Source organism: Lissotriton helveticus, chromosome 5_1, assembly GCF_964261635.1.
Source record: "Lissotriton helveticus chromosome 5_1, aLisHel1.1, whole genome shotgun sequence".
NCBI classification, from domain to species: Eukaryota; Metazoa; Chordata; class Amphibia; order Caudata; family Salamandridae; genus Lissotriton; species Lissotriton helveticus.
In genome coordinates this window covers 1657910317-1657982405 of record NC_136065.1, presented here as the reverse complement: position 1 = coordinate 1657982405, position 72089 = coordinate 1657910317, and the positions used below count along the sequence as shown (strand labels likewise).

Genomic DNA, 72089 nt, shown 5'->3' with positions numbered 1-72089 from the left:
CCTCCCATGCTCCGCTCCCCTTCCCCACCACCCAATCCAGACACCCCACCCCTGTCTTCCTCCACCTCCCCCCCGAACAAGCCCCCCTCCCTGCATCCCTGCTACGTAGGCTCACAACTACCCACATCCCCAATTAGGAGAGCGCCTTTCGCCCGGAACCCCAACTTAGAGTGGAGAAAGTTCCCCTCTCCTAAGAAAGCTTAATGCTGTGAGGAACGTGCGCCAGCCCCAGCTCCATCCCCCACTCACTTCCACCCGTAAACATTTGCATGCACCCTTCCAACTTCCTAGCAAAGGTCACGTTCGTGCATTTGGCAGAGTCCGCTACAAACATAGTTTAACAGCATGCCCCAAGGAGTTATACAACCCTACAGTAGGTCATCCCAGGGGAGCAATACAGACATCATTACTGACCCCCTCCAGGCAGGTACTTCCACACTGTCCGAGCATTACCACCCATGTGCTCCCCCCCCAAGGAGAGGGCATAACCGTTATGTGTAGACTCTGCAATACGTTACAGTTCGTAGAAAGTCACTCCAGCCGGACTGCCACCGCTACTGCTCCTCAGTTTCATGGAGAACGTCCCCACGAGGGCTGGCTGACCTGGACCTCCAGGAGCGCTGACTTCGTCCTTCCGCCTCCGTCCTCCCTCCTCCGACTGTCCAGTAGTTGAACCCGGTGAGGCAACCTGCGTGTCCCTCCAGCTGTCATTGTCCCGGCGGTCCGGATTTTTGGATGCATCCCCGTCCAGCCAGTTTTGCACTTCCGCAGGGTTGGTGAAAAAGAGAGATCTGCTCCTGGTGATGACCTTAAGTTTAGCTGGGAAAAACATCATATACTTTATTCCTTTGTCACGCAGTGCTGCTTTAACACCGGCAAAGGTGTGGCGCTCCCTCTGCACCTGAAGCGTGAAGTCTGGAAAGAACCGGATGGTGGCGTTTTCATATAGGAGGTCTCCCGTGAGTCTCGCCGCTTGTAAGATGTCGTCCCTGTCTCGATAGTTCAGGACTTTCGCTATGATCGTTCGAGGCGGCGCCCCTGGTTTTGGCTTCGGGATGGGTGCCCGGTGCGCGCGTTCGATGGTAAAAATCCGCGAAAGATGCTTGGGTTTTAAGTGATTAAGTATTAAGTCTTCTAGGAACAGTTCCACACTGGGTCCCTCTGTTTCTTCCGGAACACCTACGACGCGTATATTGCTCCTCCGAGCACGCCCTTCCTGGTCCTTGAGCTTGAGGGCCATCTGACGGTGTTGGTGGACCAGCTCAATGACGCGATTCTCCAATGTTTTGGTAGATATCCGAAGCTCCCTGATCCCATTTTCGTTAGCCCTGGCCTTATCAGAGGTCTTGCCTAGGTCCGCTCGTAGGAGGTTAACCTCAATGAAGACTCTATCTATCTTAGTCTCCAGAGTCGTGCCCAGTGTTTGTATGGCCGCCATGATGGAAGCCAGTGATGGCTCCTGGGGGGTAGTGACCTCGCCCGTTGCACCACCCCCCTGGGGAGTTCCTTTGTGAACAGCATACTTGTCCAATTTGTTGGATTGCGTGGGGACAATTGATTTGGGCCTCATCACGGTGGGACGCAACCCCGTCGCTCGACGGGCACCAGGTGGCACTAGGCACCCGTGGGGAGGCGAGGGGGCCGCCAGTCTCAGTCGTCCGCCACTGGCTCTGAGGATCGTTGATGGCAGGTCCAAGCCCCCTGGTCCACCGGGCGTCGCAGTTCGCAGCCCCCAGAAGAGCACCCCACCAGTGGGAGCAATCAGCTACTGTCGCAGTCACTCTTCACCCGGCCCGGCACATACTCATCCACGCTCCTATGTCAATCTTGGCATGAAGAAAAAAGGGGGGGGGGAGTTCTCCGTCTCCTCGTGTCTCACCGGTCAGGGCGACTGATGCCAGTTTAGTCCAGGGCCCACACCGGCTCGGGGACCCCCGGTCATGACCCCCACCATGCGCCAGATGTCAGCGCTGCATCAGCTACTGTTGCCGCCCCCCTCGGTGAGTCCGGCCGGTAAATGAGGTCTCCCCGGGCAGGCCCCCTATCGTGCAGCGCTTGCAGGGTCATGCAACAATCGACCCCCCCGCCGCCATGGGCCGTCGGGTGCAGTGCCCACAAAGTCCTCCAGCACCAGTACCTGCAGTACAAACAGTCCAGGGGCCGCTCCCCGCTTCACTCGGGCCTCCGCAGCAACTTCACAGCGCTTCCGAAGCAGCTTAAACCGCGCAGCAACCCGGTGACTCTCTGCAGTCTGCACCAGGAGCCACCACTGAAGTCCAGCTCCTCCTCGCCGCCACTCACACTAACTCATAGGCCCCCAGCCCCACAATGTACGATGTTCCCGGTGAGCTGCCCGATGGGCTCCGGCCCTCACCAGGCCACGCAGCACCGCACTGCAGTCCGGACACAGGCCACCAACGGCTGCGGTCTGTAGACGAGTGAGGGCGGGGGGGGAGGAGGGGAAAAATGGTCACGGTGAACGGCACCCCAGCAAGGGCAGCTCCTCCTGCCGCCAATGTGTCAGTCACTTCACGCCTCTGTCCCCGTGGAGAAGGCCAGTCAGCCGGGACCTCGCGTTGATCGCCGGTCCGTCCCCACCTCCACAGCCACGCCGCCACCGAGCCGGGCGGCACTCGCTGGGCGGATCTCAGGCCGGGAGCCGAGTCTCGTCATGGGGCTTAGCACACTAGCAAGCTCTGTGCAGCGCCAGGCCGGGCCCGTTAAGGAAGATGAACAGTTTTCGGATTTTATCACGGATATTTCGAGTGGAAGCTAGGCTTCACTGGAGCTCCGGAGTTAGGCGGCCATCTTCTAAAGTTCTAAAGTTGAAAGTAGAAAGAACTGAGTCTTCCAGTTTATGCCAAACGGTTAAAATGAGCGTTATAATCACTGCATAATAGAGGCTAAATTTGTTTCACCACAAAAGGGGAATGATTCTTTTGAAAGACAGTACATTTTACCCTACCCAAATGTTTAGGTTTAAGCAATTCATGTAATTATGTATGTGTATGAATATTTACTTAATAATCCATTAAGGGCATTTTAAAATAACATCAGAGGGAGCCTCACAGGAATCACTAATAAGTAAACATTAACAACCGGTCGCATCATCATTTGGTTGATATCCAATCTGCATCAACATGACAAATACAAAGGCATCCATGCATATGCAGTATATTTAACTTCTGTATTCCTATGATTAAAACCATGAAGGTAAGAAGACCTAGGAAGGATTTTAAAAATTGGTTTGAAACATAAAATAAACTATAACTGTGAAAGAGGGCAACACAGTATGTCCCTACATAAATTAAAATAAAAAGTTTGAAGACTATTTACGTAACTAGAATTATTAGGTGAAGCATACAAAAACCCGGGGGCGTGGCTGAGCTGCGTACCAAGATGGCTGTATAGTTTTGGAGCCGCGCTGAACTCCCCGGAATGAACGACCATCCCAGAGTCTATATGCCACAAAACAATACGGTGTAGACGCGTCCGAATTCTACTTGGCACCGGACTGCAGCCATATCTTTCTGACGTCATTTTGTGATCCAGAGACGCAGAGCCATCGAAGTGTGTGTGGCGGCCTGCATGTTCTCCTGAAGCCGCGGCCTTAATTACGGCTTACGTCCCTGCCGGATACAAAGGGCGGTGCTTCCCATCACCTCGGCGCCCCTGCGACTCAACTGGGAGGCGCAACGGTGAGACGTATGATTTTAGCGTGTTGCTCCTTCCTAATTCAGATGTCACAGGGCATTTCTGGGTATTGCAGGTTCCCTGCTTGTGGAGAGGACTAGCCCACATGTCTTTCCTGTGCTCCAGGACATGCCACATCCATTCACAGAGACATTACAACATTCTTAGTGGGATAGATAGAGGAGAATCTACCTGCCAATGCAACTAGATTCACAATGCTGCTGAACTTGCCGCAGCACCTCCCCCATCACCATTGATCAGTGTGGGGACGATAGGAAGCCCATTGGTGCCAACAACGTGTGTGCGCTTACTCACACCTTTATGCAAGCTGGAATGAGGACGGGCACCTGCTCTGTGCAGCTATAATCATGGAGTGATCCTCGAGTGGGGGGCCGAGACAGCCAGGTGGTCTTTGCTGGTTTAAGCCGGACGACTGCATTGGGGGCCACCGAGAACGAAAGAAGCAGGAAGTATATCAGAGGGGTCACTGTGCTTGTTGAGGACTACTACTTTCACAGAGTGATTGTATAACAACAAGGATTTGGCTGGGTCAGGCCCACTGTACTACCGTTCTTTGCAGCCCCATCCCAAGGCCATGGGCAAGGGAGATCCGAAGCAGTGGTAACTCACTTTTGAAAAGTCAGGCGGAGGCTCTGAATCAACATCTAGTACTATGGCGGAGGGAGGAGATCAGACCGCAGCCCCACGCACAGGGCAATGATGCACTAATGGCAGAACTTAAGGTGGGTTTCGAGCTCTGGACATTCGCTTTGATGCACTGGACAAGCGGCTCGATAACATGGGGGCATACTAGATCAGTGCGACAACAAACTTGACACAGCTGGGGGTACAATGAGGACCTTGAAGCCAGAGGGAGACGTAACAACGTACGTATTATTGGAGTCCCTGAGTCCACAAACACGGGATGATTAGATGGTTTTGTAGAAGTCCTTCTGGTTGACCTATTTGGTTGGAAGTCCTTTACTGCTACTTTTGTCTTTGAATGGGTGCACAGATCTCTTGGACTACAGCCTAACCCTGGCTATCCACCTTACCCCATCATGGCATGGCTGCTGAACTTCAGGGACAGGGATACTACCTTGCGGCTGGCATGGGAGTGTGGTTCACTGGAGTGGCAGGGCTCTTTCATCTCACTGTACCCGGACTTCACTGCAATGGTCCAGGAGGCCCGTTAGAAATTTTTACCGATCAAAGTCACGCTCCACAAAGCCGGACTAAAGTATAGAATGCTGTAACCTGTGCAACTGAATGTGGACATGGATGGCAGATCACGTATTTTCGAAAATCCAGCGGATGCCCGAGAATTCCTAAAAGTCTGAGCAAACGCTGGACTGCCAAGGAAATTGCTCAAACCTGAACGCTCTCCCTCGATGCTGAACTCTGGCTCCAGTATGAAACTATTTTCAGCGAGCTAAAGCCCTTAATATTGTGGCACATTGATAAGTATTGAGTGTATTTGTTTTATTTTTCCACTGTTCCTTCCTTTTCTAGAGAAATTTTGTTTTTTTGGGACTCTGGGCTCTGGTCACATTGCTCGTTCTATACCATGTTTAAATGTTCCGGGATAAGGCAAGGTGTCGCTGCTCCCCCTGTGCGGGGTTTGGGATTTCCCCTACATCAAAAGTGAGGGGATGGGTGGGTGGGTGGGGAATGGGGGTCTCTTTAGATATAGGGTGTTATTTGTTCATAACACAGTTTTGTTGCCATGGTGTTTCACGTGCTTATATTGACGTTATCAGGTTGTTTGTTGCTCTGATCACTTGTGATGATGGCGGGTAGGCTATCCACTGTTTCTGACATTTACCTCCTTACATGGAATGTGCGGGGTCTGAACAAAACTAGGAAGAGGAAACATGTGCTAAGCTACTTACAGCGTAGCAAGACTGATATTGTTTTTTTGCAGGAGACGCATCTAGCCCCTACTGCCATAGGACATTTGCCTCTAGCTGGGGGACGCACCGTTACTTTGTAAACTACAGCACCTATTCCAGGGGTACGGCCATATTCATTCACAAGCGGTTGCCCTTTCAGCTAAATCTTATATATACAGATAGAGCAGGTTGTTTCACTCTGGTAAGGGGGAAGCTTATGGGTTATAACATTGCTTTATTGTGTATTTACGCGCCAAATGTGGATGACCCACATTTTTTTCACGCTTTGTATGAACTGCTGCTTCCCTTAGGAGCTGACTACATTTGCATAGGAGGGAGATCTTAATCTACTTCTGCAACCTAAACTTGATAGTACGCAGAGTCCCCCGCCACGAAACCCCGAGCCAGGAGGGTGCTGGGTGATCTTTACGACTCTGTCGGTCTAGTGGACATATGGCGCACACATCATTCCACGGATGCGGTATACATATACTATTCGGCCCCCACAACACTTGGACACGGCTGGACTGCTGGCAGTTTCACATACAATGGACCCTGGTTCCATTTGCCTCAAACGTACTCTGACCAGTCATCATGCGGGTCCAACTGCCTAGACCAGAGGGTGTTGAGAGACAGTGTAAGTTCCCGGGACAGGCTTTAAATGATGCGTTTTTCTCGGCTGAAATTCGAGAGTCAGTAGAGACATACTTCGACCTAAATGTGGGCTCCGTCAGGACATGGGCGACCATGTGGGAAGCATTTAAGGTGTACATCAGGGGTGAATGTATTGCTTAGCACGCAGGGAAACTCAAATCACTGCGAAGCACGATTTCTCGCATAGAGGACTTTCTAAGGGTTTTGGATGAAGAACTACTCAATTGCCCAGACCTGGCTAAGCAGGCGAGTCGCTTGCTGCTGCTGAATGAATTCAGGGAAGCCGCTGACAGCGAAATACATTTTTGGGAGAAATATGCAACTGCCAGGCAATATGGCCAGGGGGACAGACCGGGACGCACAGTGGTGCAACTGTTGAGGCCTTGTGTGGGGAAAGCCTACATCACCTCTATCCACTCTGACGATGGACAGATTCACACGGACACTGCTGAGTATAGGGATGAATTCCATTGATATTACACAAATTTATATACTACATGCATAATGTATGATGAGGCAGACTACTGAACATACTTAAGTAAGGTTGCGATGGTATAGCTAGAGGACTAAATGCAGAATTTTTAAGCAGAACCTTTTTCTAAGGAAGAAATTGTCAGCGCCATAGATGCCTTAAATGGTACTACAGCGCCAGAACTTGATGACTTTACAGGCATATTTTATAAACATTATAAAGACAAACTCGTCCCGTACCTTTTTGAGGTTCATAATGAAGCCCTAGAAAATAAACGACTGCTTCCCACGCTTCGTGAGGTAGTGATGGTTTTACTGCCCAATCCTAGCAAGGACCCAATGAGCTGCAGCTCCTATAGACCGCTATCAGTTTTGAACTTGGACTATAAATTCCTCGCTAAAATGATTGCTTTGAGGCTGGCGTTGCTCTTGGATCATATCCCCAGTGCAGTCTGGCTTCGTCTCTCATAGATCCACGGCGCTAAACTTGTGTAACTTGTTTACAGTGCTTCACATAATTGCTCCAGGAGTTCCGGCAGCGGCGGCCCCGCTCAATTCCGAAAAGGCATTTGACTCCTTGAAGTGGCCTTTTATATGGGCCTTGATGAGGAAATGAGGCATCCCTAAAGGTTTTATTGACCTTACAGCATATCTTTCCACTCTTCCCACAGCTAGACTCTGCTTGAATGGCACCCTGTCCACCCCATTCACTCTCACACGTGGTAACGGGCAGGTTTGCCCCCGTCTCCCTTACACTTCATCCTGGCCCCAGACCCTCTGGTTCTCCACTTTCAGGATAACCATCTCCATAGAGGTATCCATTTCAAAACAGGCCCTCTCCTTGTCTCGCTATCTGCGAACAACATTGTATTGGATGTCTGCTGACCACAAGACAATTTGGATCCACTTATTAGAGAGATTCTTCACTTTAGTGGATATTCGGGACTGGGAGTAAATTGGAGAAAGTCTGTGCTCCTTCCCTTGATGACGGGCACTATTAAATGGGAGTGTGAATTACCACTGAAGTGGTGGCATGATTAAGTCAGATATTAGGTTATCTTGATTCATAGGAAGACGGACCAGATGGTGAGCCTAAACTACGGTCCGGTGATACACAAGCTTGAGTCACAGGTAGAAAGATGGATAGGGCTGCCGCTCTCTATGGCTGGCAGAATTGCACTAATGAAGATGGTGGTTCTTCCAAAGTTTCTATATATGTTTCACAATATCCCCATTCTGCTCCCTGACAGTTTTCCAAGACCCTAAGATCATATCTAATCAGGCTCGCTTGGGGTTGCAAAAGACCCAGGATTCGATGGGAAACCATGTGCAAGGGGAGGACAGGGGGGCCCGGATTTCAGAATGTATTACCCAGTGGCACAGTGTAGTTTTGCATATTCATGGTACCATCTAGATGCACGTATTCCGTACAGTAAGCCTGAATCGGACCTGGTGCTCCCAACTCCGCTTCATGCCATTCTACCCCAGGGGTTTCCTCGTGACCCTAGAGACATTCAGACAGTGTCCACCTCTTGCTAGGCGCGGCGCAAACTATCGCGTGTGACTGGGAATGCGGCCCGTACTCATCTGAAATTCCCATGGCATATAATCCATGGCTCCCTATCATAGAAGACAAATTAGTAGTGCGGGTTCCTAAGTCCCATTCTATGGTAAAGTTTGGTGGACTCCTCCCGGATGGCCATATATTTAATGGTGCTGGGGGATAGCGGAAAGCCGAGCTGACCTTTATGGATCCGTTTTTTTTTTGCAGGGTGCGCTGGTCGCTGCGTGCTAAAATAATGGAATACCATTTTTTTAACCCCTATCCCTGTTAATATCAAACTCCGATGGGACTCGACTGATTTCCAGATTATACAAGACCACCATGACTTTGATCCCGAACCACGACACTAAGGTTCGAACGGCTTGGGAGCGTGATCTGGGACATCCTAACCTGGACGACCAGTGGGCTTTTTGCTGTACGCAGATCAGGGAAATCTCCCTTAACATAAAGCATAAGTTAATACATTTTAAATATCTATTGAGAGTGTATCTGACGCCGTGCAAATTGCACACTATTGACCCGTCCCTGCCTCACAATTGCTAAAAGTGTGGCATCCTCCTTCCTGGCGCATTGATGATCCTACTGACACTTCAGGGCACACTGGTCGGGGTGGGGGGTGGGGGGCTTGGGGGGGTGGGGGCGGGGAGTTTCTGGTTGTTGTTGTTCTTCTCATGTCATTTGATTGCTCAGCAGTTCTACCGCACTTACGATGTCGCAATACTCTTCTGGCATACTTATATTGCTTGTTCCTTCATGATAGGGAAGACATGCTTGTCTGTCCCGCCCGCTATTTATGTCACTTGCCTGAACCTATTGCAGAGATGTCTCGATATATGCTTGTTGACGAATTCAATAAAAATACATTTGAAACTAAAAGTGTGGCAGCCCTTATGCAGACTTTCCCCACTTAACATGGACTAGCCTCAAGATAGTGGAGTTCTGGGTGGCCGTCTTCGACAAATTGTCTTGGATGACTCTGTTGACAGTGGTCCCTTCTCCTGGGATATGTATATAATATGCCCAAAAAGTTGTGCGAATTTATTGCCATAGTGCTACTTCTGGCTAAGCGCAAGATAACTCTTAGATGGGGGAGGAGACAGCTTCCTACAACAGATGCATGGCTTGCAACATCAACTGCGAACTGGATAACACGTTGCTCCCACCCAAGTCCCGACCGAAAGATATCTGTGACCCGCTTAAGTTAGACTTACAAAACTTGGAACCTGATGCCCCTAGTCATAGTCCTGACCGCATAGTCCCAATTGGTTTGGGTTGAAGGTGCATCTGAACCCTGGGATGACGTGGAACAAGAAGACTAAGTATGTATTGGTCAGAAACTGTATACATTTTTGTGTTGATTCTTCATGTTTTAGCTTATAGCACTGCATGATAGTACCCAACATGTACACTGTCAACGTGATTATGTGGGAACAACTGTGGATATTCATTGCTTTTGGTATGTCAAAATGATAAATAAAGTTTTTTTTTTTAAAGCATTCAAAATCCCAACATATTTTAAAATACCAGGACCAAGGCCATGCCATTTTAAATCTTGCATTATAAATTTCCTTATTGACATTGTCAAAGGTTTTTTCAGCATCTAATGTGATAGGTGCAGTAGGGAGGAAAGTGAGATGTCTAATATCAAAAAGAGCCCTAGAATTGTCTGGGTGTGTCACAAGTCGCCGATTATAAAGAAATTCAAGACTGACGTTTATACAGGGTTTACAAAATACCATGAATTTTATAATGCTACAACTCGTCCAAATGAACACCTCATGATCACCATCTTATCACCATTCACCTCCAAATTATAAAAAAAACTACTAATTATACTCCTGGCCAGCAAAACCATCAACATTCTCAATAGGTAGATGTCATTCAACTATACTTCCAAGTGTTAACTAGCAGCAGCATTGCCAGCATGATGGACTGCCTCTCCACTACTGAAACCTGGATGTTGAAAGCCTTTTTAAACCTGAATCCACTGGAAATAAGGTAGACGAGATCGAAACAAAAATACATCATGGCAACATACATTATCATTGCATGGCTGAATAGCACTAACTCCAGCAGATTTCACACTGAGTGGCTTCACTTCTAAGATATACGTCGCTGAGAAGTCCCAGGTAGTTTGGACCAGTTCTACCTTAGGGTGACCTACTGGTATGGGTGCAAATTCAGGACGGTGAGTATAAAAATTCAGGACAAAGGATCAAAATTCAGGACATTAATTTAGGACAGGAGTTAAAAATTCAGGACAAAAGGTTAGTTTTACAGACACATCAGCAGAGGACAGGCAATAGTATATAAGTAAGTAAATAGGCTTCTACTTAGGTACAAGTGAAAAGAAGTTTACATTAGGTTAAGACAATTGTGCACTTCATGGTTTTTCAGTATGCGCTCAGCTTTGACCAAATGTGCAGGTCTTTTTGTAGTAATAAAACAGCCCCCCTACCTTTCCAGCCTCCAGGAAAACGCCCTATGCCCGGTCCGGCCAGTCCGACCTTGCTACCACCCTCCAATGGTGACCCTCCTCTTCACATAGACCCTCCCTCATGTGTATTTAATTTCTTTTATTGTGCTACTCATCCCAAATAAGTAGGACAGGGTGTCAGAGTGCGTTACATCACCCACATATATGATATAGAGACAATGACTCATATAAATGTGAAAGTCACTCTATAGGAAATGTACTTAAGATAATAGGGGTTACAAGGTGTAATCATTCTTTCATCCATCATTCAGTCTTTGACCATTCACTCTGTCCTTCCAATTGTGTGCCCATCCATATCAATATTCAACCATTTGAAAACCTATCCATCATCTATCCTTCAATCCATCCATCATTCCACTCATTCATCACTCCATCCACCCATTTACTCCTCCATCCCTCCATTCATCCTTTCACCTTATCCATCCGTACACTCATCCATCCACTCTTCCACTCCTCCATCCATTCATTCATCCATCCAGCCATGTACTCTTTCACCCATCTAGCCATCCTTTTACTTACTCATTCATCCACCCAGTCACTCATCCTTCCACCCATTCACCCTTTCATTCATCCATCCTCCCTCTCTCTCTCCATCCCTCTTTCATTTAGAAATCCATTCTTCCATTAAGCCATCCATCTACTGATCCATTCTATCCTTTGACCTTATCACTCATCCATCCTTTCACTCATCCATCCTTTCACTCATCCATCCATGCTTTCACCCCTTCACTCATCCATCCATCCTTTCTCTCAACATCATCCCTTTCACTTATTCATTCATCCATCCATCCTTTCTCTCATCAATCCACCTTTTCACTCCTTCATTCATCCATCCATCCTTTCTTTCATCCATCCACCCTTTCACTTCTTCACTCATCTATCCACCCTTCTGTCCATCCACCCTCCCTTTCACTCACTCATTCAGCCTTACATCCACCCTTTCACTCATCCATCCATCCATTCACCCTTCCATTTATCAGTTCATCAATCCATCCATCAGTTCACTCATCCATCCACCGATCCACTCGCATGTCATCCACCCTTTCACTCATCCATCCATCCTTTCACTCATTCATCAATCCATCCTTTAACCTTTCCATCTACCTTCCACCCATACATCCATCTAATTATCTTTTCTCTTACCCATCCTTTCACTCACTCATATATCCATCCTTTCTCTCCTTATCCACCCATTCACCCATTCATTAATCCATTCACCCTTTCTCTAATCCATCCAGTCATCCACCCATTCTTTCACTTACACACCTTTTCACATTAATTATGAGCTGAGCCTTTGTCCGATGAGTTGCAGACAGAAGAGGCCCATCAAGGACTTCACCCCTGCTGTAGTTCCTAAAGCAAGGGGTGGGGGATGCAGGGGATTGCCCACTATTCCCCTGTACATAGGCAATCCTAAAAGTGGAAGTCATGAGTCATGATGCACAGTGCCACTGTGACACAGTGTTTTTTCCAGGGCTTTCAGTGGGATGAAAAAACTGGGGGGTCTCTCCAAAGGGAGTGTTCGATGTAATTAAGGGAATGGCTTAAAACACCTGCTGTTTAAAGTTGCTCTTGTGCTCAGAGGAGTGCGAGGTAGCCCCATCAGGGAGCTGAGGCTTCTGACAGGGGAACAGTGATGTTCTCCAATTCCCAAAATTACAGACAAAAGGTGTCCATAAAAGGGATTGTCACGGACAACGTACATGAGATCCAAATTGCAGCCGGTCCATGAAATTTATGGACGGTTGGTCACCCTTCTCAACCTGCTTATCATAATCAATGCATACCTCCCTGAACCCGACTTTGGAATGGGCATTCAATTATTGCTCCCATCCAATGTTGCCTGTTTGCCCTGCTCGCCAGCATTCCACATACAGCCTTGGCCTCTTGACAAAATCATCTGTACAAGGCTTCCCGGGTCTTCAAGGCTCCTAGAAAACATAATTGGGGCACTTCTGTTCTCCAGGACCTTTGTAGGCCCCACCTGCCTTTCCAGCTCACATTCATGATCTACTGGTTCAGCTTTAAAGCTGTAAACTCCCACATGCCACCCCACAGGGCAGGCAAGCTCCATATTACTCCAGTGGACAATTCAACACACACAACAATTACATTGGAGGGATTGAGATACAGAAGTGCAGGAAGGGAAGGATCAAAACAAGAAGCCTTTTCCTCCTAAATATCAAGGATCTACAACTCGATTCCAACACAGATCCATCAAGCTTCATGTCTACATATTTGTAGAGGGAATTGGAGACACTTCCTCAAGGAACATCTTATCTGAAATTATCACTATTGCTTATATACCTCCTCAGAGACATCATTTGCAGACATGCCACACTACATAAAAGCCTGGCTTGCATGTCACTACCCAAATCCCTCTCTTCCTAATGCCTAATTTTCCACTATTTAGCACGTGGTGTGGTGCTCTGTAAGTACTAGTACATCCAAATCAATACATTTTACTTAATTATTTAATTCACTGTATATGCTCTTTATATTGACAGCAGAGAACAGTCATTCAATGGGCTTCATTTGACTCATATTATATTAGGCTGAGAATCATGCACGTCATCCTGGCTTCCCCCTTGCGACCCCTTATACTGCCTTTGTGACCCCTGGCCTCAGAGGTGCAAACCCAGTGCCAGGAACACAGAGGCAGCTTGTGCTTACGGGCATTGGTTGGGGTTCCACTTTCTGAGTTTCCTGTCATATTGTATTATTACAATAATAGTGAATAATGTTATATTCACTATTTGTGTCATCAAAAATGGAGTATAATTAGCTGGAATATGACCCTCCCTGGCAGTTTATGTAAGTAAAAAATGTTTTTAAATGTATGTTTTATGCATGGTTGCGGGTGAGTGTGTTTATTTTAGAGACGTGTTTGTATGTGTGAATATGTATGTATGTGTAAGTGTGGGAGTAAGTGAGCAAAAGGAAAGGCAAAATGGCATGTGATGTCTCCTCCGCTACCCCTGGCATTTTGGTGAATTGACATCCATTGTAAGTATGCATGTGTTTTGGGTCACATGCTACACGTGGATGCCTGGGAGCGTCTCTCTTTTATTCCTGTGCTCTTGATGCTTGGATCCGTTCAGGAGCCTTACTTTGAAAACTTTCCATTTCCACTCTGAAGCAATTGTGCCAGAAGAAATGCTAAAGGGGGAAATTTTGCTTTATTTATTTTTGTTTATTCGTATTTTTTATTTTATAAAAAAAAATCTGGGTGTTTTTTATGTGATGTCTCAAAGCTCTGCCATTGTGCTGTACTTTTAAGTCTGACCTTTGTACAAACTTATGTAATCAAAGAAGATCATAAATAAAAAAAATACTCAGATAGGTCACATCATTCATTGGTTTGTTCAGCTTTAACTCTCATTAGGTCGAGCCTAGACAGCGCTTGCACTGTCTGGAAGATCTGTTTATGTACTTTGTGGGATCTGGAGATCAGCCCTAGGACTTGTCGACTTCTGCCTTTGTTAAGGGACTTTTTTCTGTTCAAGTACCTCTATTTAATTGTCTTTTTTTTTGTTTAAATTTGTTTATTGGGTTTTTGTTTGCATTTTTCAACCAGCATGACAGTGATTATGCGGTACAGTAGTGCATGACCATAAGTACACAGTATCAGGAAACGCCGAGTAGCCTTCCCCATACAATATTCATGTGTTGATCGACCATACCTAGCTGTTCGGTCCATTAATGTTACCATATAGTCCCCTGCAGGGCCAGTAGCTTACCCCTGAGAAGAGCAAAGACTGTCCGTGGTGAGCGGTCTACCATTCTGAACGTGGTGGTGACCTTATGGTAAGTTCATCGTTACTCAATCGTCTCAAATAGTGCCGACGAGGTCGGCATGATCTGTGCCTGCATGTGCCGTCCTGACGTCTTTGTCTATAGGTCTTTCCAATAAACCATTGGTAGGGGGGGATACCTCCTCCAGTCCAAACTTTCTAACTTTTCCAACCTTTGGGGTGAACCTGGTGTGGTGGGGGGGAGTCTAGGGAGGGGGCGGGGGTTACCTGCTGCGCCGGGGTGGGGTTTCAGTGTTCCTAGGTTGTATAGTACGACAGCGTGCGGGGAGTCAGTGGCGCGCGCCGGATAGCAGGGGTGGCAGGGTGCAGCCTCTTGCGAAGTTCGGGTAGTTTTGTGGCTGTGTCATTGAGGTGCAGGGGCTGGTGTGGCTGTTCGGGTCTGGGACTGCGAGGCCGTCGGTGACTCTTGGGGGCATGTTGCCTGTGTAAATCCGTACATTAACTGGGCCCAGTCTAGGCATATAGGGTGTTTGCGGTGCCCCCTCACTTCCTCCTCCCGGAGTATCTCCTCCTTCGCTTTAACCCATTTATGCATAGCGCCTATCCAGGCCGCTTCCGGTGGTCCCATGGGGGTCCTTCAATGCATAACTATTCCCCGTTTTGCCAAGAGAATGGCCAGTGAGAGGAAACGATACTGCACTTTCTCTGTTTTCCGCCTGTGGAAGATCCCGAGCGCGCATGCTTCCCATGTGGACATGGTTGTGATGGCAGTAACCTCTTCGAGGGTCCGATGGACTTTACCCCAGAACCCTTGGAGTGTGGGGCAATCCCAGAACATGTGCTTAAAATCTGCCTCCGGGGTTTGACATCGGTGGCAAGCAAAGTGTGTATCCGGAAAGAAGCAATGCAGTCGGCGTAGTGTGAGATAGGCTCTATGAAGGATGTTGAATTGTATGTTACGGAATCTTGCATTTCTGGATACTTTTTTGGGGTATTCCAGGGCTATGTTCCATTCTTTGTCGTGAGTACGGCGGCTGTGTTTTGGACATGCGGTGAATACGCATCAGGCAGGTGCGGGCTATGGACAGCTGTAGGGGCAGAGTACGTATAGGTTTAGTACCTGGCAGCAGCATCCGATGAATTACTGTTTGTGGCGTGGGGCCGTCTGCAGTGATGCTCTCCAATATGTGACGCCCTGTCGTCCAATATGACAGCCATTGGAGCTGGGCCACCAAGAAGTACGACTCAAAGGCCGGTGCTCCCAATCCTCCCTCCGTGGAAGGCAGGTAAAGTGTAGATAGCGCTACTCGTCGCCGTCCCCTGCCCCACACTAACTCCGTTAGGAGACTGTTCAGTTCTTTAAAGAACGATCGTGGCGGAACCACTGGGAGGTTTACGAAATGATACAGTACCCTGGGGACCATGATCATTTTTGCCAGGGCCACTCGGCCTATAGGTGCTAGCGGTCGCGTTTTCCAAAAGCTCACTGCTGACCGTAGCCCAGCAAGGGTTTTACGATGATTTTCCTCGTATAGGTCCTCTGGGGTGTGATACAACCGCACTCCCAGGTAACGGGGGGCCTCTGCATTCCACGCAAGTGACCGGGCGCCTATTCGGGCCTCGAATAGGGCCATACGGGGGCTTAGCGGGTACAAAGAGGACTGCCCCCAGTTGACCTTGAGGCCCGAGATGTCCGCGAAGTCCTCCAGCGTTTTCCAGATGCGGTTTAGGTCGCTGGTAGCATCCCGAACATAGATTAAGAGGTCGTCCGCGTAAAAGGACACACAGTGCCATGTGTGCGCTAGGGGAATTCCCCATTCCTCGCCTTCTTGTCGCAGGCGTGTTGCTAGGGGTTCGACCGCTAAGGCGAATAGGAGGGGTGACAGCGGGCTCCCCTGCCTAGTCCCTCTCTCCACCGTGAACTCTGAGGAGATGTAGCTGCCCAACCGGACTCGGGACGTGAAGCGCGTGTATAGGAGCCTTGTGTATGCTGCCAGGCCTTCTTTTGGAGGACCTCGAATAAGTACGGCCATAAGAGAGTGTCGAATGCCTTTTCGAGATCTAATATGAGGCAGGCTGCGTTAGGGAACCGTTCCTGTCTCGTGTCCTGGATATGAAATAGTCTACAGAGGCTGTGGGACGTGTTGCGGTTTGGAACAAACACACACTGGTCTGGGTGGACTAACTGGGTTAGGACCTGGGCATATCTCTGCACTAGCATTTTACCTAAGCAGTCCGTATTAAGCAGCGTGATCGGTCTATATGCCTAGACTGGGCCCAGTTAATCGGTCGGGAGCTTGGGGTCCCTGTGTGGTTTCAGGAATGTAACTATTATCGACTCCCTGAGGGATCTCGGCAAGACCCCCGCCTCAAGCGCGTCGTCGAACATGGTGACCATCCGACTAAGTGATTCGAGAAGGTACTGTAGTACTCGAGGGGGAAGCCCTCCATCCCTGGGGCTTTGTTTCTGGCTAATGCACCTATCGCTTTTTTTACCTCGGTTGGACTTAGCTTTTGTTCTAGGTCTTTCTTAACTTTCGGCGAGACTTGGGGGATTGGCAGAGTGTGGAAGAATCTGTCCAATGCTTGGGGGTCCCCCTGTCTTGGGGCTTGGTATATGTGGGAGTAATATGTGTAAAAAACTTGCAAGATTGCGAGTTGGGAGGTTTGGAGCCGACTAGCCCGATCTTTAATTTCTGTGATGGGTTTCAAATCGGGGTCCTGTCTAGCTAACCAGGCCAGAAGTGTTACTCCCCTATTGCCCTCCCGGTGTACCTTGGCTGCATAGGCTTAGAAATTATATTTGCGCAGATCTCTTATTGTTTCCGCGTACTTTGTTTTGGCATCGGCCACTAGTTCTGGGTTGGCCTCGCCGTGGTCATCTGCTTTTAGTAGGGTTGCTAAAGTGCATTCTGCGTCCTGTAGTGTGCGCTCTAGGAGCCTACGCACACCCACCACTTGCTGTATACAATGACCCCTCGCCGCCACTTTGTGTGTGTCCCATTCTATGAGCCTAGAGGATGCCGTCCCTGCATTGAGTGTGAAGTGTTCCTGTAGGTGTTCCCCGTGATCATGTGTGAATACCTGATACGTGCGACACTCCCGAGGGAGTTTCCACGTAGGCACTGGGGGGTGTGGCGGTTTCCATCAAAGGGTCAGTAAGTGGGCATCGTGGTCTGAAAGTACCCTTCCCAGATAGTCTGTGTGCTGTACCTTAGTGTGCAGAGCTGCCGAACAAAGAAATCTATCAAGGCGCACTCGGAGGTCATGTGGAATGGAATGAAATGAGTACAGTTTTGTAGTGGGGTGTAGCGCCCTCCACGTGTCAATCAATGCCCAGTGTTGCACCCATATATTAAAGAGTTCCGTTTGTTTGTAAAGTGGTGAGTGTGCCGGTGGAGGGTGGGAGCGGTCGAGGGCTGTATCTAGGACGCAGTTGTAATCCCCTCCCAATATCCAGGGGGCATGGGTGTGGTGCGCCAGCGTTTTCGTGAGGCGGCTCCAAAACACGTTCTGCTCAGTGTTAGGGGTGTAGATACTGCCTATTAGAATTGATTGCCCATCCAGTAACACAAAGCGCCCCCTCCTTATCCACCACCCTGGTCTGCTCTCTGAATGGGATGCCTGGCCTGACCCATATCAATGTCCCCCTGGCAAATTCAGAGTACCCAGTAGCGCAGACAATGCCTCTCTATTTTCTCTGTAGTCGCCCAACCTCTGTCGTCGTCAAGTGGGTCTCTTGCAAAAGGGCTATATGTGCCTGCTGTCTTTTCAGGTAAGCATAGACTGCGTAGCGCTTACTCGCCGTGTGTAGCCCCCTGACATCTAGTGTGATGAATGTGATGTCTGTGTTGGGGATTTTTGTCATGTCTGACAACTAGTCACACGGGTTGGCACTCCACCATCCACCATCCACCGGCACATGACCAAAGCCACCCCCGCCCGCATAATCATTCCACACATGCCCATTCGTAGGCCAGCTGTCCGCTCCCGTAGGGGTATTAGGAATGGATGGGAAAGAGGGAAACTTAAGTACAATGTCTGGGAAACTGTCCCAACTAAAGGGGCCTATTGCTTGGTACAATAAGTCCAAACCATACATTTTGTACTGTCTCTAGTTCATTTGGTGTGGGGGGTGGGTTGGCGTCGCTGCCACGGGCTCAAGGCCTGGCTGCCCACTGCGTGATGTCTCTGTAAGTGGATTCACAACTGCCATTACCTTCGTTGGTGATTCGCGATGCCTTCCGGTGTCCATCTTTCTGGAGTGCCCTGGTCTTACTGCATTCTTTGCTCGTTGTCATTCAGATTAGCGTGTCTGCTGTTTGCGGGGTTACCAGTGGCGGGGAGACTGAGCCCTCTCTGGAGGTGCGGGTGTCACTATGGTCTTCGGCTTCAGACGTGAAGAGGTGCGGGCCCCGATCCTCCCCCGATTCGACCCCCGCCTGCTGGGCCTCCGCCGCCGCCCGTAGGGCCTTCCGTCGATCCGCTATTATCTGTTCCAGGTCTGGGGTGTTTCTGGTGTTGGGAACTGACGGGCGGTTCATCTGTGTGAGGGTAACCTTCTTGGAGCGCAGCCTCCGTTTGTTGGATAGGGAGCGCAATGGTGTGGTCCTTCGCTCCGGTAGGTCATGGTTGCGGTGGTCCAACCAGCGCCGCGCCTCCGCTGGATCCGTGAAGAAGTGTGTTGAGTCTCCATAGATAATTTTTAGGCGGGCCGGGAAGAGGAGTGCGTACTGTATCTTGTGTTGTCGCAGGGTTTGTTTTACTGCCTGGAATGTGGAGCGCTGGCGTTGCACTGCCTGAGAGTAGTCTGGGAACAGCATCACGTGCTTGTCTTCCACTCTGAGTGTTCTCGCTTGCCTGGCCGCCCGTAAGATCGTGTCCCTATCTTGGTAGTGCAGTAGTTTAAGCAAAAACGGTCTGGGTGGGGAGCCTGCAGGTGGCCGTCAAGCTGGAACCCTATGCGCTCTCTCGACTGAGAAGAAGGGTGTGAGGTCCTGGGCCCGGGTGAAAGTTTTTATCCAAGTTTTAATATATTGTATGGGGTCTGCTCCTTCCAGCAGGTTGAGTAGATGTATGTTGCTCCGGCGGGAGCGGCCCTCCAAATCGTCAGCCTTGTGTTCCAGGAATTTGACTTTGTTCTGTAGTTCTTTGATGGCCTCTTGGTGTAGTTGGACCTGCGGTTTCAGTTCTTGTAGCGTTTTTTCCTCTTGGCTCACCTTGTCTGCTAGTTTCCTGTGGTCATCTCGCAGGAGGGTAATGCCTGAGGCGAGTTCTCCGAATTTGCTCTCCATAGACATCCGGGAGTGCTCGATGGCTGCTAGCACTTTGTCTAGCTTGGTCAACATATCTTCTTCCCGTGGCGGCCCTCTGGTTTTCGGCTTACCCGAGGGGCCCGGGGAGGGTGAGCTCCGGCGTCGTGGTCAATGTCCGCTGTTGTCTCCCCATTATTGGCGCTGGTGGTCTACTGGCTCGGTGGCGATTTCGGCACTGCTAGGGATCTTGGGGGGTCTTCCAGAGATGCTGTGTCCTGTCTCCACCTTTCCTATGGGACTGCGTGTTCCTTATTCCGTGCGCTAGAGGGGCCCCACGCGGCAGTTCATGGACTGGTGGCTCTGTTCATCCCCTTCCGACTGGGTAGTACTCGGAGGTGGTGCGCCCTTGGAGGAGGCTCCCGTTGAGTCGGGGTTCTCCAGATGCACCCGAGGCCCCGTTTTATTTGTGACGCCGGTATGGCACTTCAGCACGTGCCCTCTGTGACGGTGTCGCTAGGGGAATCGCCTGGCTCAGGCCGAATGTCGCTGCACGGCGGTCAGGAGCAGCTCGTGTCCACCACCATGTTGTGAAGGCTGCTATGGCGGCGCGCCCCAGACCGCCCCCCCGAACTGTCACTGTGGTGGGGGGTCCCGGGGAGGGCTGAGCCCGGACGTCAGCCCAGCAGAGAATGTCGTGGTGGCCTCCTGCGCACTGCCGCGGGTCAGCACCGTCGTTACCTTCTGCGTGGGGGAGAAGGGACCCTTTCCCTCTTGGAGCGCCGTGGTGATCCTTCTGCGGGCTCTTATCATCTCGCTGGTGGTTGCTGCGGGTATGGTGGGACTTGTTGGCGATCTCGGCCCCCACCACCAGTAGGGGTCCAGCTCATGAGAGTGATGGCACGGGCCCGTGTCTGGTGGTGATCATCCACGGCCGTTAGCCCCGCTGTTTATTGCAAGTCAAGGCGGGCTGTCGTGGGGCCGACCGGGCTGTTAGGTGCCTTACAGTTTTTCCACGGGGCCTCCCTTGCTGGCGCGCGTCGCAGTATGGCGTCTCCAAGCTCCCCTCCGGCAGTGTGTGAGAAGGGGGAGTTGTTCATCCAGGGGGGTCCCGGTGTATGCATTGCTGTACACGTTGTTGTATTACCCCCTGCAGTATCTCTCAGGGGGGAACTCCACCCTCTCCGGCTGTCTGTGGGGTTGCGGGGGGCACCGCTGTCGTCTGCGATGTGCAGGGCCGTCAGGGCGTCCCGGATCCTGTGTGGCGCGCCACCGCCGGGCCCCCGAACCCACACCCACGTACTCACTGCGACGGCAGCGGCCCTACATGTATGGCACTCGGGGCGTCTCCGGAGTTCGCCTAGATCGTCTCGCAGTGGCTCCGGGCGCTGGGTTTCACCTCCCCGGACTCCCAGGTATCAGGAGCTGGCCGCCGCCATTTTGGGGGAGCCTGGGCGCCTACTGCCGCATGCCACCCCAGGTCCGTGGCAGCGGTTTGGCGGTGTTTTGGGGGCACCGGAGGTATCCTCGGGGGCCCTTCACCGGGTCAGCAGATGTTTCGGCCGGTGTAGGGTCGTCGGTGCAGCGCCAGGTAACAGTTGTGACCCCTCAGGGGCGAACCGACATGGCGCGCCGTCTCTGGGCCTAAGATCCCTCACCCACGCTCCGTGTCCCCGGATTCCGCGGTATCCCACGCTCCATGTCCCCGGATTCCGCGGTATCAGGCGCTGGGCGCCGTCATTTTAGGGGAGCCTGGGTGCCAGCTGCAGCGCACCACCTCTGGCCCGTAGCATCGACCCGGTGGCGTCCGGGGGCATCGGACGTGTTCCTGGGAGCTCCTCACGGGGTCAGCGTCTGTTTCGGCCTGTGCATGGTAGTCTGTGCGGTGATAGACGACAGGTATGCTGGCAACCGACCGGAGCACTAGGGAAGTGCGTCCACCATCTTGGCTGGCTCTGCCACGCCCCCCCTCTATTTAATTGTCTTAATAGAAAAAGACCAGTAGAGGTCAGGAAAATATCAGAATTGCTTTCTGCTTGTTCAACTGCCTCTAATTAACTGTCTTGATAAAAAAACGACCAGTAGAGGTCAGTAAAAATACCAGAATTCCTTTCTGCTTGTTCAACTGCCTCTAATTAACTGTCTTGATAGAAAACGACCAGCAGAGGTCAGTGAAATACCAGAATCACTTTAGCATTCCCTAGATTCCAGACCATAGAAACTTGTATTCAACGAGCACCCATAGACAATACTATTGTTTTTAATCTTGTATTTTCAGTGATTGACCTCCGAAGGCAGTGATTTTATAGTAAAAACAGAGCTTCGCACAATACAATTTCCTGCTGATAGGCAGTATTTCTCTCCATGTGTTCCCATACCTGGCATCTTCCGCAGCTTGGTGCTTACTTTCCCTGCATGTAAAAGAACAGTAGATGTTTCAGCACCCAGGCTAATATGCTGCACAGCTAAATACACATAGGGACCCAAAGGCGAGACCGATTGCATTGCAAATGCTTGTTTTTTTTTTGCCTACCACAGCACACTGCATGGAACAATGGGCCAATCCACTTAAGCCACTGACCCTCTTGCACTGGGATTAACAGTACTTTTCCCTATCACATAGTCATACCACACTGAAACGAAGTAGATTTCAATGCCAGGGCTGTTCGGCCGATGTTTTACTTCGTCATTTTTTTCCTTTACATTGTTAATCCATACTTTGTTATTTTTAGTCGGCCTTGTTTATTTAAATTATGTTTTCAGTTTGCAGTTTTTCAAAGCCAATAATATTCTTTCTGTATGAAAATAAGAATATTTTTCTGTCAAGTGCACTAAAATGGAACCGTTTCTATGCCTGTTCTAAGCTCCCCTGCCAAGTAAGAAGCACCCATAACTTTCTACAAAACTTTTCTGCAGTTGTAATTTTAAAGAAATCGAAAACTTTTACATGCAAATATCGCCAATAATTGGGCTGTGTCATAATTCTAGCTAACCACCATGAGTTCGTTTGGCTTGCCAGTGCTTGTTTGAGTAGGAAATGACTAGCAAATGACTAACATTTTTACTGTTGCTTTACTTTAAAGACATAGGTCAAGTGCCATATAATGTTTGCCGACAAAGTGGTGCATGACATGTTTAACATGGAGATTGGTGTTTAATTTTCCTTTCCTTGATTGCAAAGTAATAGAAATGTGTAACCTGAACCTAGCCCGAATCTCTGAACAATGTCAAACGTTTTGTAACGCACAGCAACATTGAAATACTTGCCGATATGTAAAAAGGTATCAGTGGGCAAGAAAAGTTCATTAGGGATATTGCTTGTTTTTGTAATTCGAAAGTTTGATGGAAACAATGATTTTAACAGGGTAAAAACATACCAAGACACTTAAGCTGTATGATGCGCAAATTATATTTATATCCATAATCATTTATGGGCTGCATGAGTTTAGCAGTGAAGCAGCGTGATTGATGCAAATGTAAGGGACATTTGAATGGTAAGTATCCCAAATGTAAAAGCCAGTAGACTAACAGCCCAAGCTATAGGTATATGTTTGTGACGATGTGCATCACTGGGCAGTTACTACTCATCAGCCCTACCCTGCCAAGCGTGCCTGGCTCATTTGCTAGACGTTGTGAAAAACTTGTATTTTTCACAACCAATGTAACTTCACTGACAATCATTGCAGTACCCCGACTCTGAAAATTGTCCCAGCGCCAAACTTGCTGTGAATTTCAGAATAGAATTTCTAAAAATAAGATCATTTACTGAATTTGAAAGTGAATACCTCCTAATTCAGATGCTGGTTTTGATCACTGTGTAGTGTTAGTAAATATGTCCGTTGTTATTCCATCAGTTGTAACATATAACTTATGGGGTCCCTTATGAACTGATTTTAATAAGCTTCTGAAGATCTCTGTAGGGTGTTGCTGGTGGTATGGCAGAATCTAGAAGGCTTTTTTTGCTTGCGATCATTAAACACTGTGACAAATTTTTATGAAATGCAGAGTGTGTTTAAAGATGGCACGTGATGAGCAGAGAAAACGAATTTGGAGAATCTCGGATGATCTGATGGTGGACCATGTCATGTATGGTGTCATGTATGGGGAGACAGTGCTGCTGAGCAAGAACGGGCTTGGCTTTGGCAAAAGCATGGGACAGAAATGGTGAGTCCAGGGGTTAGATTTTAAATTGCTTGACATCTGTGACAAGTGTGTATTTAAGCCCAGACACAGAGGAATATAGTGGTCTAGTCTGCAGCTGGTGGCCGCTGATATGGCTGATCTTCTGCCATCAATAGAAAGGAAGATTGGGCCTTGGCTTCAGCATGTGGTAGGTACAGGAGGAGACAACTGCAGAAGACGTCCATCTTTAATTTAGAGTCTATTTTAGATTCTAGGCTCTTCGCTGGATTACTTGGCTGAGGTGTCTAGCCAGTGAATTAACTTGGACACAGTAGATAGAAAGGAATCACCACCAACCACTAGAACTGCTGCCATCTTTGTGTTCAGCTTCAGCCAAATAACTGTCCATCCATTTTCACACTCTACATAGGCAATTACTTACATTCTCCTAACCTGGTTAAAGAGAAGGAGGAATAGAAGAGGGGCCAAGGAACAAGAAAAGGGACTAAATCTCAGAAATTAAAGTAGAAGTTTTTTTAACTCCACTTTCAAGAACAGTTTATGAGACTGATTTGCATATGACTGGGCCGAAACTGGGGTGGCGTGCTGAGCAAAAACACAATAGATTAAACTCAGATCTGTGACTTGGGGTGAATGTTTGATTTTTTGTCAGCATTCTGTCCATCATCTGTTCATTTTGCTTTTGGTGCCCCGAGTGGGAAGGATACGCCCAGAGGTGGGTCCCTTGCTCACTGTGCCACTGGATTCAAGGTATCCGGGCTGATGAGGGGTGAAACCCCGAAACCAGTCCCAGGATGCTTGTTTCCGGTCCAGGGAGGACCTGGCCTGGCAGTTCGGGCTGGACTGCTCCCATGGGTAGCTGGGTCAAGACTGATTTGCATATGGCTTGGTTCAACCTGCGGTGGAGTGGTGAGCAAAACAATGGTGGATTAAACCCAGATCTGTGACTGGGGGTGAATGTTTGATTTGTTCACCATTCCGTCCATCATCTGTTCTTTTTGCAGAATGTATTGGTTGGTCTTTCAACTGTGTTTTGGCACAGCCTGAAAGTGTGTGATTTAGTTTTTGAAGCCCACCAACAGTTTTAAAGTCTTTTAAAGACGCTCTGTTTAATCCCTTGAGAAATGCTTGTTGTTCAGTACCAACCTGGCCGCTCAAATGTATCCAAACGAGTTCCCCGAATGTGTATGAATACCTGTGGTACTCTTTCGGATTAACCATCATCAAAGCTGTTTAAGGGATTTAAAGGGCTGATACAGTGCCAACGCTAAACCAAGGCTCTTGCGAAACCTTTCTGGCCGCGGTCATTTTCAATCCCACCTGCTACTCCCATAAGATTTGGCTCCCCCGTAGAACCTCTCACATTGTTTGCCTTTCCACAGAAAGGGAGATGTTGGGTGTAATCTGAGGTCAGGCTGATAAATCAATGACTACCAAGGCCTCAGCGCCCTTATATAGAGGCGGTGCCTCCCAGGAGGGTCTCACATTCCCTCTCACTGCACCATGACTCTCCTGGCTCTGCTCTGCTCCCTGGCCCTGGCCGGCACCGCCCTCGGTAAGTGACAGTAGTCACACTTCATCATTGCTGGCTGCTAGGAAGAGTCTCTGGGGGTCTCACGGCTGCTTGTAATCAGACAAGGGAGCAAAGAGGAACGCACAGTACGCCCTGTCCAGATCAGGTCACGTATGCAAAGCTTAGGGCGAAGAAGATGGCCATTCAGATTCATGTGAGGAAATAAGTCTGTTTTGTATGTTATTGCTGTACAGGTGTTATCCGTCTCCAGAGTGCTGCATGCTCAGCATCTTGAAGCATAAACCACAATGAGAGAGTAGAAACGGTCTTTTGAAACTTGAGATGCCGCTTAGTGGCTCAGTGTAATAAGCTAACAGTGCGATATTTTATGCTTTCCTTGATGGACCCATAGGTACCGTCTTATAAAAGGGAGGCGTGTTTGAAGATATACCTAGCACTGGAACAGTCTCAAGGTTGCTCTTTACCAGTTTCAGACACCATGCATTCAGAGGGGATTTCAAACATATTTCTGCGTTTGTTCACTATGGCAGACAGGTCGAAAGTGATGAGACAGGTAGAGCCGCGTGAGTGGCAAACATCCAACTACTGTGCGGCTTGCCGTTCAGCCCTAGCGCTCTCATGACCGCCCACTGGAAGCGCTGAGAGGCTCCTTAGAACGCTGTAGAGGCACTTGGCTGCCTTCAGCATGAGAGGCACAGGGATCAGGGACCAGTAGTTTAAATAAATATTAAAGACTTTGGAAACATCCCACACGGATTACACGTGCTCTCTATCGGCCTTCCATCACCTGCTGCTTGGGATTGCAGACGGGTATTATCAATCCCTCCCCAAGTAGCTTTTTTTGTAACTGATATTTGGCCATCAAACTTCTACTACTAATCGATCTGACAAACTGTACGTGTGCGGGGGGTGGAGGTTCACTCTCATGTGCTGTAAGTGGGATTTGCGAATTCACATGGCATTATTAATTTTCGCCTCCTAGTCATGACTCAGCAAGAACATATCGCTGAGCTGACTCATCACTCCTCAGACGGGACTCTGTGTACACTCCCTAATGCTCCTTTGACTGTCTGCAGTTGAGGAATAGACAGCCATTATATCCAGAGTATGCCTTGAGGCTGACACTGAGCACAGGCCAGAAGACTGGCCGCCTCACTTGCAGCATTTCCAAGCTGATCGCAGCTTCATCAGGGCATAGGACAATTTGAATCATTTCTGTAAGCGAAGGACGCACAGACTCCTGCGGGCCGTACAAGGTGGAGGTGCATTCTATTATTTTAGTTGACCTTATTTTGGGGCCTAGAGTGGGGATCCACATTTAGCGACCACAGTAAAGTTGAGAAATCCAATGGAATGGTTTCTCGAGGCCGTTCAAATAAAGGAAATAAGTTCAGGACCAACAGGCATACCTAGTAGATTTGGAACATACATTCTACAATTCATTAGGCAGGACCCCTGGTGCCCGCTCTCTCAGTTTCACTGCCCCATGCGCTCAAGCTACCACCATGTCCGACCACCACCAAGTTAGGATGCTGGAGTTGGGCTGAGAGTTGCCCTGAATCTCCTTATTAGACAGTATAGTTATCAGGATCAGAAGGGCAACCTTGAGAATTCCCAGCATTATGTTATGACCTTTAGCTCCAAAGTGCTCAAATCCATGTGACACTCACAATAGTGTGATGCTTTTCCAGTTGAGGCGGCTCTCACCAGAGATGTTGTGTCATAGCACAAGAGACTGCATTCTTCACCAGATTAGCAGGCCTAGAACTATCCCCTAGAATATGAGGGAATAACTCGCAGGAATAATCCTACAAAATAATCTGTAACAAGAAGGCTAGTGAATATATAGAAACATTGGCAAATATAGAATACATTAGCTAATTCGAGGAACCTTGTAACCATGTTGCAGACGCACGACCACACTTGCCGAGTTACTGAGCAGACAGGTGATTGTCTGCGTGAGGAGTAGGTGTTTCGTTTGATGCTGCTGAACCGCTGCTCAAAACACAACTTAATATGTATATTTCACATTTTGATAACTGAAATGAGGGCTCAGCTGTACATTTCTAACCCAGTTTAAAGAACTTGATTGTACCCCACCATTCCCCATTCGTGGCTTGCAATGAGTACCGTATTCTTGACTAGCAGTTGGTACCGTCCCAGATTCTGTCCATCTCACCATCTCTCTTCCAGATCATCTGATTTTAATAGGACATGAGATGCCTGTTCAAAGTTTCGTAAATGCCGAATTTCCTCCAATAGCTCCTCTCTATTTTCTTGTCTTTGTTGCTCCGCCAGACTTGAAAACGTACATTTTATGGGAAGCGTAATTTATTGCGCTGCCCAATAAATCGTAAGGCGTTTTCCACTTATTAATGTGTGCATGTCCCTGAACTAATAGAACTCGTTTGCATTCTAGGCTGTGGTGAACCAGACATCTACCCTGTCCTGAGTGGCTTCGCACGGGTTGCAAATGGTGAAGAAGCTGTCCCCGGGTCATGGCCGTGGCAGGTCTCCATACAGGTAACAACCTCGGACCTGGGGATCTGGGTTCGAATCTCGGTAACGACGCCAAAAGCTCCTGTGATTCTGGGCAAATCACTTAATCTCCCCGTGCCTAAAAATGAAAGTGTGTGTCCTCATGTAAAAACGTAACTTGTGCTATGTAAAGCGCTCTGATACCTGATTCGGTTCGGGTCTAGTTCGCGCTATTTAAACTCTACAAAAAAACAAAAACGTGTCAGCAGAACATCAGACATATGAAAGCTTTGTACATGACCAATGACAGGAGATGTTCATGCAAGAATCACCGCATGAAGCCTTTAGAAGAACATACAAGTGTACACCTAAGTGCATAGTGGGTAATGCACGTTATCTCAGGCTTCTTGGGCACACACACTGTCCTCCACCCTCCAACCATTTATTGTCATGCTGAGATCATTATAATGGGAAACATGCATTGAAGGGAAATCTTGAATCATTGACCTTTTCGGCACACTTTCAGCCAGGAAACCATCAGGCTGCAGACTAAGAAGTGTAAAAAAGAAAAAAAACAAGACAATATGCCTTTGTATATATTGTTTCATGATCTGGAACACAATGCCCGTATCCCTCAGGACCGCACCAACGCTGCTCCAAATCAAGGAAGAGTTGAAGCCTCACTTCTTCAAAGAACATTACATCAGAATGCATTAACAGTCCACAACTGTGTTATCACTCATTGATTCTGTGCATATCTTTCACCAGGCACAGGCCTCTGCTGCCTTTTGGCTAGGGCCGCACTATAGATACTTATATATATCTATACAATGTCATTCTTTAGCTCAGTACAGCTTTAGGGTCAGATGAAGGATTTGACACGGTTGTCACTCTTATTGTTCCAAAATGCACAATGGGTAAATGGTTCATGAAGATTCTCAACCTTTTTGCAGCTCATGACACTCATCAGTTGGGCCCGATGGAGCTGGGGCCAGCATCCCTTTGCGTGTGTGCTTGCCAGTTTACTGGTACCAGGAATGGATCCCGGCTTGTTTGGATCAAATGGTACTGGCTGCCTTGGCTCTAGTGTGCAAGTGGCAAACCAGTAGATGTTTTTCTCCAAATCCAGTACGCCTTGCTTAATATATGTGATGACTGCTCAGGGCATAGAGGAATACAGTCTTGTTTATGCAATTGACTCTTCACGTGCATCCCAGACTGGATGGAAAGACATTGGTACAAGGCAGCAAGGACAACTATGTTGTCGACAGAACATTCTTGGGACACATCAAATGAGTCATCATTCACTATGAGGACTCACTCAATAGTGTGGGGGATGTTGTTTTATCATTAATTGCTTTTTTATATATAAAGTTCTCTTGTTTCCAAGAGCTATCCCCACCTAAGACTAACTCATCCCTTAAAATGTTGGAACTGTGTATTTTCTAAATGTTAATGATAATGCATTCAGAAAATAATTGTGCATATACATTGTTTGTAATGCATTGACTAGGGACCATAACATAAAAAAATCCAATAAAGAGCACTGTAAAAACAGACACTCTCCATGTTTAATACCAATAATAAAACAAGGATTTAACTCCCAATGTATGTGACAGTGGGGTGCACAGCACTAACATCTGTAATGACCTCCAGGGTATGTGAAGACAGCCATTTTGATGCATGAACCTCCTGATGCCACATCCAACCTGACAGCACTCTACAGCCAAATAAAGTAGTTGGGGTTGAAGATTGTGGCCACCGAGCCGCTAATTGAAGCCCTATTGCTAGCGATCAACTTCTGGTCTAGGGTAATATTTTTATCTCTCACTGTGTTGCCTTTCTTTGCTGGATAGTGCTGGTGGAACATAGGCACAGACAGCAACCATGAGCAGGTAAAGCAGCAGATTAGCAAAGGCCCAATGGGTACAGGGCACCATTCACCTCTCGATGAGCCTCAGAGGACGTGGTGCAGATGGTTCTTGTCATGTTTGTACTTCAGCAGGCCATGGGGGGAACTCCTGGGAACTCTTCAGTCCCAGAAAGAGACGTACAGGTACTTCCACCATATCTCTGCCTCCAAATACCCTCCCCACTAGGCTTGCAATCAGTCATGACATGCTTTGGCATGGTGGTATCAACTAGGATTTTACCTCTAAATCAAATATCAAGGGGGAGAGGAGGAGCTTTAGCTGGAGGAGGATATCTTCTTATCCAGATAATCTCTAAATCAGGACCTGAGTGGACAAGAACCAGTTACTGTGCATAAGAGCCTCATGCAGGTAAAAGGCTCAGTGTCCCATCCAGGAACGCTTTCTCGTATAATTGAACTGATTGAAGCACACAGCTACATCTGTCTAGGAGCCTAGAGTGGTCTCCATATATGTCGATAACCTGTCTTCATAATGTTTGTTCTTGCAGGAGTTGGATGGATGGCATATTTGTGGAGGGACGCTTATTAGTGCAAAGTGGGTCATCACCTCTATCACCTGCTCAGTGACGTAAGTTGCCAATATTTCAACATTAACAGGAAAAGCAACCACTGAATTTTTTTTGAAGTTTTGTATTTTGTCTCCATGTTATCTCTGTGGGCTGTGTAGAGCTGTCCATCTCACATGAGCTACAAAGAGAAATTTGTTGAAGAATGAGTCTCATGTTAGATCTCAGGGTAGCTATTCATTGGCGCTTATTTTTACTGTATTCAAGAGTAGGGTTAAAATCCTAAATATGCGGAGTGTCCTAAGAACCTGCAAAATATGATTCAATACCACCCACTGTGTGGCAATATCAAAGTGTAGAACATTGGAGAAGCACCATCAATACAAATTAAACTGTTGGCATTTTTACCTGTATTATGCTGTCTCAGATCGTTGGAGAATAAACACCTCACAGCTAAAAATATTGTTATATATTTTATTCTGAATCAAATCTATGGGGCAAGGCTGGCTAGTCACTTAATCCTTCTAGAAACTAGATTAGTGCTTTTGTGAGCTTGGTGTAACCGTGAAACTACTGGTGCCATTTGCTGATTGAAGGAAAAGAAGGGATGTGTCTGCTTTGTTACTAAAATAGAAACCCAAAATATTAGATTTGGTACCCATTGCCAACACCCTTCTTCACACAAATGGGGTTATTTTCCTGATCTCCCACAAATTCCACTATGGAAGATAAGATTGTGGGCAACAACTGACCAGCTCACAATGACATACAGCAAACTAATTGGTTGATGCCTGGCAGATGACTTGCTCATACCTTTGTGCAAAGGGATTTACACACAGGCTTCATGGCTATCATGCCCACTTAATGACGTCATAGACTCCAGGCTCCCCTTTCATAGATTTTTCCTTATTGTTGCTTGAAGCCTCCATTCTATAAGTGTACTACCTAAACTCCGCACTCATCCTTGTCACCCTTCCATCTCACATGACTCACACCACAACACATTGCAGTGAAACGCGTCTTTCAGCCATACTATCTACATTTACATTTTCAACCTGGGAAATCCTTGTTGTCCATGTAACTAAGGTGACCAAAGTCACCCCAATGAATCTTGACTCACTGTTAATACTCCTGATGCTTCTACTGTTTATTCTCCAATTTCCCTTATTCTCGCTATCATTATCTTCCTTGCTCACAACTTTTCCTATTACTGTCACATCATTTTAATCACCAAAATTCTCTTCTCGTTCATCATCTTCACCGCTTTATTACCATTTTAAAATCTAGGGCAATGGTAATGTCTTCCTTCAATTTGGGATCACAAGTAAACTCTCCTGAATTTTCTATGTGCACATTCTCAATAGCAGCTGTTCTTTGGGGCACTAATGCAATTTCCTAATTTGCAATGAACCTCCCCAATTCTGCACTATATTCATCCTAGCTGCAGGATTGGTGGTAGGGGCTGGGAAGAGAGGTAGGGGTTCAGAATAGTCCTGGGACTGTTACATGGTGATGAGACGTACCTTGAAGAGGAGGGTATTGAACTCTTTCCTATAGAGTAGGGTGGGAGGTACTTGGTGGATTGTGATCTGAATGGTATTGCACAATAGTAAAAAATAACGACTGCAGCATCAGTTGTTCAAATCATGATCTTCAAAATGATGGACGATAAAACACCTCACAAAGGGTTAACAATTTAGACAGAAGAGCAAAATATGCGTTATGCCAGAACCTCTTCTGATCTCAAAGTCGCAGTTAATCAAAGGCAAAGAAGCACAAAAGACTCAATCATGCATGCACCAGCCTTGGCATTCTGGTTGGAGTGCACTACTGATGTGCCCTTGCATGTAGGTCCTGTTGTTTTCCAAGCTCAAACATTCCTTTACTTTCTCAAGTAGTGAAAACGCTACTGCTTTGTTATATTGCAAAGTGAACAGAGTTTATACCTTGCTTTTGGAGGTTTGTTATAGCATTGGTTATTGCCAGGGTTGTGCCATGTCCCTTGTTGCATGGTTCCTGCCAGTTGTCCTTCCCATCCTCTTGCCCCAAGAAAGATCCGAGCCCTAGGCGAGGGACACTCTCCTCACACCCAACATCTGGCAGTCCTTTCGATACCAAGAGGTACCTACTGTTATCTCTTCCATGGCTCGAGTCATCAATCCATCATTGTGTCAATCACCACAGTGAGCATCTTGCTACCAACCAGTTTTCCTTCTGTTACTCTAGTGCTGTAAAATGCAATCTAGTCTTCATTTGTAGACTCTACAGAGTTAAGTTACATTTTGTGTTTTGTTCTATTTTCTTTTATAAATGCTTGAAATTGTTTTGCTCTGTGTAAGTGAATTAATGACATACTTTATAGTGTGATGTGTAAGACTACATTACTGTCTGACAAGGTCATGAGATAGCGATATAGATATTTGCACTTCAGATCTAAATATGGGGTTTAAGCAAAAATCACCCAATCTCTCTTGTCTCTGTACAAGTCCTCTCAGCCCAAAGAACGTCTCTCTCACTTCTGAAACCAGTTACAGATCATTCCTTAAGTGTAGTCATGGCTCAAAAAACTATCTTTTTCCTTTATCAGAACATCCCATCAAGTGGTTCTTGGAGAACACGAACTGGAAAACAACGCAGAGGTCACTAAAACTTTAGCCATTGCTCAGGTAAGAAAAAGTCTGATGGGAACTACCAAATGTAATATTAAGACAAAACTGTACATTCACCATATATATACAATGATTAAATTGGGCTGTCGGTGTCCCGGGTCACTATCGTTTGTCGCTGGCGTCAAACCTATACGTTTTTGTAGTGATTTGAACTAATTCTCCATTTAAAGAAATCTTTTATGCTTACTCCAAATAAACTTTAGGAACACTCATGGGGTAACTTGATATTTTAATTTAAAGCAGATGCCTTTTCAGCCATGATGCTTTCCTTAGTTTTTGTCAATTAAAACAAATAGCATAACTACCCCTGCATACAGAGTTCACAATACTTAAACTCCTCAGCCTCACTCTGATTGGAGGATTTCACACTATTGCCAGTTAAAGGGGATTGTACTCAATCTTGGAAGTGGGAGTATGAGCATTTGTTTCTTTTTCCATCGTAGTCAAGTTCAATCAAAAGGATAATTCCAATTTTGTGACACAAGAAAAGGATCATTGATGATTTAAGTTGAAGAAAAAGTTTTTTTATTGGCATCAGTCACTTTGTCATTTCATTTGTGCAAAAAAAAATCAATTTTTTCTGTGTAATTGCTGGATCGCCACTACACGGGATTACCTCGGGACCCTCTTTGCTGTGGAATTAAATACCTGTTGATGTTAATGCACATATGAATCCTCTGACCGCATGATTGCTGAATAGGATAATTAACCCTGAGAAAGCCCTGCCTAAAATCCCCCACAAAGGGCGAAACACGTGTCAGCTGTTCCATTTCTCCCAAAAAATTGATTTTTTTTGCACAAATGAAATGACAAAGTGGCTGATGCAATAAAAATCTTTTTCTTCAACCTAATTCATCGATGATCATTTTCTTGTGTCACAAAATTAGAATGATCCTTTTGATTGAACTTTACTATGAATGAAAGAGAAACACATGCTCATACTCCCACTTCCACTTAACATTTTGAGGCTGGAAAGGTCCAGAGCCTTGAGCATAGTTTCTCTATTATAGTAGGAATTAATATCCAGATTCAGGACCTCTCTTTTTGCTTTGGTTGTACTTAATCTTGTTCACTGCGGCCACCATAATAAAATGCTAATGTAAATCATCTCTCAGATGAAAGTATCTGTATTTCCCCACATTGCATTGATTTAAGGTTCAGTGCCCACACACACCATATCTCATAATTGGCATCGGGACATTAGGAGACTGGCGGCCATATTTGCATATTGAATGGCTCCCTTCACACACTCCTGTCATTCCATTCTTCATGCCAGAAACACCTCGCTTGCCCCTTATTACGAAAATCATGCCAGTAGGTGTCAGTTTATGTAACTGAACAGCCTTGAGCTGAATAACTCAGAGCCTTGGGCGACGGGAATCCTTTCAATGCAGGAGGCCTGGCACTCTCCTAGTTAAACACAAAATGAAATTCCACCAACTTGTGCCGAACTCAGCGGCGAGTGCTGCCGTGAGCTTGAGAGTTGATGCTCATTGTATTGTATTGTATTGTAATTGTATTTATATAGCGCTTACTACCTTACTACCCCTGACGAGGCGTCAAAGTGCACGCTACTCATGAACTATGCACACTCCAAAGAAAGTTACGAAGTACTCACGGGGTAACTATGCTTGTTATATAGTTACATGTATATGTAACATTTACTATAACCGCCTTCCAGGAATATTTATTGGTGTGTGAATACATGGTATTTATTGTGTTCATTATTGCAGTTTAGCAACATATGCTGCACTGGACCCACTTTGTTGAGGCTTGCTCTCTTTTGTACCATACCGTTTTATACCGAAATATATAATGGTGCAAGTGTCAGTAGGTATTAAATCTGTTAATCCATCTCGTAAATGTAACATGCACCATCTTTGTTTATAAAAAGAGCGTGTTTGACACCTAATCTGTTGGGATCTCTGTGAGAGTATCACCGTCCAGGATGTTTGGAGATCCAGGGCTACCTTTGTTACCATTCCTCTCATTTAGAGTTGTTTCACATATAAAGTGCTTGTACTTTGCTAATTCATGAGCTGGTGTTCCAGATTTTTATCACCATCCAGGATGTTTGATGTTTGTTCCAGGACTACTTTTGTTACCATTCCTCACCTTTGGAGCTGTTTCTCATGTAAGGTGCTAGTGCTTTATCACTTCATAAGCTGCTGTGCAGATTTGTGTTGGATTACGTGCAATTGTTGTGAGCCGTTTGAGCACACAGGGCCATAAACTCGTCGTTTTTTATGTCCGATGGCTGCGACCAGTCCCTGGAGGAGGGCACCCTTCTCTTTCTTCTGTTGGCCGAGACCTCCGGTACTATTCTTTGCTGACTGTAGTCCGCACAGCTAGCACGGAGCAAATTGATGTATTGGCAGTTTTCAGTATGATGGAGCTGTTGGAAGGGGGTTTTGGGCTCAGTCCCTGCTTCCTGTGCTTGACCCGTGCTCTTTCAAGGTCCTGTGTTTGAAGTAACACAGAATCAGCATTTGGACTGAGAGAAAGCAGGGTCCACTGGCAGAGTGGAGGGAAATGCCGCCCCTTATAGATGGTTCAAATCGTTCACAGCGGGCCAGAATGTGAGGTTCTTTTTGTGTGAGACATACAGCGGAAGCCTTGAAGCAGGTGTTTGCTTTTCCTCTTAGTCATAGTTGCGTGAGGAGGATCCTCCTTTCGATTGCTAGGGACGGGCAACAGCACAGGAGGTGTAGCCAAGACACTCGTTTATAATTAGATAGCGGCATGCCCCTCCTGGGTTTTAATTTGCCCAAGCTTGGCTGAAATCCGTAATTGCCATAGCCAGCAGTCGCATATACATAATTTCTCTTCTGACTTTAGGGTTCAGTGGGGTGGCAAGGTAAGTCTGCGGTTTAATTACCGTCACATATGGAGCAATTTGAAAATTGCAGGAGTGAGGTAAAGTGGGAGGGTTTGTCTGATACTGAATTAAAGAGGCTTGAGGTGAATTCTAGACTGCACAGCTTTGGTATTCATCATGCTGACATTTAATTTCACCAGCCACTGGCTTCTGATCAGGGCTTTGGGCACCAGCATTTACAAACTAAGCACTGTCAACACCTAATGATGAGTAGACACCAGACACACACTGAAAGTGAGGAGGAGAAGAGGTTTATGTAATATAACAAATCTGTAAATCTTGTGTTGTGAAATAGGATTATCATACCTCTGAAGACTGGCTAAAAACTTGACACTAGTTCAAGTTCAATTTTTATTGTTTGATTAATTAAAATCATTAAAATACTCCCCTGGAACAAATAAAAAGGATTACATGGGCAATAACGTTACCATTCTGTATAAAAATACACATCATTTTTTTTTTAAAGTACCTATCATAAAAATTCATATGTAAAAGTTCTTGCTTTAGCAACTTTTTTGAAACTCAGAACAGCAGGTTTAATAGAGTGTGAACCCCTTAGGGAGGATGATAATGTCATTGGGGCCCAGTGCTCAGCTGCAATTTCCTGGGTTATGTTTTTATTTGGGTTCTCCATCGGCTTGCCGTAAAAGTCTGTTAACTATTTTCATGTATATAACTCCCCGGCAAGCCAGGATGTTTGACGTGCCCTCTAACCAGTGTATCACCGCTTTCCTGCTGGATGGAATGCTCAAAACGTTAAAAATTAATTTCAGTTGCTGTCTCCTTTGGTCTAGGACGTCTGGACAGGGACATAGTAGGTGGATTAAGGTTTCTTGTTTATAGCCACATAGTCGACAGGTCTGTGATTTGAAGGCCTTTTTCCATAGTGGGAACAGGTCCTTTGAGTCGTGCACACCCATTCAAAACTTTATGAAGCTCGTTTTTAGTTGTGAGCTAAAATGGGCGGATAAGTATGCTTGTGGTCTTGAAAATCTGTAAGTGTTTATAACTGTCCACCCGTGCCGGCGCTTGGTGAGGGCCTTTTTGTCAGCTCACAAAGATTTCTTTTTGGCTGCGATGTTTACTATTTTGCCAAAGCTTCCTCTGTCTTCCCCGTTTTCCCATGATGTTTGTAAATCCAGCTCGGCCAGAGAATCTCTCAAAAAGCTTTCCCAGGAGTTCGGTGTTTCGAGATCCACCTGGTGCTTGATTTCATCCCAGCATAACCTATTCATGGTGTCCGGGTCTGAAGAGCAGAATGTATGGCAAAGTTTAATAAAGCAACTCATTCCCCGGAATTTCTGGTGCTGGAGGCCGAATTTCAATCTGACCTGGGAAGGGGAGGCAGATTTTGGCAGGTCAAAGACGGCTTTGTAGATCTTTGTCTGCAGCTTGTTCAGTAAGTGTGCTTCTTTGCCACACCAAGGAGCCAGGCCGTAGTACAGACTGGGCTGAATTTGGGCGGCCGTTACTTTTAGCAGATGGGAGTAATTCGGGCAGTCCACTTTTTTTGCGTAATAATCTATGTGCATAGATTAACGATTGTGCCTTTGCTTTTAGTGTCGTTATATGTTCTTTATGAATTGCGCCCTGCCCGATTGTTACACCCAGGTCTTTATATGAGCTATATTCTTCCACAATTGCCCCTTTAGCCCTCCATTTGAACTTAGTTTTTTTAGAATCCACTAAGCAGACGATTTTTGTTTTTTCTTTGTTTAGCTCCAGTTGTTCCTTATCCAAATAGGCTACGAGATTATTTATTGATCTCTGTAAACCAATAGGGGTTTGGCTCAGCAAAACAATGTCATCCACATATTGTAAGATGGCAACTGGCACATTGGCCAATTTCGGAGGATGAAAGTCAGGGTTTTCAATGTGTGGTGCTATATCTGATAGGAACAGATTGAATAAGCTAGGGGCTAAAACGCAGCCTTGTTTCAAGCCTCTTTGCGTGTAAATACTTGCAGTTGTACTCAAGCCATCGCCCAGCTTAACTCTTGCCCAGGTGTCCATGTACAGAGAAATTATGGCATTGAGCATTGAGCTTGGCAAGCCCCATGCATTAAGTTTCTTCCAGAGATGACTCCTGCTTACTCTGTCGAAAGCAGATTTGATGTCCACGAAGCAAGCAAACAGCGAAAATTTTCTTTTTTGTGCTTTTTCGATAAGCAATGCTAGGATAGAGAGGTTAGTTGTAGTGCCCATTCCTTGCCTGAACCCCGTCTGGAACTTTGAGATTATGTTTTTTTCCTCCATCCAGTCTTGCAGCCAGATTAACAGGCACAAGGCGTACAATTTAGCTTCTACATCAATCAATGAGATTAGTCTATAATTTCCCGGCTTACGGTGGTCTCCCTTTTAGGGGGTGGATGATATTCCCCTTCCAGGAAGCCGGGATGTTGGTCTGAATATAGATCTCATTGAAGAGGGGGGTGAGATAGGAAGATCAAAACTCTGGATCATTCTTAAAGATGGCGTTAGGAATGCCGTTTGGACCAGCCGCTCCCTCGGTCTCAAGTTTTAATATAAGGCCTCTTAGCTCCTTCGCGTTAGTCAGGCTGTTTGGCTCGTTGCCGAGTGACTCTGATTGTGATGAACTACCTTCCGCATGATCCGGGGTGGGAAATGATTGTATTTCTTCCTGGTCGAGATCCCGCCCATGGGGCCTTCCTGCAAGACCTGACCCTACGTTGTTATACAGAGATTGCACATGAGCGATCCACATGTCTTTTCCGATTCCCGCTTCTTGTAGTAATTTTGGGCCAGTAGACAGTTTGTTTATTATGCCCCAAAATTCGCTGCTATTGGGCTTTTTACTAGCGGACAGTAATTGCAGCCAGATGGTCCCTTTGTGCGCTGTTTTCGCTCTCCCCAGGTTCCTCCTGTAATTACACCTTAGTACGTGCAGCTTCGTTTTTTCTGTTTTTGCCATTTTTGCCGCTTGTAATTGAAGTCGCACTTCTCTTGCAATCTCTCTTTTTTGTTTTCTGAGGTCTTGGTTGAACCATGGATCGCTTCTGGTCACCATTCTTGGCGTGCGTCCCAGAGAGGCTGGGAATTTTTGGACTAAAATCTGGGCCAGCTGCTCCCAGGTATTAACGCAATCATTCACTGTTTGGGGGCCCTGTTTGTCCAAGAAAGCCTTGGCTGCCTCCTGGATGGATTGGGGTGCCACTCCGCGCCATGTTAACTTTCGAAGACTGAATTTTTCAGGCGGTTGCATAATGGACTTGATTTTTTGTGCAAAATTTACCTTATTGTTCATTTTTAGAATGAGAGGAAGATGATCGTTTTCGGCTCGTGGAGTGATTTTAAGTTTGTCGATTTGTGGGAGCAAGTTGTTACTGATGATTATAAAGTCTATCGTTGAGGAGACTTTTCCGCTCAAGTATGTTGTGGCAGCTGGGATGTCCCCCGGGGTGTTGCCGTTCAGAATTGTCAGGTCGAGAGCTTCTAATTCTAATAAAGCTTGACACTAGTAAATTGGACCCCATTATATAATACCATGGACTATGGAAGATCCTCCTGCCATATATATAGAATATGTCTCTCCCCTTGATGGAGCACTAAATATCCCCAAAATGTATATTCCCTGTTTCCATCAGGGTCACTCCAAGAGCATGACAGACGTAGGTTTGGTCACACAAACTTTCCCTTCTATTGCAAAGTTCACACCTTCTCACCCTACTGTCCACCATATCATTTAAACCTGGCCACCAAAGTACTTTTTCATCCTTCACGTAGTTGCTGACTTCCTTACGTGGCCCTCCTGGCTTTGGCCAATTATCCTTCTCCTCAAGCTAAACAACAGAACCATTGTATCTCCTCTAATGGAAATTCCTCTTTCAAGTGGTAACTCTCCTGTAATCTTTGCTTATGACTTAAATTCCCCATGCAGATTTCTTTCATTTATCCATCCATACTACTAATAATGCTGCTCAGAGGCTGGGATCAGCAACAGCCTTCTGCATCCATTCCTCCTACACACAAATTCCTTTAGAACAAATTCAGCCGAGACCAAATCTCTGATACTGAATACAACTTAAGACTTGCTGCTCTTCTGGTTCTTTACATGTCCCACAAGATGGGCTGTTACCTTTGTTAAATGTTGTAATTTGTGTCTTCTGAATGACCTATTCGACCTGTTGCTCCTCCTCATACCTCACATGTCCCATGAGAAGGGTTGTTGCTTGTTCTTGTTTCAAGTTCCTTGGTGTTGTATTCATGTTTTTACCTCTCTTTGCTTCTGTTCTTTTGTGCAGTGCTCTGATACTTGTACAGGTCATGTTCGGGCTTCATAAAACTTTTCAAATGAATAAAACTTAAATCTCACTCTCATCCATGTCAGACTGTGAAATAGGCTACGGTAGCGGAGACACACAGTTAGCATTTTGGTTCCTTTTCTCTGCTACGTGTTCAATATCAGATTGGTAGCTCTAGAGTTGTGCATCAAATCTAGCCGGTCTGACAGTCATAACCCTTTATGTTGACCTGGGGCTTGTGATCCTTTCTTAGTAAAAATGAGGCCCCCCAGAGCAGAGAAACATATAAAAATGTTTGACTGTCCAGGTGCACTTCAACAACTCATTTTCTATTACTTAATACTGTTTTTTTCTGGTTCTCATAAGCATGTAGATTCATAAGCCACAATTAATTTCTTTTGTCCATCTCCCTGCTGGCGGACAACTCCCTAATCCAGACCCACTGATATCAACTGCAGCAATACAACATTTCCTACTACAAATGTCTTCATAGGGGAACTTGGGCATAGTCCTTCTTAATTCCTTAAGAAGCATCCTTTTGAGCTCAGCCCTAAACAAATCCAGTATTTGTTTTGAGTACCATTGTTAAAGATTAAAACATACAGGAATATTTTTCCACAAATTTTGCTTACTATTTCATGAAACCTAGGAAGGATGCTAATTGTTCTTTTTTCCTCAGGACCTGAGCTACCACAATTGCTTTGTCATGAGCCTCTTTTGGTATGGTTCACTCCTTAGAGATAGTGTGACCAAGATATTCTACAGTGTCACACCTAAAGCGACATGTCTCATGTTGTAAAGTTAACCCTTTGTTGACAGACCATGGAGGACCTTCACCAACCTCAAGTCATGTTGTCCAATGTCCCTCCCAAAAAACAGAATATTGTCCTGAAAAAAACTATTTCCTCCAATTGTTCGAAAGTCTGTTTTAGAATTTGTTGAAAAATGAAAGCTGCTCTCTCCGGTGTAAAAGACATTCTCTCATACTGAAACATGCCTTATGGCGAGACAAATGCAGTGAGGTGCCTAGAGTCTTCTACAAAAGCCTCTTGATGATAGGCACTGGCGAGGTCTAAGTTTGAACACACAACTTCTCTTCCCAAGGGTGAGATAATTTCATGGCTATTTCAAAGGGATGCTGGTAGATCCAAATGGCATTGTTAAGACTGCAGAGATCTACACATAGTTTAAGTTCTCCAAAACTCTTTAGTAAAATCACAATTTGAGCAGCCTAGTGTGGAGAAGACACAATGGATTTGATAAAATTCTTCGAATATAATTCCCTCAGGATAAATTTCAAATTTGCTCTGTAGGATAAATGGATGTTCCTTGCACAATATTGCACACGGTGTGCCACTTTATTTAAAACATTTGAATTTTGAAAGCCTCTGTACTTTTCCAATCAACTTTGCTCTCCCTAATATCACATCTTTATTAATATTGGGCTCTTCTGTACACTCTATCCCCTTTTGAGTCAATCATATAAATAGAAGGATTAGCTCTGGGCTCTAATTTAATCTCCATCTTCTCCTGATGTGTCCACCCAAGGATAGGATCATCCTTGCCAACGACATAAATATCCCCATTGGTTTCACAAACCTAAAAATCAATGTGTGCCCAAAATTAACCTATTTAGTCTATGTCCTTTACAACTCCAAGGGTGTATGTCTGTGGGCAATACTTGTTTTTCTTCCGTAGTTCCTGAACTAAACTTTGCCTAAAATGATAGAGCAGCGCCAAAGTCTGCCATCACTTCAACTTTTTGCCCATCACTCAAAATATCATACTTTGGAATCCTTACCCCTTCTCTCTCCTCCTACACTTAAAACTATATGAGGGTGCAAGATATATTCTCCATCCTCTGCTTTTTTCTGATAAGTGACAGTGAAAAAGAATTAGGGTTCTGGTACAAATTTGTAATAGAGATTGACAGGTTCTTCTGTTCTTTGCCCATTCCAAAGAACAAGGCCAGGAAAAAGGTAATCAGCTAATCATATCACTGTTTTAGTTTTCAAAATATTAATCTAGTTATAAGGCCCAGCAGTGTCTGATAAACCTGAGCTTCCAAGTTTCAGCAAATAAAACATATGACAGTTACAATTATATTAAATTAATACATCAACATTACTTCCTTAATAAAAACAAAATCAACATTAACCCCATAATCATAAAATCCACCAGTACTCGAGTAGTAAGCAGTATGTTAAAAACAGTAGGTTAACACTTGTGGAAGGTAATTTAAGCAAGTAGTGTGGCAGATTACATTATTAATTAAAATAGAAATGGTTAGATCTATTTCAAGTAATTTCAGATTTGTTTCCTGTTATATGGAAACTTCCCCAAGCTTTACATAATACCACTGAAGAATATTAAGCTTAATATACAGTGAAGAACGAAGAGTGCTCACCAGCATTTCAACCCTCAACAGGTCATTCAAATAGTTTGGTGCCAAATACTTGCAGTGATTGATTTCAAGGTTAAGCAAATGACTCTCATTTTATTCTGGAATGCAACCTTCAATCAACCAAACTCATTATGGTAATGTGATCACATGTTCACAAGTCACAAATAATACAAATGGATGCTTTGCGGCATGCTTCCTAATTTTCTAAGTTAGAATATCAAGATATACAAATATTGAAGACAAAATGTTAAATATAAAATATCGTAAGGTAAGGATAGATTTTCTATATCTGATTGCACATGTGTGTCACATGACAATATATATATTTTAAAGGCACATAAATGCGAAGTTAGGAATAGTAAATCTATACTTTCTCTACCTGCACTTACCTTTCTATATTTTGCTCTTCGATATTTTATCCATGATATTCTTGTTTCTCGATAATCTTAGCCTCAATATTCAGTAAAGAAAAATCCGTTTTTCATTGTGTGCAACTTACTAAGTAGACTGAATAATTGAAATAAAGGGCTATGATGTTGAAATCTTCAAAGTATTCATGTGAATCAAGGACTTGGCTTCTCCCATAAAACATTAGTTGCTTCTGTTCGGCCTGGCAAATACCTCAGATGATAATGATTTAAGATTATGTACCACTGCATATCAAGTCTGAGGCTTAGCTGCTCTTGCCTGATCAGGCAAAGGTATGTCTTTCATTAACCGATTCAGCGCTGTCTTTGAGTCGTGAGGATCCATCAGTCCGTGGTCACATCCTTCAATTTCATGTCACAATAAATAGTCAAAATGAATGGAGAGAAACCATATTGTTGATGAAGTCGAAACGTTGCACCATTTTGTCTCTAAAAGATGTATTTTGTGGCTTTCTTTCTCCTTTCTCTACAGGTGTTCAATAATAAAGACTGGAATCCAGAAACCAAAGAGTTTGACATTTCCCTTGTGAAACTTGCCAAGCCTGTTGGCTTCTCTAAAACTATCAAACCAGTCTGTCTCCCAGCTGAAGACGAGAAATACACGGGCCAGGAGCTGTGCGTCACCACAGGATGGGGGCTAAGGCGAAGCAACTGTGAGCTGTTTCTTTTTATTGGGCAAAGATACTGTTTGACTTCACAAGTTCATTAATTCACAAATCCGGCAACATTGCCCGTAATGTAACAATGGGTGCACAGAAATCAGTTTCCTGGCATCTACTCTACATTTACACTGACTTAATTAAACACCATCTTGAGTCAGAGCGTTATGGTTTAGAGAAAAGCCCATCACATCCACAGTACTGTGACTACCAAAAATGATCGCCTAGCAGGTTGAGCCCGCAGTAAAGTGATCGCATGTTTGAAATGCATACATATCATACGTGCACGGCCTGGCCCCACCAGGGTCAGCAGAAGATGCCAGAGGAGATCTGCTTCTGTTCTCACCCGCAGATCACAGATTCCAACACCATTAAGGTAGCTTGGTGGGTTAAACACCTGCTACTAAAATGTGTGTGTCCGCAAGTTTATCATTGTTTTATGTATTTGATATAGCATTATCCTAACTGCAGTGAGAAGTGCAGCGCCTTATACTGAATATGTTTGTATCTCCATTAGCATCTCTTATATGGCATGTGCCTCACATGGAACAGCATTGTTCCATGAATGAAATCTGATTATGAAAAATAGATTGTGATGTGACGGGAACATTACTAAACACCCATGGACATCAAGTCACTGAAATGTTAGAGGTAGCAGTTGTGACATCACATTCATTGACACCATATTTCCTTTTATCCTGAGCACACCACAGGAAGCAGCATTACATTTCCTTTGACACTCCACCATGACAATACAGTAAGTATCATCACCGAAGTTAAAAAACTACAACAATAGCAAGGGCAATAGAATAATATTATATTACATGAAAAGATAAATATAGTTTAGTTCCATACATATAGAACTTAGGGTGCTGCTGTGTAGTGTCAGGAGCACTCCCATCACCAAACAGATAGCTGCCAAGTGCAACCATGTCATGTGTAACAACTACAGCCAAACCTGGTTTTTCTTTTACAGCATTCTGGAACTTATAGTCTCTCCTTTAGCACTGTTAGTACAGACTAAAAAGTTCAGTGGCCAAAATGGTGTGGATACAAGTCAACAGTGAATGACGGTGTTCCGCATAGCACGATGCAACGTGGCAGCTATGCCACCCAGCTACGCCACCCAGCTACGGCTGTCTCATGTTCAAGGACAATGTTGCATACACATTACTATCTCAAATGTGGAGGCATTGTCTCCTCAAAAACCCAGGCTTAGTCTTAAATGCTCAATGCTCAGTTACTGCCTCAAGTGCCAGGCATAACTCCAAATGGCCAAATGCGCAATCCTCAATTATTTAGTACAACCCCTGCTGCCGAGGCACACTCACAACTAACCAAACACAGCCAGCATTAGCAAGTATATATCCTCAGATGTAAGCATAGTCTCACATGCCCAGTGCAGCATCACAATACTCAGGGTTGGCTTTAAATATTCAGTCTGCTTGCTTGTGCACCGGTTTAGCATCAAAACACAGTGCAGCCTCATGCTTCTTGGGGCTACAGTCAGCTACCCTGTGAACACTCCACTGGAACTAGTATGTGTTGTGACAACGAGTGACACTCTTACCCAACTCACCTCACTCCTGCTATCAATCTCTAAAAATGAAAGACTAATTCCACTCTGTCTGGAGTTGATCCTGGGATCTACAGATCCAAAAGGCTATCTTACTGTCTAAATCTGCCTTTATTAATGTTTTCACCAAGTGTAGTGCCCTCTGAGCCATGCATACTAAGAAATGCCAGAACATAATTAAAACAACTGCAACTGAAAGCATTACCATCCGCCTGCATAGTGGCCAGGCTCACAATAAATATGTATTTTAAAAGGCCGAGCCTGCCTCTGCACACTGTGAGCCTTGATGGCTGCCATTTATTTTCTATTATTATGAGAATTAAAAGTTTTTTGCCAAACCATAGTGCAGGTCCCTTTTTTGAGGCAACCTTTGTGCCTTTGTTACGGCGGGATTTCTTATGTATTGCTATAGATCTAGATCCCAACTCAGGTCGACTGTACCGTTGATACCTGTCATAGAGTAAAAGGCAATCCACTACTAGGTCAATCGGTTAAGGACTTACACCACTTTCAAGAACCACTTACTACGAATAAGTTTTAAACGTTTATTATAAAGCCAAAGTTAACTGGAGATACAAACATCTCAAAATAAGGTTCAAAAGATATACTGGTATCAATACAAACATACATTTTCTAAATGCTCTTAGTCGGCAGAAGAATGTCACCAAAACCAATTCAAAAATCATCAGAGTTGCAAGAATAGACACAAGCTGTAACTTGTGAGTCATTTACAGAAAGGAAGAAAATCCAGATTAGACTGTCCCTACACTAGACTAAGTGACATCCCTACTTAGTAAAATCTTAACCTAAAAAAAGGTGTCAGCCGTGGTGACTTCCAAAGAAGATCACTCACTTCCCTTAGTCTTCGTTGTGAATCGGTGTCTCGCAGTTATCCTATCTGCCTACCCATCCGCTCTCTTAGGTTCCTCAGACCATCTGCCCTAACTCCACCCAGGGGTGCTGTCCCTAATACAAAAATCACATTTACAATAGAAACGCCCTTTAGAGACGCCCCTCACGTGGTGTTGGTTCTGGCATTTTCCATGCTGATACTCCTCTGGGCCCATCGTTAGCATTGACCTTGCTTCTCAGGCTCTTCTCCGGCAGGACGGTACCCCCCAGGAAATTCCTGAAGCCTCCTCCAGGCCTGTGCCTGGCTCCCTGAACAAAACTCTATTCATCACTTTCTTGATTGGAACCTCCTCGCACCTGCAAACAGACACTTGTACAGTGGGCCCCAAATTCCGGCCTCCACCGTATCTTCTAAGTCGTAAACCTTCGAGCAGGCTCCGCAATTTATGCTTAACATGACCTTCCTCTAACTAACACATGCAGATCAAAAGAAATGACCTTATCTATTCAGGCCTATTAGAATTACATGAAACGGGCCTGTGCACTCTGTAAACCTTTAATTCCTTAGTCTAAACAGTATTCTAACTTATTACACACAATGGTTATATGAAACACTTCTATAAAACATATATTTCAGTTCTATGATCAATAATACTTTGAATTACAACAACATTAAAAATCCATATCATGTGAGAGTGTAACAGCACCTTTCATTCTCTGTGAACTGCCATGTGGCCTACACATTGCTACGTTTAGCAGCATTACATTCTCCTCTACAACAGCCACATAACATGGGATTTCAACATCATTCTAACATCTCTACACACTTCTACATTAGCTTTTCACACTGATATATGCATTCTATTTTAATTAAACACTCTTATGTATTTTCTTTACTAAACTGATGCAACGTGCTTGTAAATATGGTGCACTTCTATTTTTTCTCGATTTGCGCTCTCTCACCTTCAATCCACGCGCTGTTTTATTACCACTGGTACAAACTGAAGTCCTTCGGCTTTCAGAACTGAAATGTCGTTACCACTTTGGGAATAATAAAATTCTACCCACTTTGATCAAGAAGAAAAAATACATATGAGGTTGTCGGAGATCCTCCCCCTGACCCTCCACTGGAAGTGTATGATGCCTGTTACAAGAAATTCCACTCAAGGGGAAAAACAGCAGCAGTAAATATGTTACAGCAGCCAATGCGCTGCTCAGCTCTAGAGACTTCAGCCCAGACCTCCGTCAGGCCTGGCCGTGCCACTTTTGGGTGCCATACTCAAGGCGCTCGGAGGGGCCCTCCAACCCTGACTCCATGAGGTCAGGAAATAAATAAATCATTTCAGTTCAAACTGCTGCAGTCCTCCTTTGGCACCGGATTCACATTTCACGATCTCTAACTAAACTACAGAGAACCTATCCTGATAAAGCTAGAGGAAAAATATGTAGAAACTAATGGTTTTGAGCAGTGAGGCTGGCAGCAGAGGTTAGTCCACTGAAAGCAATGAGTACAGTCTAAAATGACTATTTTCTTTTTTTTTTTTATTTTTTTTTATCCTCATTTGCCTGACCCACTCTTATTTAGCCTCCAACTGCCATCCACGCAATCAAGGTGCAGGGTTTCCTCTGCACCCAGTACTACAATTGGTGGAGACCGGCAAGAGATGGCCCGAAGAGTATCGTGGGAAAAGACTCCAAACTTGACGTTTTATTCAATTGAACTAGCCATTCGGAGCCAACTGGGGGGGCCTAGTTCTGGAGTTTCAAGGCATAATCATAGGACCGGGGAAAAAAAAAAAAACCAAAAAAAAAACCCCGGTTATTGTCTCCAGCGGACCAAAACGTTCCAAAAAATACGACTACTTTTGCCACCTGATCTCCTCATATCTGTTTTAGAGGTTGCGTAGAGAGACGACACCCAGTTTGCGTGTGTTGGTGCTAGATTTTCAATCCAGACCTTGCATATCTCTCTTCTTGCAAGCAGTATGGCGTAGAACAGAAATGTCCTTGCGTGACCCTTTATATTGTTGTCCCATCCAAATATAATCAAGGAAAGTGAGATAGAGATCGAAGTGTTAAGGATGGAGTCCAGGGTTACTTTAACTTCCTTCCAAAACTGTGATATGTTGGGGCATTCCTTGAACATGTGAATATCTGAGGCTGCGGTATGGCCACATTTGTTAAATTTTTTGCCTGGGATAAATTTGGATAGTTTTAACGGTGTAAAATATGCTCGATGAATTGTGAAGAAGTGATTACGCCTTAGCCATGCAGGTTTGACGCATTTATATAGTAAGGTGCAGGAATTCTGCCAGGTTTCGATGCTCTGAGTACCCAGATCTGAGCCCCATAGTTGTTCCGGGAGGATGAAATCTCCATCTATCTCTTCTAGCAGGCACCAATACCACTGCGAGACCTCTTTACCCCCTGCTGGTTTCGTTACCAATTTCTCTTCAGTGATACTATGCTTCCCTAGTGTTACCCCAGACCTGTTTGATGCCTTAACCCAACTATCTAATTGTAAAAACTTAAACCTCGAGAGATCTATCCCCCGCTGCTCCCGCAACTCCTCCCAGGGCCTCAGTGATTCTCCTGTCAACACTTCTCCCCATGTTAGTATCCCTCCTGCTCTCAACGGTATAGAAAGCCTGTCGTCCCAGCAAGAAGGCAGCCCTGGAGATTCCCAAATGGGTGGGAGGTTGGAGTAGTATGACAAACCCAGGTTCCTCCTTATATGTGACCATAACTTCGCTTGGGACATAAGAATTTTTAATTTAACTTTCTTAAAATATTCTGTTCTCCAAACTTAAACATGTAGCCGTTAGTTGGTAATCCAGCACCGATTAGCATTGCCTTAAACATAAGGCCTATTGATGTATTGGATGGCACTTTTAAGAGCATTCTCGAATGGGATAGTTGGAATGCCCACGCATAGTATTGCAGATCAGGCAGGGATAGACCCCCCTTTTCCCTCCTCCTCCTCAGCTTTTTCCATGATATTCTTGCTGACTTGTATCCCCACACGAAAGAATTAAGCTCTCTCTGGCATTTCTCTAATGCTGTTTTATCAAATGCGAGAGGGATCGTGTTAAATAAGAAGGTAAACTTGGGAAGGATTGACATCTTTATCAGGCTTACTCTACCTAGGATAGTCAGTGGAAGATTAGACCAAGATTTTAGTGATTTTTTGATTTCATTGAGAATTCTCTCAAGATTAACTTGGGCAATTTGGGCGATATCTTGCACTATCCGAATTCCCAAATATCTCATTGAGTTAGATATATTTAACCGTAAGTCAGGGATGTTCCATGCCATGATGTCGGTTTTGGTTGAGTTTATCTCATAGCCCGAGATACGGCCAAACTCTTCAGCTCTCTTAATCACTACTGGGAGTGCGATCTCCGGGTCTGAGGTGAAGACCAAAATGTCATCTGCATACAGAGCTACTCGCTTTTCCCACTCCCCGAACCTAAAAGATGGAATAGAATCTTCTCGTCTAAGAACTTCCGCAAACGGTTCTATATATAGGTTGAAGAGGAGGGGGGAAAGCGGGCAGCCCTGTCTTGTACCTCTAAAGATCCCGAGTGATTCAGACAGTGTACCATTTATTAGAAGCCGTGCTGTTGGTGATTTATATAAGAGTTTTATTGTTCGACAGAATTTCTCCCCTAAGTTGACCTTCCTTAAAACGTCATTTAAGTAGGACCAGTTTACCCTGTCGAAAGCTTTAGCCACGTCTAAAGTGAGGGTTGCCAGCGGGATAGAAAAAGCTGAGGCGATGTCAATTGCACCCACTAGGTCGTATGTTAAGTCGGAAAGCTGACACCCTTTAATAAATCCCTTCTGGTCTTGATGGATTATTTCCCCCACTACTGAGCCCAATCTAGCTGCCAAGATGGAGGCGAATATCTTGTAATCATTATTCAATAATGATATGGGACGGTAAGACCCACATAGTGTTGGATCTTTCCCAGGTTTTGGAATCAAGACTATAGTAGCCTCGCTCCATGATCGAGGGGGGTCGTTGCCGTCCTTCAGGATACCGTTGAAGAGGGCCGTTAAGGAAGGGACAATTGTATCGGCCAAGACTCTATACAATTCTCCAGGGAGTCCATCAGGGCCTGTAGCTTTACCCTGTTTTAGTGCAGAAACGGCCTTTCTAACTTCTACCTCTGAGATGTCCATTTCTATTGCCTCGCTTTGTGTTTGCGAGAAGTGTAGAAGAGATATCTGATCTAGCCATGTATTCCTTGTCTGTTGGTCATCTGTGATGTCTTCCCTGTATATTTCCGCAAAGAACTGCGTGAAGGCAGTACTAATTCCTACATCTGATGACCTGGGCTCATTTTCCCCCTCAACCATAATCCCTCTTATGTAATTCTTAGCTTGGTCTGCTTTAATCCTCCAGGCTAAAATCTTACCCGCGGTTTCTCCGAATTCGAAGCTGGATAATTTACTCGCCTCCCATCTCTTTGAGACCCTTTCTTGTAAGATATCTTCCATCTGATTTCTGAGGTCTGACATATTTTTTTGATCTTGTAGAGACCCGGTTGTACCCCCAAGCCTTTGTTCGATTGTCTCCATCTCCTGTTCAAGGTTCTGGATTTTTAATAGATAGTTTTTCCTCATAAAGGAAGCTCTGTTGGTAATGCAACCTCTCAGGTATGCCTTAAGAGTTTCCCAGACCAAAGCAAGAGAGGTCGAATACAGGTTGATATCTAAAAACATCCTAGCTTCGGAGTTGAGGTGTGTCACTTCCTCCGGGTCCAATAAAATAGTTCGATCGAATGACCAAGAGGGGTGATTTTTTTGAGCTTGAAGTTTTAAGATGAACGACAGAGCTGAATGATCGGATAGGTGAGAGGGTATATACTTAATGTTAGATGTGGAATTTTGGAGACAGTAGCTAAACAGGGCTAAATCTATTCGTGATGTGTGTTTGTATTTTAGATTCTTATACGATACCCCCGGTTTAGTGCCAGCTCTTTCTCTCCATATATCTGCCAGACCCAAATCCTCCATGATCCCTTTGAGAGATTGTCTAGATTTTGAAGGGGGTTGACAGCTATGCCTACTAATATTGGTGGTTTTGTCTAATTTCGGGTTTAGAATAACGTTAAAGTCCCCTGTCCAAATTATGGGGTTTGAAGTGGTTATTAGGTTGTTTCTTATTATTTCCAAGAAAGATGGATCATCTGTATTAGGACCATAATATCCAACTAGATTATACCTCTGTCCATGTATAGAGAGGTTGACTATGAGCCATCTTCCACTGTTATCTTCCTTAAATTCAAGAATCTGCACATTTGCAGATTTTTTGCAAATTAAGAGAATACCTCTTATATTTGCGTTGTGGTCGGTACTTAAGAATACGTCTATCCATTTTTGTTTTTTTAGTATTGAGTCTGCCTCGTTTTTTAAGAGATGTGATTCTTGGATAATGATGATCTGCGCCGGGGAATCGCGCAAATATTGTAAAATGCGTTCTCTTCTCCCATGTACGCGCAGACCATTCATGTTCCAAGATAGGAAATGTACCGATGTCATTGTTCCTTCCCAATATTCACTTCCATGCCACACAGTTTGATATTATTTACTTTGTTGCTTTTAGTTATTTTATCTAAGGCAGTTGGACTATAAAAAAGAAAAGTCTGTTTTGAAGGGCCAAGCTTCTGAGGATAATTTTGAGTTTTTATGCTTTTGTGTCCCCCCCCCCCCCTTTGGAGAATCCGTCCCTACTTACTCCGGCCAGTTGTTGAGCCAGTTCGCGCCAATCTATGCCCTCCTTCCCTCGACACGGATTACACTCCTTAAAAATAACTAGAGAGAAAAAACAGTGTTTTATACTGTGCTTTCACCATCACCATCACCCTATTGATTTATTTATTTACGTTCCCCAGAAAGTGTGAGTTTATTTTATTTATTTTTTTTCCTTCCCTTTTATATTCTCTTTTTTTTTTTCTCCTCTCTTTTTCTTCTCTCCCCTCTCTTTTTTTTTTCTTTTTTCCCCTCTTACTCCTTTTAGTTTCCTCCCTTTTTTTTTTGTTATCACTTCATGTTTTCCTTCTTCCCTTGTTCCTCCCCTGTTCCTCCCAGCTTTTCTACTTTTTTTCTTAATTTGCCCTCTGCACTTTTCCCCCTCTTTTTTTTTTTTTATCCCAAGTTTCCTGAGGGTTTCCAGTAACTCGCAAGATGCCTTCTTGAAAACTTCGTTATTCAGCCTATAGAGTAAGTAAGCTGAATGGGCGGGAGGATCTTGGTCATTCAACATTTGCCCTGAGAATGGTTCTGGATGGACTCCAGAAGCTCATCCGCCTCGAATGGTGTTCTGACATTATGCATCTTATTATTGTACATGATGCGCAGAAAGGCCGGGAACCTCATTTGGACTGTTGCACCAGCCGTTCTGAATTTGTCCATCTTCTGTCACAGCTCCCACTGCCTGTCAAGCGTAGACTTGGATAAGTCAGAGCGGATCTCAAAAGGGAATTCAGAGCATTTTGTAGTTTTAAGTTTGAGCGCAGTGTTGAGTATTTTCTCCTTTAAGGCGTAAGTCAGGAAGTTAACGAGAATTTTCCGAGGTTTAGACCTGCCTGCATTGAGACGAAACGGGTCACGGTGGATCCTCTGGATGTCTCTCTCCAACGCTTCAGTTGTTTCTTCGAGATCCAAAGCTTCCTTCAGTAGATTTACAACGAAGCTCTTAATGTCTCCCCCTTCTTTCCCCTCCGGAATTTTGAGAAGACGCAGGTTATTTCTACGTGAGAAATTTTCTAAGGATTCCATTCTTTCTTTCAACGCGTCCCCCTCCTTGCGTAAGTTGTGAATCTTTGACTCAGCTGCTTCAAGATTGGCTTTTACTGCTCCCACTGTGCTCTCTAACGCCTCCGTTCTTTCACACAAACCATCTACTTTCCTCTCTAAGGCTTCGCAGGAAGAGCGAATGTCGGTTTGGTTTGATTTAGAAACCAAAAAATCATTACGAATTTCTTCTCTCATTGAGGCGATTGACGCCGCCAGAGCGACCAATGCAGTCTCGGTGGTATTATGTGTGGTGTTACTGTCCCCCTCTTCCTCTTCTCTCTCCTCTGGACCTTTTGAGGGGCCTGTTGATGCCAAAATTTGGGCCTCTCCTTCATCGTGCAGGGTATTTACCACTACCAACTGTGGTGGAGCGGACAGTGGTGGGGGGGAGTGAGTCTGCCATTTCTGTAAGTGGGATTACAGGTTTGATGGGAACTACAGCTACAGTAGGCTGATCAGTTTTGGTATTGTGCTGATTCACCAAAAGGATATTAGTACTCAGATTAGTGCCAGGGCTCTCGTCCTGATTATTGACTGGGCTTAAATCTAGGACTTGAGGCAGGACTTTAAAAAAATAGCGTAAAGAAGGGGTTGTTTTAACAACATTGTTCGTTGGGACCGGGGCCTTAACCCCCCCTTGGCTGTTTTTACTAGTTTCTTGTAGCTATCGGTTTAGATTTCTGGCTTATTTTCTCTTTTGATAGAGCCGAGAAGCTAAATGGAATAGGCGCGTTTAAAGGCTCGCTTAAAGCAGGGATGGAAAGCGAGGCAGAAGCAGGAACAGAGGGCTCAATTACTGCCACTTTATGTGACACTGACACTGAGTCTAGAACAGGGGGTTCTGGTAGATGTAGTAGTGACTGGCTAACCCTTTTTATCTCTTTTAGGTTTTTAATTACACAGTTAAGGTTACTCGCCACCCCTAATGAGATTCCCTTGCCTCTCTCAGGACTCGCTTTGCTCAAACCCTCTGAGTGCAAAAAGACAGCCCCCACCACAGGCACCTTACTGTCATTATTGCTGATTGCTTTGCCTCCAGCTCCTATTTGCGCCTGGCTAATGCTGTTGGGTTCAGACTGCTTCTGTAGCAGCTGAACCTCCGCACCTCCAGAGCCCGCGCAGCCAAACCTGCCTCTGAGCAGACCTCGCGCCGAGCGACCCCGGCGAAGCTCCACGGCTGCTCTGCTCCACGGACACTGAGAGGGCGGAGGGCTGCCGGAGGGCAGGGCGAGACACATCCGAGGTGGAGCCGGTCTGGCGAGGGGGAATGAAGCCAGCAGTCCTGACCTCGCGCCGGTATTTCGATCGAACACTGTGAAGCCTGAGGGCAGGACGAAACACACCCAAGGCGGAGCCGGCCGAGCGAGGGGGAATCGCGCCGGCAATCCTGACCTCGCGCCGCTACTCCAACTCCAAGTCTGGCGGCCTCAATTCACCTCGCTAATTCAGGTAGGGGGTGTGAGCAGAAAAAGCGGGTCCCCTGCGATTAGCCAGCCTCGGTCTCGGTTAGGTCTCAGTTTAGGGTCTGAGAGGAGCGGTCCTCCGTGCTACGGGAGCTCAGGCATCTAGCGTGCGCACCGCACTAGCCTGCGGCCGCCATGTTCTCGTACAAAAAATGACTATTTTCGTGGCAAGTCCCAGTTGCTGAAATTACTAGAAGCAATGAAAGTCATGCTTGAAATATTAATGTTGTCCTTTTTTGTTGCTCTGTGTTAATTCAGGAATGCACGGCAATTTTAGCTTCTTACCAGGTTTCTGTTCCTCTGTTCACAGCATTCGTCCCACCCACTAAACTGCAGCAGGCTGTTGTGCCACTTCTGATCAACAAGGACTGTGAAATCCACCACGGCAGCCTCGTCACCGACTCCATGGTCTGCGCGGGAGGTGCCGGTGCATCCGCGTGCATGGTGCGTATCTCAGACTTCCCAGGATCCATTCTGTCCTGCATGCATAGAGGGACACAAGGACAGACATAATTTCAGTCATTTAAAGTCTCAGCCGACTGGTGCCTCTAGAAAGGGATCCTTTCAGAAATGCACACTCTGGAAACGCTCAGGCTGGTGGAAATCTAACACATCACCAGTGTTCTCCTCAAGCTGAAGCTCGTTGAAGGTGGGGTGGAGAGAAGACATAGTGTGGGTGGGAGAGCATTGTACTTCTTCGGGTCAGGATGCATTAGCCAGTGGTTCTTGGTGATTGAATGGGCTTTGATGGTAGCTTTCCTCTCATGGTTTATGTCTCTGGATCACTATTTCAAGAGATTGTGTACACTTTAAGAAGCATTCTGTATTAAAGTATTTTGTAGAAGAAATACAAACACCAGTTATGCTCTGTCTCCATCCTCCATTGAGCTCTTCGTTGACCTTTCTCTTGTCCTCTTCCTTGTAGGGAGACATTGGCGGCCCTCTGGTCTGTGAAAGATACGGCGCTTGGTACCTGCTTGGTGTGGCATCCTGGACTGCAAATACCTGCTCTGCAACTACGCCAGCCGTCTATTCGAATGTATCGACGTTTCGAAAGTGGATCGATGAGATTGTCATGGCCAACTAAATCTTTGAGAAGTCTATACTAACACAATGCCGTCGGCAACAGTGCAATAGCATTCTCCGTCAGTCATGTCTGGGCAATGTCTTGGACTTGTGTTGGCAAGTCACCTATTGTTACGTTCTTCAAAATCCAATACTCTGAGATTAAAATGTTGAGTATGTGATTATTTGCCGTCTTTTATTTCCTTTCCTGTCTCAGTATTTGTGTCGTCAAAGTGGGTCTTATACTTTTAAGAAGGTTTTATCTTCTGGCTTGAAAAATGTAAACTGGATAGTGTTTATACTCCAAACTAACTTCTCCCACCCTGCGTCAGCTAAGAAGAATAAACAGAGGGAATATAGCAGGAGCACCATTTCAACTGCCCCTGGTAGAAGTGCCTGATGCAATGTGCAGTAGTCTTGTGAAAGAGAAACGAGAAGAGTCATCCAGGTCAGATATGGTTTTCAGTGGCAGGTCCAAAGCATACAATATAGAGCAATACGCCTTAAACAGCCTGCATCAGGGAGGTAATGGAAGCCGCATTGTCATCATTTATAATAATCTCCTATTGGGAGTCTTGAGGACGTTGATATCACTTGCCAACAACTCTTTATGTGGAGCTTAGGACGGTTTTGGTGAATATTGAAAAGAATGCATTGATTTGCAGAAGGCAGTCATGGAAAGCGCTTTGATGTAGTGTAACTGAGACTGTGCTCCACCAACAAAGCTTTGGTAGAGAGGCTCGAAGCATAGTTACACTGCTTGCTGATGCTCATCCAAACGTGATTTTCATGTTTGATCTTCTTATTACAGTTTTTGCATATATAGTACAGTTGGCCAGCATGCATTATATTTGTAAAACAAGTAGGTATCTAGGGGAATCAAAGTAAATAAAAAATCTGCTTAATATCGTAAACATAAATAATGTGTACCTAACCCGAATCTAAACAACACGATAATTATCGTCTAATACAGCAGTCAGATAAGATCAAACAGGACATGATATAATTGCCTTATATAAACATATTACCATTATCATATTCATGAGTAAAGTTGTTCCATGCGTGCAATTTTAGTGACTCTCTTCGGCCATGCCACATTGTAAGGGTTAGCGACGAAACAGCCAAATGTGTAACAGTTGAATGTATAACATCAACTTATGAGAACACAGAAGGGGGTAGCAGGATAGGCCCGGGTGAGGGGGGCGGTCCATTTCTGCTACAGCGAATGTCACAATTATTATTGAAAATCCAACATCCTTATCTCATCCAAACTTGAAATTCCTTTTTTCTCTTGATCCGGGAACTGTCTCTGCACTTCTGTGAAAGTTCAACAGTGTCATCCAATGGAAAGCACAGTCCCAGCATGAGTGAGAAGCGCATGTTGGCTTGGTCTGTCATGAATATTCTCCCTGCACACAAGTCACGATGAGAAACATTGAGAAACCCTCACTTGAAATTTCCAAAATGGCATTTGTTTGTGTATCCCACATCATCCTTCCCTTTGCCTTGTTCAATGGCTAATTGACTCATTGCTAATGCCACCATGTTGCTAATTATCCCATCTATTTGCCTATATGCACAAAAACAATTGCATTTTGAAGTACGCCAATTGTAAGCAAAATGTGCATTATTGTATTTACTGTCTCTAGTAACCACCCTCGTCTAATTTTCCAGAGGTGTAATCCTGCATGCAACTCACGCAGATCTTCCCTCTTATAGGACACCAGATTGATAAGCTGATGCCGCACAAGATGTGGGCGAAAGAGGCCACTGTCTTGATGTGAGCTGTGATCAAAGTCCCAAAAGAGCAAAACAATATGACCCCTTTGTGGTAAACTGGCTTCTGTGAGGAATCCATGGCTCACATTTGGTAGCTTGGATCAGGAAACAAGTCTTTCCTCAGAGCAATACACATGGTGCATATGCAACAATCAATCAAATCTTCAATACAGTTATTGAATACAGTTAGGTCACATTACAAATTCCAGTTAGTTGGACTGGACTGGAATGTTGATTTGTGTTGCCTGCAGTGACCCAAAGAAATAGCGCTGTACTAGAATGACACTGCTCACCACCAAAATGCAATCTTCAGGAGCTTCTTGAAACAACTTGTGAATGATTTGCACTCAAAGGATGAGTGGGATAAGGTTTTGGAACCCGAATATGACAAACACGACACCCACAGCACACACAGCCTACAGAAGGAGGTATTTCCAAGCCAGGCACTGCTGAGTGAAGACTGGGAAAAGATGACATTTCCAATCTGAGGTTTGAATAAAAGTTGGTCTGAATAAATTCAAATCTTTATGGAAAATGCATAATCATGTGTAGACATTTCACTCGTGAACAGAGAACAATTGAGCTTATTCAACTCTCTAGAAATATGGTTCTAATGAGCCAGACTGAAATAATAGAGGGCCGCAGTATTTAAACTGAGGTTCGCCAGGGGATATTTGGGAAGAACCAGATCCTAGGTATTACTGTCACCCAGACGCAGTGCCATGTTTCTGGTACTACACAACTGTGGCAGTACAGACGTAAAGCAAGAAAGATTTTTCATAGGATCTTCCAGGAGCTGGAAGGTGGGGTTTCAGTGAAACAGTGTCACAAAAGAGAAAGCCAGGTGTCTAAAAGAGGGCAAGGCTTTGGGCATGGAGTCCAAACCTGGGGAGGAAGGGGGGGGAGTAAGGGGTGTGTGCCAAACTGTCTTGTTGGCATATGCATTTAGAGAATTCTTGCTCATCCAGCTGTCAGCTGCCTTCAAACATTGCAGGAAGAACATCAACAATGGGTGGTCTACTGTCCACCATCAGTGTAGGCCTAAACTGAAAGTCCAACGAACAAATACGAAGACCAAGAGGTGCAATGCAAATGTTAAAGCCCCAGGAACTGAGTTAAGCTCCTTGGGGGTGGAGTCAGTGGGGCACCTTTAAGACTTTTGAGGGTGAATCGATATTGACAAATGAATATTTTATGGGTGCGGTCTCGAACCAAGGATACCAGTCAACTCAGAGAGAGGTCTGTTACTCTAATAGCTTCAAGACGAATGGTACATGATGCCATGTTGAAGGAAGCAGAGAGGACAGTACGCGGTGCCTATGTCTGGAATCATGCGTGGTCATTCAATGCAGCAATCAGCACTAAATCCGTTCAATCAGTGTGGTGGAAACTAGCCACTGCTGGCAAGCCGGTAGTAAGGCAATAGTTTGCCGGCAACTCAAGATCTACTGTAGGTTGTCAAAGAAGGGGGTTACACCTTTATAAATAGAGGCTTGGTTACAGAGGTGTGGTATCAATGGAGTATTGGGAGAGGAAGTGCATCGGAAGTGCAGATGTCTGTTAGAACCTTTGCAAAGACTTCAAACACTATTTCCACAGAACAGCCAGTGGCGGCTGGTGATCCTTAAAAGTGGTGAGCAATAATCTGTGGCTCAAATTCCAATTTGCAAACCGACTTCTCGGAGGGTTTGGGGGTGCACTCACACTCATTTGCACTCAGTCTTACTCTTTTACTCAGTCTCATTCACTTACTCTCCTTTGCTCTTGCACTCACTTTTGCTTACTCTGACTCACTCAGTCTCACTGACTCGGTCAGTTTCACTCATTCTCATTCTGACCCACTCAGGCTCACTTATTCTCTCTCAGTCCCACTCATTCTTATTGCCTCAATCACATTTAGTCTTACTCTGACTCACTCATTGTCCCTAAGACTCCTAACTTCTTTGGTCTTACTGATGTACTCAGTGTGGCATCTTGAGCATCTTGGTTATGTAGCCTGTTGCCAGGTTGCCACATGCATTAGAATGCTCTACACAGATTCTGTAGCTGTGATGTTTAGACTAGCCAGGCAGTTAAGCTTGGACCTTACTACTGATGACTCTATATCCTGTGGATGGGATCCTATTCTACAATAAATACTTATTTCACCTTCAATCCACGCTTGAACTTCTTTACATTGGCGACGGGACGGGATTTATGAAGAAAAGAAGAAAGGATCTCAACAAGGATACAATTTTCCCTCATTTTGGAATTCATTAAGGTACTGTTAATTTTAATTGATCTTTCATGGATTGAACAACCTTCACATCCTTTAAATCTACTTCCTGGAAAGACACCTTACAGAAAACGATTTTTTTGCTCATTTTCAATATTCTACAAAGCGCTTCTTATGACAACCTTTTATTAACATTACTACATTGTCATGTCCCTTGATTTCAATTAGACTCTACTTCCTCATTTACACTTTGCACTGTGCACAGCGCGAGCACTACCTGCCAATTACAGCCTAATTACGTTGTGCCCACTAGTACTGCATAAACGCGACAGCCCTCAGCGCTCCTGATCTGCCGGTGTATTTCATTCCTGGCAGTTTCAGGTCACATTGCATCGCTGATTCAAACCGTGTTTATTAAAATGCTGGTACACTAGAACCCTGTTGAGAACCTGTATTTGTATACTTTAACACTGTGGCAATATCGAGGCACATCGAGGCACATCACTTTGGCAGCATCTTTCAAAACCTTACCGCTCGAGCACAACGCTCGTTTTCTCGCGCTCCAGCGCTCCAGCGCTCCAGCGCAGCTCCAACCATTACGTCGGCAGCATTTCTTGAAGGCTTACCGCTCGAGCACAACGCTCGTCCTCAAGGCAACAGCAGACATAGGAAAAGAGCGTCATCAAAACAACAGCGGACATTGGAAAGGCGCGTCATCACGTTTACCACGACGCAGCAGCCATTTTCCTATTAAAAACTACCGATTCACCACAAATAGCGCGAATTTAGTTTGTGGAACAGCAGATTCACCACAATTACATTATTTTCATTTTTAAACATTCCAAATGTTTTTCTTCAGTCGTGCAGCAACAGGTATTAAGCTGAACAATTCATTAATTTATTAAGGAAGGAAATGAGACACTGAGACTGTATTTGAAATTTATTTTTATTTTTTTAAAAAGGAGAAAAAGGGACACTCTAATTGCTTTTCAATGTTCTAACTATATTCACAACAGATATTTGGTTTAAAAAAAAAAAAAGAAAGGTTCTGTGACAATTTATTGTTATTAATTCTGGTAAAGTTTCACTTTTCTTTAATTGGGGTGGCATTGATCAGGTACACATAATGCAGAACGTCACTGCTCCTCCATTTTTCTTACAAACTCCTGGTGATCCTCCCATTAAATGGAAAAAGTGGTGTAAGGTATTTGAAAGGTATGCAAAAGTGTGTGGGGCTAACCTGAGTGCGGAAAGGAAAACGGCTCTGTTATTACACTGTTTGGGAACAGAGGGCCAGGAGGTATTTGATCATTTGCCAGAGATACAAGATAGGAATCTTAATGAATATGAAATCTGTATTGCTATGTTAGATAAACACTATCTTCCGAAAGTTTCCACTATCTTAGAAAGGTATCATTTTGGCCGTAGATTACAACATGAAGAGGAAAGCATAGAAAATTATATAACTGCGCTAAGAAAATTGGCATCATCTTGTAAGTTTGCTGCCTCTTCTGACGAAAGAATAAGGGATCAGTTCATGCTAGGTTGTAGCATAGAACGTGTTAGAGAGGAATTATGGCAAAAAGATGAACCTGATTTAGATGATGTAATTACCATAGCAAAAAGGATTGAACACTCTATTAAGTGTGTGGATGTCATAAAAAAGAATGGTGAAAGTAAAACCAATAGCACTGTTAATCTTGTAAGGACCCCAAATGCTAATAAGGAAAATACTAGCCAGAGAAGTAGTATGAGAGATGTAACTAGTAACAAACCTCTCAATGCTAAATCAGATAAGAAATTTGATTTTACACAAGTGAAATGTTTTAGATGTGGCAAAATGGGGCATTTTGCTAATGATAGACAATGCCCAGGATGGAAAGCTACCTGTGGGAAATGCAAAAGAAAGGGGCATTTTACCAATGTTTGCAAGGGAAAGGAATATAAAGGCAAGGTTAATGAGATTTATTATGATTTTGATGATACAAATGAATATGATGAGAATGCTGAGTTTGGTCAAATTCTAGTTCAAGTAGTTTTCGGTCCTCAGCCAAAAAATTGTCCTGTTGATGAAATCTTAGTCAATGGTCATCCTGTCAAAGTATTGTTTGATTCAGGGGCAAAAATCACCATTGTAGCAAAATAATTTTATCTAAAATATTTACAAGGCAAAATTAAGATATTTCGTCCGGATATAAAACCACTTGCATATGGTAGGAAACCCATAGAAATTTTAGGATACTTTCAAGGAAACATTAATTACAAAGAGAGACTCACTGATTCAAAAATCTATATCTCACAAAAAGGAGACAATATTTTGAGTTGGTTTGTTCAAAAAGATTTGGGTGTGATGTTAGATCCAAATTCCTCTCCTCCCATCATCTTAAAGGAGTTACCCTTTGTCAACGCAAACTCTGTCAATACAAACCAAGTTTGTGATAACCCCTTCTCAGATAACTTAAAAAAGAAATTCCCTACTGTCTTTACTGAGAAATTGGGTTGTTTGAAAAACTATGATCATCACATCAAATTAAAGAAAGATGCTGTACCGGTTTGTTGTAAAGTACGTAGTGTCCCCATTACTGTTAGAGATCAAGTAAAAGCAGAATTGGAGAAATTAGTCAAGGAGGGTATCATAGAAGAAGTTGAAGCAACTCAATGGGTCGCTCCGATTGTAGCCGCCAAGAAATCGGATGGCTCTCTTCGTTTATGCATAGACCTTAGAGAGTTGAATAAGAACGTAGTAGTAGATCACTACCCTTTACCAAAAATTACAGACATGTTAATGTTGTTGAAAGGAGCAAAGGTTTTTAGCACAGTGGATTTAAAATCCGCGTATCATCAAATAAGACTCCGTGAAGAATCAAAAGACCTGACTGCCTTTGTAACACCATTTGGCACTTTTCGCTTTGTGAGGCTTCCTTTTGGGCTGGTATCAGCTGCCTCAGTTTTTCAAAGAGCTTTGGAAGGTGTCTTAAAAGGTTTGGAAGGGGTGAGAGTGTACCAAGATGATATTCTGATTTTTGGGAACTGTGATGAAGAGCATGATCTAAGATTACTTGGTGTGATACAACGTTTGTGTGAATCTGGTCTAACAGTAAAATTGGAAAAATGTAAATTTAAGAAAAACTCCATAGACTATCTTGGGCACACAATCTCAGGAAATGGTATTTCACCGAAAGCTGGTCTAATTAACACCATGGTGAAAATGTCCTCCCCCAAGAACAAAGAAGAATTGATTAGCTTTCTAGGTATGGCAGAGTACTATAACAAGTTTATTTGTAATTTTGCTTCTTTGTGTGTTTGCATGAGATCGTTGTTAAAAAAGGGAACTGAATTTATATGGAGTGATGAATGTGAAAAAGAATTCACTACCTTGAAGAGAAAATTGAACAATGCCCCCAAATTGAATAGCTTTGACCCAGAGAAGAAATCTATTCTAATAACTGATGCAAGTTTAAAAGGATTAGGGGCAGTTTTAACACAAAAGAATGAAGGAAGTGAGGTAGTCATTTTGTTTCTGTCAAGAAGTTTGAGGGGTCCAGAATTAAGATATTCTGTAGTAGAACGTGAAGCGTTAGCAGTATATTGGGCCGTAAAGAAATTGAAAAACTTCTTGTGGGGAAGTACTTTTGAAGTGAGAACTGATCACAAACCGTTATGTGAAATCCTAAAAACAAAAGGGATTGATGCTGTTTCCAGTAGGATTACAAGATGGGTTGTAGGATTACAAGATTATGATTTTAAGGTTAAATATCTGCCAGGTGTTGAAAATAAGGTAGCAGATGCCTTATCTCGCCTTGTCTCTCAAGAAGATTTAGATCTAGAGGAAGATTTGGAAGGTGAGGATGAAATGGTTTGTTCAGTTGGTGAGGGTGTTATTGATAAGTGTAAATGGTTAGAGGCCTCACAGAAAGATTTGACTCTTATGGACATTTTGAAATTGATCAAGGTTGGATGGAAGGTCAAACAAAAAGATGGAGACTTACTGGAGAAATATTGGCATGTTAAAGATCAGTTATCTGAACATGATGGATTACTTGTCAGAGGTACTAGGCTGGTTCCTCCAATATTTATTAGAAGTGAGCTCATTTCATTAGCTCATGATGGGCATATGGGCATTTCAAAGACGAAAGGGAATTTGAGGATGTCATACTGGTGGCCCAACATGGATTTGGAAATTGAGAGAAAAATTAGGGACTGTATGGAATGTGCTTTGAGTGAGAAGGTAGCGAAGCCCAAGGTTCAACCCATGATTATCAGAACACTTCCAAATAGCCCTTGGGAAGAAGTTGGCCTGGATATCCTTGGACCTGTATACTCAGCTGGGTCTGAATGGTATGTCTTAGTTTTAATAGACTTCTTTTCAAGGTGGCCAGAGATTGCTATCACTCGTGGCATAGAGTCCAAACATATTATACTCTTTTTGGAAAAACTTTTCGCTAGGGAGGGCATTTCCAACATCATTTTGACGGACAATGGAAGTCAACTTGTCTCTAGGGAGATGGAATTATTCTTGTCTAAACATGGTGTTAAACATAAAAAATCGTCTCTCTATCACCCAGAGACGAATGGCACCGTGGAGAGATTTAACCGTGTGCTCAAGGAGACAATAAGAATGTCTAAATCTGCAGGTTCAGATTGGAGATCTGATGTTTTTGATAAAGTTAAACTTTACAGGTTATCACCACATGCCACTACAGGCAAAACACCCTTTGAGCTTTTCAGAGGTAGATGTCCAAATACTTTGGTTTCCCCGCCTTGGGTGAATGATTTACATCTCAAGATTCCTGATGAAAGTGAGGATTGGAAGGTAGGTCAGGAGAAAAAGCTACAAGCTAGGAAAAGGATTCATGATTTAAAACATTCTGTAAAACACACGGTGGTACATGTGGGTGATTGGGTTCTTATAAGAAATCCATGTAAGAAGAACAAAATGTTATCTGCTTCATTTTTGAAGCCCATTCAAGTCATCAAGGTTTTAGGCAATGCTGTCAAAACAACTGATCATCGCATTTGGAACTTGAACAGAATTGTGGTGATCAAGAAAGATTTTGTTGACAATTCCAAACCTACTATGTCAAGTTCTTCACCTACAGGTATCTCATCTCATCACCCTGTAATTGGATCTTCGACAACTACCTCATCTCATCGGACTATGGCTGGTCCTGTCATCACAAGGAAATCTTCAAGGATTACACGTATACCTACTCATTTGAATGACTTTGTAAGATAATGTTTCTGTTTAATTTTTATCTGTTATAAGGAGGGAGATGTGTGGCATCTTGAGCATCTTGGTTATGTAGCCTGTTGCCAGGTTGCCACATGCATTAGAATGCTCTACACAGATTCTGTAGCTGTGATGTTTAGACTAGCCAGGCAGTTAAGCTTGGACCTTACTACTGATGACTCTATATCCTGTGGATGGGATCCTATTCTACAATAAATACTTATTTCACCTTCAATCCACGCTTGAACTTCTTTACACTCAGTCCAACTCATTGATTTATCATTCACGTTCTGACTCATTCCCAACCACTTAGCCTCACTGACACTAACTTTGTCAGTGTCACTGATGGCAACTCTGACTCACTCATTCTCTGACTCAGTCTGTCCCTCTCCAGTTCACTCAGTGTCAAATAGAGTAACACTCAGTTACACTTATTGAAATTCTCCCTCACTCACTAGCATTCTTTCTCACTCACTTGATTCACTCCTCTCACTTTCAGTTATGCACACTCAAACATACAGACATGCTCACTCATGCACGTTCTGTCTCACAGACACACATTCTCATCCAAACGTACACAACATTTAATAGCTTTCTTACTTACATTTCACCAGCACATATTCTTTTACAAATTTAGCAATTAATCTGTCACATTGGTAGCCCCCCTAAAAGTCTCAGGCCCAGATCACTCTACAACTAATGCACGCCATTATTAAATTTCTGTAGTTGACTGACGACATCTATAGAATTGTGAGGGTTATGGAATGTTTCAGTTAGAGGATTTAGGAATGCCAATGAATGTTACATTAGAGCGGGTACTGTGTCTAAATATTAGATTGTGGCCTTTGAAATTGTCATCACCATGTAATGGCCAGCATGAGCACATCCTCTGTGAATGAAGTCTGTGCATTTACATTCAAATATATTTATATTTCCTAGCATTCATTTCCTATTAAGTGGTGAGCCATCAGCTGTAAGTGGCCATATATACAGCGACTTTTCTAAAGGACAATGAGAATATTTTGTTAATTATCCATCTCTGTAAACAAAAACTTTTACATCAGACATGAATTAATAAACGTGGTCAAGGAGAGGTGCCAACAAGAAATTGTAAAACGAATGACCCATTGGTGCTGCTTTTGAATGCTTGAATGCATTGTTCTGTGAATGATTTACAGCCGTCAGTTCTGGGCACTGACAAACAGCACTGATTACAAGAAGAGAAAAACATGAAACTCTCCAGTCTGGGAACGTAGCCTCCAAAATTAGGCCTTCCTTTTACACAACAGAAGTCAAGTATCAGTGGCACTGCTGGAGCCAATGCAAACCAGACACATGGCTGAATTTATTTAAAAACACACATTTAGGCATTGGTCTTCCTTAATGTCCCATTGTATTAAGAGGCAAAGTGCTTTCAGCAGTGTTTTCAATCCAGATGTATAAACAGCTCTGACTGAACACAGTAGAACATGTGTGTGTCATCATTCTGGTTATCACAGAGCGCTCAAAATTTGTCTTTTCACAAAATGTCATCCCCTATCCTGCAAACGTACGACCTGAGAGCTCTTGCGAGTATAATTGGAAATCAGTCGAGTATAAACTTAACAAGCATTGGCATAGCTAATAGGTCTCGCCTTTGGGACCTTATAAGTGTTTAGCCATGCAACAGTTGATGTTGTTGCACCGAGGATATTGTGCTGGATAACTTAACACTTATAAGTTTCCAAAGGCGAGACCTATTGGCTATGCCAAGGGAAGCTAAACCCCCACTGTACACTCATCACACATATAGCTATTCATTCTATGCCAAAACGGAAAATACACTTCAGTAACCCAAGGAGAGTCTGGATCGTATTGGGACAACCGGGACAGTTCAGCATAGAGTATGTGCACCAAATTGCATGACTGGTTCCGGTCCAAGAGAGTTTGTGTGGAAATAACCCAATAAATATTGAAATGAGAGAGACAGAAAGACAGAAATTGGGAGTAAGAGAATTAGTGAGCCGAAGAGAAAGACAGAGGGAGCGATAGAGAATGAATGACAAAGAAACTGAAACAAAAATATAAAGATGGAATTTGGGAATTAGGAGAGAATATGAGGGGAGGAGGGAGAAAAAGGAAAATGGCGGAGTAAAAAGAGAACGATGGAGGGGAGGAACAGCAAGATGAAACAATATAAAAGACAGAGGAGGGAAAATATTAAAGAGACAATGCTGTGAGAGAAAAAGAGACCAAGAGAATGCAAGAAAGTGAAGCAAACTGATAGTGGAGAAGACAGAGATCAAAATGGGGAGTTGGATAGAGAGGATGGGATAGTGAGGTGGTAGAGGTAGAAGGGGAGAGATCAAATGAGGGAAGTAAGAGACAAAAGTAGGAATGTGGAGTTTAGAGGGAGGTGTCAGCTAGAGCTAGAGAGGAATAAGGAGATATGAACGTAGTAGGAGAAGGAGAGATCAGTGGAGAGGGATACAGAAATAGGAAACCTTGAGGTGGGTGGAAGAAAAAGAGAGTGAAAGAAAGAGTAGGAAAGGGGAAACAGGTAAAGAGTTGAGGAGGAGGGAGTAGAAGAGGGAGTGAGGACTTAGGGAGGAAGAAATACACAGAGATGGATTGAGAGATGAGAGAGTGCAAGATAATGAATAATATAGAGACTGGAGAGAGATAGTGATGGAGTTAGGTTCGAAAGAAAGAGACCAAAAGAAGGAAAAGGAGAGTGTAAAATACAGAAGGAGGTGTGGGCTGAGTGAGAGAGAGGAAGGCTTATAGAGATGTGCAGACAGTTGGCAGAGGGAAAGGGAGAAGGGGAGAGCCTCGTGGAGAGGCAATGGAACTAGAGAGAGGGAATTTTGAGCAAAGGAGTAAGTGAAAGGTCTAGAGAAAATAGAGAGGAATAAAAGAAGAGGAAGAGAAAAGGTTATACAGGAAGATGTGGAAAAGTAAATTTTGCCATGTTCTGTGTCCCTACGCCCCATCCATCATATGTTATGTATGCATGACCAATATGCATATGTTATTCCCCATTTCTGATTAAAGACGCAATTACAGTTGTGTCCACCTCTAATATGTTAGTTTCCAGTCCTCGTGAATACTACGAATATCAGGCCTATGTAGGTAATGTTGCCACGTTTCTCAGTGTGCACGTTATTCCATTATAAAGTCCCCGTTTCTAGGCCTCAAAAGGGCCCGGACCACAGATTCAGCTCCTGTCTCCTGAAAGCCTCGCTAAGGAGCGATACAGCCCCCACCTGTATCCTCGACCCTTCACTTACTTCCTGCCTTGCAGTGCCCGGTGCACCCCGGCTCTGCCTCTGAGTCTGCCAACAGTATGTTATAGTTCCAGCTATCAGTTCAGTCCTCCTCCTCTGCATTCCTAAGCTACTGAACTGCATCAATAGTTTCCGTCATTGTCTAGCCTTCCCGGCTCCACGTTAGAGAAATACTGTATTTAATGGTCATTTAATATTCTTCTTCACGCACTACATGTAGAATAATGCATGGTCCAGTCTTAGAATCAAGTTAGCTTCTCCCCTCATGACTTCTAGTTTATATCAACATGTTCCCTAAACATTAGATACCAGATAGGGTTTAGGTACATGTCGCTCCGACCTTCCAGACTCTAGTCTCTGCTCCTAGCACAGAGTTCATAGCCCCCAGCTTCTCCTAGTAACACGTCATTGCCAATTTTCGCGCACCATTAGGTTAGAGGTCCCGGCTCCTTAGGTAGCCCCCTCCTATGTTTCCGCCCATTCATGACATATTCTGTTACGTTTTGCATCACATGTCTATGTATACTCCCAGTTACACCTACTTTTACTCTTATCTCTCGCGACTGCTACACGTCACGCCTTCTGCTCCACCCACTGTTACGCCTACTGCAATGTAATGCTATGTGTTTGCGCTATGTATATAAATCAATGTTATGTTATTAAATGTTAGCGCGCTCATCCCAGACCAAGCCCCAGCAGCTGCTGGGCCTCTTTTCCCCTGCTGGGTCACCCTATGCAGGTTGTCCTGATCCTGTCCTTATGCTGTAATAAACCTGCAGAAACTCCTACTACCTCGAATCTTGACTCTTATTTATTGAGCTATCTGTTATTCATTTATACATCCAAAAATAGGGTATTATTTATTTATTTACCACATAATGGCGCCCGAACAGGGACTTGCCCTTTCCCCACGCGTCGGTGAAGCCACGCCGACCCCCTGACCCTCTGCAGTCGTGACGGAACCATATTGGCCAAGTGCAGATATTTCTGCTTCAAGTATCCCTCAGGCCCACGGAGGAGACGGAGGAGGCGGTCCAGCATCCGAACGAGACGGTGGAGGAACGCGGCGAGTCCCGACCAGAGCCCAAGCCGAGAGTCCAAGGTCCGAGGTATCCGGAGGTCCACCCGTAACTGAAGTCCGAAGTTCGTCGTCGTAGTCCAGTCCCGTCCGAGGCCTTCCGTTCCGTGCTGCCCGGTGAGTACCATTGCTGGGGTAGTGTCTAGACAGGGTCAGTCTAAATTGACTCCTGGTCCATGGGTTGGTGGTACCCAAGCCCACAAACGAAGTGTTCACCTAGGTGGATACGGGTCTTGATGTGTTCCTTTATGGGACCGGTATGTTCCGTACTGTTATAGCAGTGCATCCAGTAATTCTAGTCTGTTCCGTTCTCGAGAATTCTGTTCTGTTTCTGTTTTCAGTATTTTCAGGTAGTATTCTGTTCGAACTGTTATTTATGATGTTGTTTAATGTATTTCCAATGTCGTGGTATGCCTGAATTGTTTTCCCAATTGTTATTGTTTTTCGTGTATTGTATTGTGTTCCGATTCAAGTTTAGAATGCCGCTCTTTTCCAAGTTACGTCAGTTAAAAACTAGAAAGGGTCTGCTGGAAGCAGCAGTTCCTGTTCCGCCGAGGGACAGTCCAGGTCACTTTATGTATCAAAAACATGGCATAAGCGCCATATTGTATCTAGATTTATGGGTAGAATATACCAAACAGTTAGAAGAAAAGTATAGATGGCCCGTATCGGGTACATGGGATGCCGAATGTATCATGCGAGTAGAAGAAGCATTATGGAAAAAGAAAGCCAGACAGTCACAGAAAGATGCCATCGAGTTATGGCGTAAGGAAGCGCATAGAAGAACGGAAAAGGAAGTCAGAAAGTCAGAGTTAAGTAGAGAATCCCAAGAACGAGCCCAAGAAAGAGAATTAATCGAGATAGGTGAACAAGTCAAAGCCGAACAGTCAGATAGACAGAGGCATGCCCTTATTAAGGGTATGTATCCTCTCCTTGCCGAAGGCTTGCCAAAAGCGACCCCAGAGGCACCCAGTAATTTCCCGCCACCATTAGTTCCGATCAAGCTACGTCACAAACCGACCGCAGCTGATATTTTTATTTCGTCCTATTTGGACGACACAGTTCCAGAATATGCAAATCCAGTTCGCGCTCCACCTGTCCCTGTAAATCAGGCACTTCCCGTTCCTCCAGACACCGGAGTACCTGTTGCGGTACCCCCGGGTCAGCCTGCCATACAAGTTCAGCCCACGTTACAATTACCGACCCTGCAAGCACGAAGAATGTCAGTCGACGATTCTAGTCTAGGGGCCGCAGGAGGAGGTCCTCCTCAAACCCCGCCGCCACACAAGCGTTTATCAGCACTCGAATTACATGCTCAAGCATCACAGCGTACTCCTAAAAGTAATAAGTCTGTTACAGAAATCAGACAAGCCCTTGCCGAATGTGTTTATGATCCAGTTCCAGGCGAATATAATATGGTTTTATATTCCGTACGCGTAAGGAGGGTGACCGAGTATCTAGTCACCTTACCAAATATGAAAGAAGATCTAGACAGAATATATCGTTTCATCCGTACAGGGGATGATCCAGAAAGTATTGGTGAGATTATGTCTCAAAGGAAAGCCGAGATTCAGCTGATGATATTAAAGTTCCTGATCAATTGTCTAATAAGAGAACAAGATTACCCGTCTAAAGATCCCGCCGAAATGAGAATCCTGACAAGGTGGAGTGATAATATAGCCGAGGGTAAGCACAAGACCATTAGTGCCATGGAAAGTATGTACAAGAAAATTCGTAAAGAAATAGTAAGGTTACACGAACAGCGTAAAGCAGCACAAGTAAGCGAGAAAGAAAGTATCTCTGATCCTGAAGAGGAAGACGAGAATCCGGCCAGAATAGCATATGTAGGAAAATCCAGATTTCCAGATCGCCATTTACGTCCAGAACCTAAGTCTATTTTTCATCATCCAGCACCAGAACGGGAGCCTTGTTCCCTAGAACAAGTATTTCAAGCTACCGATCACATCCTGAAATCACGAGTCGGTTATAGCGAATTAAGTACCATGCACGAACAAGAACTAGCCCGATCAGCAGTCCGATGGATTACTGATTCTACCACTTTTCCAGACGAAATAGTGGCACAAATGTTTCTGAAACTGCCCCCAGCCGAGCAACGACTGGTGGGTATGTATATGATCCAGCACCTCATTACCCTGTATGAGGGTCAACACTCTGATCCAGGCCCGTTACACGATATTCTGAACGAGTTACTCCAGTACAGATGGAGAGGTCTAGGTACCGATTTAATTAGTGTCATTCTAGAACAGCGCCACAAGTATAGAACGTTCCTGAACCCGCATTTTGTTCATGTCTCACCCCCAGAAAATAAACCATTCTACATAGACAGACAGAATCCGTTACGAGAAGTCCACCCAGTCAGAGGAACGGGTGGCGAAATGCAACGAGTGTTTGTATACACTCCAATCACAAAGATGGAACTCCTCGAAATGAAAAAGTTAATTCCCTGTCATGACAAAGATCCAGCAGGGTTCCATAGAGAATTAAAAGACATACTCCGTATGGGAGAATACACTTATCCAGACATCATTAAAATGTTAAAGGTTCTGCTACCCGCAGGGGTGTATGAAAAGTTAAAGGAAAAAGAATGGGAGGTGGGAGAGAAAAAGATCGATTGGGCAGCTCTAGAAGCTGAAGACAAGGCACGAGTACCAGGTACCGGTCTTGGAGATAAATGTAAAGAATTACCAGAATTATTGATTCAAGTTTTACCCAGATTATTGACAACTAGGAAAGAAGACTGGGATGCAATCTCAGCCTGTAAACAGAAACAAGATGAAGACATTAGTGATTTTTATTCTAGATTCGAGAAATGTTTCAGTATTAACAGTGGTCTCAGGACAAGTAGTGAGTCATACCCTCATCTTTTCGTTACCAAATTAGTCGAGAATTCAAGCCCACAAATTAAAAATCGAGTTTTGAAAGTCGAAAGCACCTGGCAAGCAAATACTCCGTCCCAGATGCTCCAGATGCTCCAGTATCACCAGAATAGAATCAGAGAAGAGCAAGAACACGAAAGAAAACGTATGAAAGACACGAAAATGAAAGTGCTAGTTGCACAATCTATTCCT

General features: G+C 44.6%; 1 protein-coding gene across 1 annotated transcript; it reads left to right on the top strand.

The window, feature by feature from the left end:
- Positions 1-25417: 25417 nt before the first annotated feature.
- LOC144755693 (chymotrypsinogen B-like) lies at positions 25418-55614 on the top strand. The gene is made up of 7 exons (XM_078644871.1): positions 25418-25476; positions 27875-27978; positions 30355-30434; positions 32960-33038; positions 43486-43666; positions 54678-54811; positions 55293-55614. Exons 1-7 carry the CDS (start codon positions 25425-25427, stop codon positions 55452-55454), a joined length of 792 nt encoding a protein of 263 aa, XP_078500997.1. The 5' UTR covers positions 25418-25424; the 3' UTR covers positions 55455-55614.
- Positions 55615-72089: the final 16475 nt, after the last annotated feature.

Excerpts from the sequence above, each read along its gene's own strand:
- LOC144755693 (XM_078644871.1), top strand. The coding sequence starts at position 25,425 with ATGACTCTCCTGGCTCTGCTCTGCTCCCTGGCCCTGGCCGGCACCGCC. Across the intron at positions 25,477-27,874 it reads CCTGGCCGGCACCGCCCTCG|GCTGTGGTGAACCAGACATC; the intron begins GTAAGTGACAGT and ends TTTGCATTCTAG. Across the intron at positions 33,039-43,485 it reads AAACTTTAGCCATTGCTCAG|GTGTTCAATAATAAAGACTG; the intron begins GTAAGAAAAAGT and ends CTTTCTCTACAG.